Raw genomic sequence first — 72,089 nt, 5'->3', positions numbered from 1 at the left:
TAGTATCAGTATGGATTTTGTTTCGGGTTTGCCGAGGACAAGTAAGAATTTTGAGGCTATTTGGGTGATTGTTGATAGATTGACGAAGTCGGCTCATTTCATTCCGATCAGAATGGATTATCCGTTAGAGAGGCTAGCCGAGTTGTACATTGAGAAGATTGTAAGTTTGCATGGTATTCCGTCGAGTATTGTTTCGGACAGAGATCCTAGATTTACATCGAAGTTCTGGGAAGGTTTGCAGAGGGCTTTGGGAACTAAGCTGAGATTGAGTTCTGCATATCATCCGCAGACTGATGGTCAGACTGAGAGGACGATTCAGTCATTAGAGGATCTTTTGAGAGCTTGTGTTTTGGAAAAGGGAGGTGCTTGGGATTGTTATTTACCTTTGAGTGAGTTTACCTACAACAATAGTTTTCATTCGAGCATTGGTATGGCACCGTTTGAAGCTTTGTATGGTAGGAGATGTCGGACACCTTTATGTTGGTATGAGTCCGGTGAGAGTGCTGTAGTTGGACCGGAGATTGTTCAACAGACTACGGAAAAGATTAAGATGATTCAGGATAAGATGAGAATTGCTCAGAGTCGTCAGAAGAGTTATCATGATAGAAGGAGGAAGTCACTTGAGTTCCAAGAGGGAGATCATGTGTTTCTTCGTGTTACTCCGATAACTGGTGTTGGTCGGGCTTTGAAGTCGAAGAAGTTGACACCTCGATTTATTGGTCCTTATCAGATTTTGGAGAGGATAGGGGAAGTGGCCTATCGTGTCGCTTTACCGCCGTCGCTTGCGAATTTGCATGAGGTTTTCCATGTGTCCCAGTTGAGGAGATACATTCATGATCCGTCGCATGTAGTCCAAGTAGATGATGTACAGGTGAGAGATAACCTGACTGTTGAAACATCGCCTATGAGGATCGAGGATCGAGAGTTGAAGCAGTTGCGGGGTAAAGAGATTGCCTTGGTGAAAGTAGCTTGGGGAGGACCAGCAGGTGGCAATGTGACTTGGGAACTTGAGAGCCAGATGATGGAGTCTTACCCAGAGTTGTTCGCTTGAGGTATGTTTTCGAGGACGAAAACTCTTTTAGTAGGGGAGAGTTGTAACACCCCGATAATAATATGGTCATTATTTAAATTAAGTTAATAATAGATTTATTAATTTAATTAGATAATTGGATTATTATTATTATTATTATTGGAATTATTGGAATAATTATTTATTGGAATAATATATAAGTTGGAATTTAGAAAAATCCCATTTTTTGGTAAAAAGGTTATTTTCACGTGAAACGGGAAAAGAGGCAGAAAGGGCAAAAAGCCAGAGAACGAAGGTTGAAGGAAGGAGAAGCTTGGAGCTCGGAAGCTGCCGGATTAACTCAGGTAAGGGGGGTTTATCATCGATTAACGGGTATTATGGGATAGTATGTGATGGGTAGTGAGAAACCATTGAAATTGCCTCTGATTGAATGATATATATGATGAACTTGTGAATATATTGATGAACGAAATTGGATGATAATTGATGAAATTCGTAGGAATTAGATGTAGTAAGGTTAATGATTTGATAGGTTGAATGCATCTGAGTTGTAATTAATAAACGAAAGAACATGTATGAAAAATTGGACTGTGAGAGGTTGGATCGGAAGGATCTCGTAGCAGAGAAAACCCATAGCAGATCTGGAAGACTGTATTCTGGTCATACGCGTATGGCACTAGGCAATACGCGTATGGGGTGGCTTGGAAATGGGGGTTTTGGCGCTGGTATGCGCCATACGCGTGTGATACGCGTAATCCCTGGAGGGGTACGCGTATGGGAATGGCCAATACGCGTATGAGTGGAAAAGATGATGTTTTGAACGTGAAAACGTCTCTGTTGGTACGCGTATGAGGATGTGGTACGCGTAGCATACGCGTATGAGTGTGGGCGATACGCGTATGGGATGAGCGAGGAAATGCGCCATACGCGTATGGCATAGGCAATACGCGTATGGGCAGACTTGTGGTTTTTCTGAACTGTTGTTGTGCAGTTTTTGGTGGTGTAGGCTGAGTGATGTACTTAGCTGAGGTGTGATGTTGTAGGGATCATTTCTCGTTGTTTTGAATAGTATAGGTATTAGTAGAGTGTGCTAATACTATGATTAATTGTGTGGCATGATATGATATGTTTTTGTTGATGATATGCGATGGTATACATGATGATGTGAATGTATGCATTTGTGAATAGACTGTGTTATGGCTTAGAGTGTGAGCATACGTCTATTCTTGTGTTGTTGTTGTTGTGTTGCATTGCTAGGTGATTAGCATGCATATTGTGGCCTTCGGGTGGTAGCTAATTCCCATGGTGAGGAATTAGTGAGTAAATCATTTTGATTGTTGTTGTTAATGTTTGCATGCTAGGTGATTAGCGTGCATGTCATGGCCCATTTGGGGTGGTAGTTAATTCCCATGGTGAGGAATTAGTGAGTGAGTCATTATGTCTCAAATGAGTGGGACTAGTGAGCTTGGTAGCCGTGCCTGGATTTGGACGGTGAGGTTGAACTATATGTTCACAACATAGTCGGTACCGCATGCATAGAGTCTCATTGCATAATGAATGTATGGCATATAATATGAATGGATGTATTCCAGTATTATATGTGTGTTGTGGGTTGTGTTATTGATGTTGATTATGGTTGAGAATCTACTGTTGAGTATGATGTTTGAACGGATATTGCTGTTGCTGAATGCGTAGTATGATTAGGGTGAATTAATGTGTTAATTACTTGGCATTACATGTTGTTCTATAATGCTTATTATATTGATTGAGGAACTCACCCTTACATCTATTTTTCAGGTAACGAACAGTGAGTTGAGTAGAAGCTAGTGCTATGGAGTCTAGTGTCGTCCTTAGTGGGTCATGCTCTGGTAGATGTAACATCGGGAGGGAATGTTTGACTATGTTTTAATTTAGTTGTTGATTCAACTTTACATGTAATGTAGTACATGATTTGAATGTCGATGTTTGTACCCGCTGCGAATTATGCAAAAGAGTCTTATTTTGATTTAATCAATGAGCATGACAGGATATTTTGATAATTGTTGTGAAATGATTGTGTGACACCCTTCGGGGCATAATTACTCTGATTGATAGGTTATTATTTTAATTAAATATTTTGGGGTATTAAGAAGGGTGTTACAGAAATCACCTTGGTCGGGTGGACTGGAGTAGCTTTGTGTTATAAGCGAACCAATATAAATTCCTTGTGTGGTTTTTATTTTGAAAAAAAGCGCTTATTTTCCAAAAACAATTCAAACCCCCCTTTCTTGTTTTTCTCACCTTCACAACCATAACCATAGGTGTAGGTCTCGAATAATCATAGGGCATGCGGTACTCAGAAGCTCTCCTCCTCACCCACGAGGTATAGGGTTCCAAAGCAATACAATTCTTTGGACAAAACTCTTTCCTTCCTTTCCTATGAATCTTGCGCCAAGCACAAACCGTCCTGCCCTTCAAGTTTTGGGGATCTTTACCCTCTTGAAAGAACACACTAACAAAATTTTATTAGGTTTATCCTTTAAGGGGAACCCAAGATGACGACGTGCCAAAATAGGGTTGTAGTTAACCCCACCACATGTACCAAGAAGAGGCACATTAGAGAATTTACCACAAGTGTCAATAATCTGCACACCATCATATACACGGTTATACCAAAAGATATCATCATTAGTGAGAGACATAAGTCTCGTGGACCACCGTAGACATCCTTTGTTCTCCTTGAAGGCGAGCGTCTGTGGCAAGTGCGAAAAAAACCACTTGTACAACATAGGCAAACAACACACAATGGTACCACCACCCTTTGCATTCCTCATATGAAAAGAGAAATAAGTGTCACCCAACAGAGTAGGAATGGGATTAAGAGTAGAGAAAATCCTAATAGCGTTCACATCCACAAAGTTGTCAATGTTGGGGAATAACACTAGCCCATAGATGAGAAGTACAAATATGGCCTCAAAGGCGTCCTCACTCATGGCCTTCCCATACATAGTAGCTTGAGCAATGAGGAAATCAGATGGGAGACCTCGAATTCCACCTTTGGTAGTCATATGAGCACCAACAATAGATTCATCTATATGCAACAGATCATCAATCTCTTGGGAAGAAGGAACTCTCTCCAAGCCACTGAACGGAAACTGATCTAGGATAGGTATACCCACAAGATAGGCATACTCCTCAAGCGTAGGCAAAAGCTGGAAATCCGGAAATGTGAAGCAACGGTACAAGGGATCATAGAACTGCACCAACACACTCATCAGACCCTCATCCACATGAGTAGCAAGAATAGACAGAAGCTTCCCATGACGAGCCTTGAACTCCAAGGGATCTAATACATAGGATGTCATACTCCTTAACTCTTTCAAGTTGGGTTGTCTAAAACTGTACTTCTTCGTATTCCTTCTTTGCTTATCCATGTCTGAAAATTTGCAAATAGACCTCTTAAGTTCCTTGAAAAATTTCTCATTGTTGATGATATGGATGTGTATGAATGCATCAATGCATGGATGCAACAATCACACTCAAGGATCAAGCAAATCACACCATACAAAGGTCACGGGATGGATCAAGTTATCCTTAATATCAATCATCCATTTTGGTGGATTATGATTTACACCTTATCAACACCCAAGTTCCATTGATATTAAGGATATACGAGAATGGATCAACCGCGAATCAAAGGTTTATTGCAAGTCACGAGCATGGAGTCTCGGTTAAGAACCACCCAAAGGGAGTGTACTATGGTTAAACCTGAAAATCATGTTCTACAAGAGGTTCCCATAGTCATCATCCCATCTTTCGGATATTATCGGATAAACGACTACTCGTATTCCAAAAATATTCTCAAGAGAGACTCTTATGAGTGTAGTATCGCGTAACAATCGTATCAAATCTTACACTTGAACGACCTTCGCACTACGTCCTAAAATAGGCCAAGATGGGTTTGGTAATCTAAGGTCCTTGGCTTCTAAGGCATATACTGGAAAGAGTAATGCCTAACCACGACTACTCGTGTGACATTATTGACCCCAACATAACCTCCACCAAGTGAATGGACTTGCAAGTCAACTTGCTAAGGAATAACTCCACACAAGTTAACAAGACTATGCCATTCTCCTATCATAAGTGCACTCGAGTTCGAGTATAGAACTCATCTCACAAGAGACCACCAAGCACACAAGTAATTGATATATCAAGCAATTCATACATTACAAACAATACAGTCATCCCAAATTTGCACAAAAATATGTCACAAGATAAATATAAACATACAATACAACAAAAGTAAAAAGTAGGCAAAACCCACTAGGAAAATTTTCGATCCCCAGCAGAGTCGCCATTTTTCTGTAGTGGGGTATTCGTTACCTTTAGATTTATTGACTAAATCAAAAGTAAATCATATAATTCGAGTCGCCACCACACTTCTATTTATCCAAAGGAAAGGTTAGAAAGCGAACAAAACCCGAGAAGTTTTATCAAATCAAAAACTAATAAAAATGTCAGAGATCTGGGTAAGGGGGTTGGTTATGCAATGGGAAGGTTTTAAGCACCCAAAACATCCTTAGTACTCTAAGGGAGCCCTTTTTACAACTGTTGTAAGGTAGGTTGGTATTTGTGAAAAAATATTTGTGCAAACATGATTGGGGAGATGAGAAAAAGAATATACAAGTTATTTACAAATTTGTGTTTGAATGGATAAACCCATTGCCTACGTACCATCTTAAAAAGGTAGGATCAAAACCTCGTAGTTCGGGGTAAAAATCTCAAAATAAGTTGGTGAATTGATTGGTCAAAAGCCATAAGGTCTTTTGTTATCAAAGGGAGACAACTCAACCTAAAACCACAAACCCACCATGTGAGGAGAGCTTCATCATGCGAGTGAGGGGTTAACCCTATAATAATCATGGAAGACTTATAGTTCATCACTAAGGATACAAGTGAGTATTATATCAACCTCTAGGATAACTCAAACCTAATAGCTAATGTTTATGAAAGGCTTTAACATGAATGGTCATTGGAACCATACAAACAATTGTGTGAGTTGTATTTATAAATGAAAAGTATTCACAAAATAAAGTCAAAGTTGACTTAAGATTCAATTCGAAATAAGTGTTATGAAAAGGGTTTGAAAAATCAAAGGCATATTGCCTAGGTTTCTAATTAAAAAAAAACAATGTTAATGTTTGCACAAAAGTTTGGCTTGGGTTAGAGTGGAGAGAAGAAGAGAAGGGCTAGGTCCTAAACATGCAAGAGATGAGGGAAGAGAAATAAAACCACTTGGAGTTCCCTTCTTGAGATCATAAAGATGATCCAAGTTGCTCCATTCCTTTGGACTTAGCAAGCAATAAGCAAATAACTCAAACAATCAAGCAAACAATCAATCAAGCTCCTAGGAATCTTCCAATTGGCTTTTGTATCTCTTATCTTGGATGTCCATGACAATGGTTCTTCTAATTGGCTCAAGTTTAGGATCCCTAGCACACAAGAACACACAAATCAAAGAGTTCCACAATGCATTATAAAGAATGGACAAGAGTGAGTTTAGAAATTAGGATCCTTTCAATGTTATCTTCAAGAGTAAGCATTCTAAAGGCATGAGGCCTAGTTTCTCTTCAACATATTTAGCATTCTAAAGGTATGAGGCCTACTTGCTCTTCAAATTCCATTAGCATAGGTAAGGTCCTAAATCTAAGTCCTTTCTCCATTTGCATTGGGTTCACACAAACAAGACAAAACAAACACAAGGCAATAGTATATACACAATAATGTGCTCAAGTGAGCAAAAGGCAAATTGCATTAACATAAACATGAGCTCAAGTGAGCAAAGGGCAAAGATAAATGAATTAATATGCAAGAAATTAAATTGCATTGAAGTAAATTGCAAGAATTAAATGCTTGAATTAAAAGTTAGTAATTAGTAGTTAGTGTTAGTGTGCCATAAGGCAATTTAGCGCTATGTTAAGCAATCGTAAGTGGACTAATGTAGTAGTCACACCTATCCGAGGCCGGTCAATAAAACTATAGGCAAATAAACACAAGTTAGAGACCATGACTAGTAAGCCAAGCTCCTACAACTTGCCATGCTAAAAGAAAAGAAGAATGATCTTGTATGGATTTAGGTTTTTTGCTTGACCAAGAAGCAACCTATCCTTAATGCAAAACAATTCACTTGATCTTTGATCAAGATGAATTTGATTTGAATCAAGGAAGGTTAAGCCTCTCATATGTCAAGGCTAACCACCAATCTTTAACTCATTGATCAAAAAGAAAAAAGAAAAAAAGAAGAAGAAGAAGAAATGGAATGTACATAATTGAAATTCAAATGACATAACCAACACACATTGATCAAACATGAATGGAACCAACCTCAATCAATGGTAAACAGAAGTGATATGAAGCTTAGAAGTCAAGAAACAATAAAAATATTTTTGGTATTTTTCGAAATTAAAATAATACTTGAATTAAAATAAACAAATAAATGTCAAACTTCAAATCCAATTCAAATCAACTTGGAAAAGTCCAATTGGATCACCATAAGTTCAACATGGTCAAACAAGGTTTGACAAAAAAATTCATCATTTTTTGAAAACAGAAACTAATTTTAAACAATTAAAAAATAAAGAAAAATAACATAATTGAACTAAAATCTCAAATAAATCTCAAATCATTTAAGAAATTGATGAGAATAATTTTCATAGATTCATCATCATTCAAAGATGTTAAGAAAATATTTTTGGCATTTTTGAATATTGGAAAGCATTTTAAATGAATTAAAAATAACCAGAAAAGAGAAAAATCACAAAATATATTAAATGGAATCATAAAAAATATTAAAAATCATTTTTAGACACTAGAATTTAAGAGAAAATTTTTGCAATTGGTCCCATATTTTTGTGATTAAGAATGAAGAAGTTATAAATTTTTAAAACAAAATGAAATAAAAGGAAATTAAATCAAAAATTAAAAATGACAAAAAATCCACAGCGCTTGGATCCCACTTCATTAATTGACGTGGTTGATCACAAGGCTGGGAGACGCGCGCGCATGGTAGGGCTTGGTCAAACGCGTTACACAAAGCATTAAAACAAGTCATGACAACCAAGGGTCCATATTAGATCATAAGCAACAGATCCAATGGCCATGAACTCGTCCACGTGGGGACGGTGGTGGAAACCACCGTCTTCTCCGGCGAGACTCACAGTTCCGCCCAAATTTTGCAGGTTTCAAAACCTTCACCAAAATGCACGATCTATATATCTTTAGAAATCCGGGGTGATGTACATCACCCCTGTACCCTTGGTTTCCACTCAAGATCTCTATAGAGAGAGAGAAATCTGAGATGGAAATTTGTGGTGTTCAAACTGAACTTGCTCAATTCATGAAATTAAAAGCTCATACCAATTGCCTCTCACATGAGGACTTCAGAGGTACCAAGAAATGCAAGAAATGATCAATATCCAAGGAGTTTCGAATCAAAACAGTTTGAGTAACAACCTTTGAAGTGCAGTTTTATAATGCCTGATCTACTCCAATTCTTTGATGCAGTTTGGTCTTGAGATGGCAAGGAAGCAAGGTTCAGGAATTGAAGTTCAAAGATCAACTCAATGAAGTTGAAAATTGAACTTGAAAATTGAAAGCAAAAACTCAGAATTCCTTTTAATGGAGGTTGAGATTTCACTTGTGCAGAACTTCAGGCGCCTTTAGGTTGGATTTTGAAGTGGAATGAAGCTTCTATTTATAGGCAAGGCTGATGCAAGCAAGGAGAAAACTCATGTGCATGTGAAGTTGGATCCTCCATGCATGGGCCTGTACAGGCGCATGGGAGGCCCAAATGCAATGGAAAATGCAAGCTGAGATGCAAGTGAGGTGGTTTGGACGTGCAGATTTCATTGTATTGGCTTGTGCACAAAGATTCAACATGGTTTTCATAAATGATCACAAATCTTCACCTCTTCGAAAATGCTATTTGAAAAAATGAAACATAGGCATGTGGGTAATGGTTGGAAATGTCTTGACATGAGGAACAAATGTTATGTTGATCAAAAGTTCATTTGGAGTTGGGAAATTTATGAAAACAGGCCATGAAGTTCAAGGTACTAAACATGTATATGGAAATTTTGCCAAAATGGACCAACTTCAAGCCCTTCTGTTTCAATTATGCAAGCCTCAAATGAAAAAACCTTAAACATAAAGGTTGTAGATATTTTCAATATAATAAATTTGGACTTAAATGTTTCATCATTTGGATTTTTTATGAGAAAGTTATGCGCACTTGAAGTTGGACTTTTTCACATTTCAATGACTTTGGTCCAAAGTGACCTATAATGTTTTGTATTATCACATGTATTTATTTTAGGATTATGAAAATTTGTCCAACATAACATTTGAAGTATACATATTAAAATTTCCAATGAATATTCTCCCTCCTCAAAATCATGAAAAATGAAGGAGTTAGGTCCTTGGGAAGTTGACCTAAAAGTAGGGTTTCAGTCAAAATGACCTATAATGTTTTCAAATGAATGATGACCTTCCAAGTTTCAAATGAAATTTTGATGAACATGAAAGTTGTTCATATGGTTATTAAGAACATATTTTCTCTTGGGGTCATCTTCATTTGAAAAACACATCAAAAGTTAGGTCTCAGTGGATTTCAAAATAGTCAAATGAATTGACTGATCAACTTCTCAAGTCCAAACTTCAAAACTTGATGAATGAATGATTGAGGACACTCACATGGGCTCATATATGAATGAAATGATAAATTAAAGAACTTCCCTTGATTGTATTTGATCATGGGTTGAGGTTACTTCATGAGCAAGGCACAGTCTATGCACAGATGAATTAGGGTTTCCTTGGGAAACAAGCCTCAAGCCCTTTGGTTTATCTTGATCAAATTGACAAATTGAGATACTTGGTAGGCATATATGATGATTGAGAGATTTGGGAACCATTGTCATGCTTGCTTTCAACTTCATCTGGCCACATCAATGAGTATAGGGGCCTCCTAGGAGCCTTGGATCACATGACTGCTTAAGCTTCAAACAAAACAAAGTTAGTGACATATTTTTGTGCTTTTGGTTAGTAAACAAAATGAGAAAAGCAATAATATACAATTCAAGCATGATTGGTGGTCTCAAACCAACTTACACAAGTCCCAACCCAAGGGTTAAGGAGCCAAGATGTTATGATCCTTGAGGCAAGATGCAAAAATGCAATGATATGATGCCATGAGGGATCTTAGGGTCAAAATTAGGGTCTTACAAGTGGGTGACATGATCTCTATGTTTGGTGATGCGACCTCTGAGTTACTTCTTGCATGAATATATAATGGATGAGTGAGTTGACAATTTACTGATCATATATGAGGTAAGTCTATTATTTTTAATGGTAGTACTCTTTAGTTAGTTGCTATTTTTTTGTGAGTTAGTTATATGTGTTAGAATTTTTGAATCACAAATATAATATTGCATGTGTTAGGGTCATTATTTAATTAGCCAAAACTACAGTGATTTAATTAATATTAAGTATGTGGTTAAAAGTATACATGTCATGAAGTATGAGATTATTGTGTAGATACCATAAGTCAAAATCTAATCTAATGAGGGGTCAAATTAGAATATTAAAAATTAAGAAATAACTCTAAGGTTATTTATAGGGATTATGGTACCCATTTGTAGAGCGAATGTGAAAACGACTCATCAAGAAAATTATCTCTCCATCCCTACAAAGGAGATTTAAGGAGCCATAAGAAACTCTACAATTGAAAGATCACATACCCGATAACTTTCAACTATTTCCAATGGGAAACTCATGTACGCTTCCTCTCTCATTCTCATAATTATATTTGGGAATGGGTATAAGGGATATGAGTCGATAGCATATCTGACTCATAGGGATTTGTTTAGTGTTTTGTTCTTGATTTCTATATTGATAGAAATCATGAGGTTATGCATAGATCCAACTGACATAACAAGTTAACAATAGGTATCATAACTACTCATATCTGATTCAATTTGAATTTTGAGTTTCTTTTTTAAATTAGGGTTCCAAAATTGGGATAACTTTTCTTCTTTCAATTTGTGCAAGATATATGTTTAATTTATGCCGTAATCATATGCTTTTTGATAATTAAAAAAATGTTTGATCATGCGTAACTGGATTTTATTCAATTTTAATTTTATTCTTAATTTTAAAAGTGTGATTGCATGGAGTTTTATTAATAATTTCTTATATGAAATTGGAATTGCGATATAAAATGTTTATATGCTAAGTAATTAGTGTATGTTGTATCACTATTTTATGCATGTCAATATTATAGCTTCAGTTTTTTTTATATGAGCAAAATTCATGGATGTGTAGGTATGCAACTATTTAAAATTCATGCATTATATGTAATATGGTCAGTGTGAGTTGATGATATCAGTATCTATTATGGATTAAATTGAAGATGGCAAGTGTTAGAACAAGATTTGGTTATGCATTTATACCTTGAATTTTGATGGTAACAATGTTGTATTTTTGTGAGAATAATTTTGATACCTTAATAGTTTGTTATTGTGTAGCTTTAACAACCAATTCTGATTATGAGTATATGACGTGCAACGTCATCAATTTCTGAACATTATGTTCCAAATTCCGCTTATGCGCTAATCATGAGAAGTTTTGAAAGATGTCAAGTTGATGCTACATTATTCTTTCTGCTTCTATGCTGATTCACTCCTTAGAAGTTTCTGAAGAGACGATATGTTGTTGCTGCAACATTCTCTCTGCTTGTGCTTCTAGACGTGACTCTGATCATCAAGCTTCTAAAGAATGGTAAGCTTCTGAAGTTTTGTTGCTTAACTGAAGATTCTAAAGATCTCAAGCCAGACGTTAAGGTTATCAAGGTTCTGACTGAAGATTCTGAAGATACTGGAGATCTCAAGTCAGACTGCTGACATTGTCAAGGTTCTGACTGAAGATTCTGAAGTTTTTGAATCTAGCTGTGTGTTTCTTCTTTTCATGCTTCATCACTTTTCATTAGAAGCCAATGAATTAGAATATAAGATCAAAATGGATACGTGATCAAATAGTACATGGTATAAATCAAATATTCCTTCTAGTACCTGATATCATGGGTAAAAGATTGTACTATACATCACACATGTCACTGAAATTATGGGCGAATGACTGTATGTTGTATCACTTCTTTCACCAATCCAACAATGGACAATCTCTCTATTTGGTATCCCCATTTTCCCCTCCAACGGTATCCTTTTTATGCTATATAAAGAGGACTTGGAGATTTGAAGAAAAAGTCGAAGCACTACAACAATTTGACAAGTTTGTTTCTTTGTGAAAAGCTATCAATTTTGTACATATTTTTTCTTTAAGTGTTTGTTTTTCATTCGTGTAAAAATCTGCTTGTGTATAAGCATCTTGTAAACATAAAACCTTTGATTCAAAATTGTTGTTTGTGATTCCTTAAGGAGACTAGGATATAGTTGGATCTTTGAGAAGACAAAGAAGGGTATTCTTTATGATTATTGTAATCAGTTGATTATAGTGGATTAAGTCCTTGTGTATAAGGCAAAATCACCTTGGCGGGTGGACTGGAGTAGCTTTGACTTTCTAGTGAACCAAGATATAAATACTTGTATTTTTATCTCTTCGTTCTTAGTAGTTGTGTGGTGTTCTTGAGTTGGTAAAAAGTTTTTGTTTTAAAAACCCAATTCAAACCCCCTATTTCTTGTTTTTTTTCACACCTTTAGTAAGAAAGACAATAAATGGGGGGTTTAAATTGGGTTTCTAAAAATAAAAGCTTTTTCAAAACCAACTCAATAAATTAATAACACGAACAAGAAAAATAACAAAGTTATTTTTATACTGGTTCGCTGTTAATGAAGCTACCTCCAATCCACCCTACCAAGGTGATTTCGCCTTCTCAATAGGGACTTAATTCACTATAATCAAAACCTGATTATAGATACCACACAGACAAATCGTCTTTGTCGTCTTAAGTTTATCTGACTAAAACCTAGTCACTCAAGGAAGCCATTCAAACAACTTTGAGATTTACAAGTTTGTGTTTACAAAGAATGCTTCTATGAAAGCAGATTAGCACCAATTTAATACAAAGAATATCTCACACAATAACGAGCAACAACTCTTGTATGTTTACAAAGAATATAAATAGAAAATATTTACTATATCAAAAAGCGTGTGTATGTTCAATAGCATGAGGGAAATGAGCGTCAGCAACTTCTTCAATTCTTCCAAGTCTTCTTTATATATGAAGTTAAAAGATCTATTGGAGGGTAGAATTAGAATAGAAAATTACAATTGTCTCTTTATGTAACAGTTTGCATATAGGGGAGAAAATGGTACAATAGTACTCTCCTTAGCCCACAAAATCAGCGTAGTGAAGGGAATGGTGATCTTGTAATGTGTACTATCTTTTATGCAAAACCTTTTGATCTTATCTTCTAATCTTCAAAGGCTTCTGATGAAATGATGTTGAAGCATGCTTAGAAGGACCAAGAGACTAGTTGACAAAATCTTTAGAACCTCGGTTTTCAGAGTCTTGACACAACTCCTCATAACCTGGTCTTCAGAGTCTTCGGATCTTGTTCTTCAGGATCTTCAGAACTTGAGCACAAAATCTTGAAGGCTGACAATCCTTCAAAGGCTCTTCAATCAGAGTCACAGTCAGAAGCTTTAGCACTAACGTTCATCAGAACCGTTGTCTAAGAGCTTTCTAGAACTTGACAACATCATGTAAATCACTTGTATCTCTTCAGAGTTAGAGTGTGTTGATTCTAGAATACGATGACATCACACGTCAATGCTTCAGAGTCAGAACCTGTTAGGAAAATATACAAACTAGATAAAAACCATTAGTGTACAAAATTGTTCTTTAAGGAACAATGCATTGTTGTCATCAAGACTAAAGGCCAGATGCAGAAATAAATATTGTTCTTATAATCTCCCCCTTTTTGACGATGACAAAACCATGTATTTTGATGAAATTTTTTACTTGGTTTAATCGCATAAAAATATCATAGTGAGGTTTGTAAGCTCCCCCTGAATTTTATACATTTAAAAATTATTTTTCAGCTTAGAATATCAGAGTTAGGTTTGCAAGCTCCCCCTGAATTTAAGACTTGAAATAATCTTAACACATATAAAAATATCAATCAACATGAAAGAAATAACTTCCCATAAGGCAGAAGCCTGGTTGTTACTATCTTCCCATAAGGCAGAAGCCTGGTTACTATCTTCCCATTAAGGAAGAAGCCTGGTTGTAATGGTTGAAGTAACTTCCCATAAAGCAACAACTTGGGTACGAAAGTATTTCATTCAGAATCCTTGCTTGAGTGTCAGAAAGTCTGGATATCAATCTTGTCACTGAGCATGATTTTTCAGAGCTTTCATATCCTAGTTTTATTCCTCATGTATGATTGTTATTAGTACTTGAATATATAAGGTTTAGAGCTTGTATACGTCTAGTTCAAAGCTTGTATACTCATGGTTCAACCTTGATCCTTTGAACTTAGTTCAGAACAAGAATATATTTGGTTAACTACAAACTGCTTAGTTAGCTATTCAGAACATAAGTCTTATTCTTAAACATAAGCTTTGTTCCTATGAACTTGATTCATCTTTCTTAGTTAATGCCTTAGAACCTGAAACACTTGGTTAACATGATGAACTTTTTCAAAGTTCTCAGAATCACCAATGTAGAACATAATAAAGACATGTTTGGGTTTCAGAATAAAATTAGATATATCAAAATCAGAGTCATTCTTTCTCCCTCTTTGTCATCATTCAAAAATATAAAGAGACAAAGTGAACATCAAACAAAATTTTCATTTCACGATTGCAAAATAATCAGTACAGGACATAAATGAAAAGATAAAAAATTAGAAACTAAAAATTTGAAAAATAAGGGTTTCTAATAAGGAAGTTTGGCTAAGATGGCTTCCAGCATTACTTCAATCTTTGAATTTGTCCCAGTGTGAGCCTTAAGAATCTCATCCTGCTTATCCAACCTTTCGCTAACAACCGCATTCTCAGCCTTGATCTCTTCTAAAGTATTCATCAGCATAGAAGGAGTAGGGCCAAAGTCTTCAACAAACATTACTTCCTTTGATCTAGAAGTGGATCCAAATTCAGTAACTAATGAAGGAAGAGGAGGAGGAGGAAAAGTTATAGGAGCCTTCTGAAGCAAATGTTCCACTATACCAGTGAGTCTAGTGTGGAAGTCCCTTTGTGCTTCCTTCAAGCACCAGAAAGCCAGTTCCTCAGAACTAGAGTCAACCCATTTTCTGAACTCGTTGCACATAGTGTGAACTTCATAAAGGTTTGCAATAGATGCACAACCTTCAGTCAGAGAGTTCAACTTGGCAAGAGCCTAACTCTTAAATAGTGAAAATAATTCATCCAAGGGAGTTATGAGGATATTTGTTTTGAGGGTAGTTTGGGTGGAATATTGGAGGGGGTTTCTATCTGTTATGGAAACAATCTCAACCTTTGACTCAGAGTCAAAATCAGATACATCTGATGCAACCAAAGGATCATCAGGGTGAGTTAAGCTTTGTGGGAGAGTGATTAAAGATAAGAGTGATGGTGTAAGTTGAGGTTGAGGAGATGGTGTGATGATAGATGTGAGGATTTCAGTAGGTGATGAGGAGGATAATGAAGTTTGATGTTCAGAAGATAAGGTAAGATATGGAGAAGTGTCATTTAGATTTGAGGTTTAGGGAGTAGAAGGTGTTTGGAAATGAACTTGTTCAGAAGTATGTGCAAGTTCCGAGTAAACTTGTTCAAAAATATGACCAGGGGAAGTGAACTAGTTCAGAAATAGAGATGGGTAGAGAAGTGGTGGTGGGTATGGATAAACTACTAACAACAGAAAGAGAAGGAGTTTCAAAAGGAATTGACTTACCTAAGACAGTTCCAGTAGAGACAGAAGCAACAATAGTTATGGGTTCTTCATAATAAGTCTCCTGAGCCTTCTCAATAGTCTTATCCCTTTTTCCCGTTATCTCATAATGCTTCTTGGAAAGCTTCCTCTTCTTCTTCCTAGTGGGTTATGAAACTGTAATGATTCTTGGCAAGCTCCCACAAATCAGAAGCTATGGATTTGAGAAGCTAGGGAAGTCTTCCAGAGGGATCTTTTTGTTGCATATGACTTTCTTGGGAATATCAATTGGAGGACTAATCAGATCAGTTACAATGGCCATGTTCTTCAAACTTTTGGCATTGAAAAAATTCCCAACGAGAGATTCCAACCCTTTGGTCTTCTTAGGATCTATTAGAGAGTCTATCAGTTTTCTCTCCATCAAAATGTCATAAATTATCCTACCAAAAGGAATCCATTTCCTTATCTTTCTGCTTCCATTCCTTGTTACCTTCACAACATCCCTAAAGTGCTGGAAAAAAAGTGCATGAAGGTTCACCTTATTTTAGTAGCAATATGATATAGAATATATTGTTAATCAATATTGAATTAGTCAAAAGAATTTGTTGGCTTTTGTGATTAACACAATTGTAAGACCCTAATTTTGTCCCTGAGACCCCTCATGTTATCTCATCATTTGCATTGGCTCTGGGATCACACCTTGGCATCCTCCTTACCCCTCATTCATTGGGTTTTTATTGAGAGAGATCACCAAGCACATTTGTGATTGTATCATACTTTATTTTTCTTTGTTTGCTAACCAAAGTACCAAAAATATGTATATGTGTAGCTTTGTTTCTTTTGTAGGTCATGTGTGTGTCCATTTGTGCCTCACCAAGCTCATACCTAGGGTTTGAGACCCTCAATGCAGGAGATCAATCAAGGAAAGGTTAAAAATTGTTCTAAGCATCATATATGGATCCCCATGTTCTTTATTTGTCAATTTGATCAAGAATTCATCAAGAGTTTGAAGCTTGTTGGCCTTGGAAGCCATGATTCATCTAGGTATCTTGTGTGACTTCCTCAACAAGTTTCTTCATCAATTGGTAAAAATTATCAAGTTATACTCCATTATATCTCATATTATTCATATATGATTCTCAATTAGCCACAAAGATCAAAGGAACTTCAAGTTTGCAAGTTGGTTCAAAGAGGTTAACTAGAGAAAGTCAACTAGTCAAATCTAGGGTTACCTAAACTCTATCTCCTACAATTTTTGTCATATGAAAATGATTCCAAAAGCAAAGTTACTATTTATGACATTCCAAACTGAAGGTGAGAAAAACAAGAAAGGGGGGGTTTGAATTGTTTTGAAAAATAAGCGCTTTTCAAAATGAAAATCACACAAGGATTTTATACTGGTTCGCTTATAACACAAAGCTACTCCAGTCCACCCGGCCAAGGTGATTTCGCCTTCAACAAGGACTTAATCCACTAATCTTGAAAGATTACAAACAACGTCTAAGATAAAAATCTCTTAGCCCTCTCAAGTATACAGACTACACAGAGTCACTTGAGGAAATCAACAAACAATAAATGAAAGATTTATGTAATCTAGAGTGCTTCTAAGAAAGCAAATATTACAGTGTTAAGAACAAGAGTTTTTCACGTTATAAGCAAAAGCTTCGTGAATGTCTTAGAGAGAAAGAATGTTTTTCTTGACTTGGTGTTTCAGTATTATTTTGGCTTGTTGGCTTACTGACTTGTTAGCTAGTATATGTTTTTGAAAGTTGATTCTCAATCCTTTATATAGATCAGTGAGGTAGTAGTTGAAACTGGTGGATATTGAGATGAAGTTACGCCATCACATAAATAGCTTCTGCAGGATGACTTTTTCTTCTTGAAATGACTACTTACCACAAGTAGTATTTTCTTTATTGAAGTTGGAGATTAACGTCTCTTTCTCAATTAGGAAATCCATTTGCAAATCTTTTCTTGACTTAAACGTTACTCTTTCATGATTAGCAATTCCATGCTCAGAGTATTTGTGTTTCTGGAGATCTTGGAAACTTTCTTCTGATGTTGATCTCTTGAGAGTTCAGATGGTTTCTTCAGATACCGCTGAGAACTTCTGGAGCTTTGTTCAGAGTCAGAACTTCTAGAGCTTACTTTTTGTTCAGATGCTTCTGATACTTTGCTGTTTTGCTCAGAGTTAGACTTTCTTGAACTTGTTTCCACTTCAGGTGCTTCTGATCATTTGATATTTTGTATCTGATCTTGTTTTGTATCTGATGACATCATTAGATTCCTTCCTTCTTTCTTTAGAATCCTGCACACTTAGAAACTTTTCGTTAGGGTGCCATTTTTGGTTTCATCCTTTGTTTATCAACAAAATCAAGGAATCTGTTGTAGAACAATTTTTGTTCTTACAATCTCCCCCTTTTGATGATGACAAAACAATCTTAATTAGCAGATGAAATATAAAATATCAGATCAGATAGACAAGAGCTCCCCCTGAGATAGTGGTAGGGAGTTCTGAAGTTCTTACCAGAGTTTCTTAAGTAAAGAGGTTTCTGAAGTTCTCTGCAATTTCTTAAGTCCAAGTTAGATAATTTTATTTATAGAAAAAAATATGTTGCAGAATGCTTAAGGTATTAGACAATATTTTCATCAGAGCTATTAATTACTTCTCCCCTTTTTGTCAGAATCAAAAAGACATAGTAGAAAATAAGTAAAGAGAAAAACTTGAATTCATAGATAGAAGCACAAAGGCAACAAGAAAAAAACATCAGATTCAGAGAGATAGCAAAAACAAAGACAACAGGCAAGCCAAAAAATAAATCCTAAGTGCCTAAGGGTTTGGAGGCGGAGGCATTCTCTGAAGCAACATTGCAAGCATGCTCTGGATGTTTTCGTTGACAGTATCTTGCTTGTCCATTCTGGCCCGGAGTTCATTCTGATCTTGCTTGAGTTCTTTCAGAGTCTGAAGAACCGTAGGAATCACAGAAGAGGACTCCCCCAGAGTCAGAGCCTTCTGAGCTTCAGCTTCAGCAGCAGCTTGAGCTTCTGCATCTGCCAGAGCCTTTGCTTCAGCTTCCTTTTGCCTTAGGATTTCAGCTTCCTTAGCAAGTCTTTCTTCTTCTATCCTTCTTGCTTCTTCTGCTTCTCTGGCAATTCTCTTTTCCTCAAGCCTTCTGGCTTCAGCTTCTCTGGCAAGTCTCTCCTGGAGTCTTGCCTCAGCATCTCTGATGTAGCCATTTCTGACTTGTTCAGAGATGCCCTTCAGTCTAAAGGCCTCAGATGTCATCCAGCCAATGACTCTGTTCCAGTGTGTCCTTACAGATTTAGGATCATCACTGATTTCAGAGTTTGTGACCAGAGAATCGACCTTTTGAACTGAAGCCTCTGCAATCATCAAGATGGCTTCCTTCAGGGTAGGTTTAGAAAGGTCAGGTTCAGGTTCTGGTTCAGAGGTATGAGGTGGAGAGTTTGGAGGGCTGAGATTTAAGGTTTGAGGTGCAGATTCTGACTCAGGTTGAGGTTCAGATTCTGCTTCTGGTTGAGGTTCAGATGTTTGGGGTGAAGCATAAAGAGGGTTTAAATCTAAAGGTTCAGATTCTGGTTCTGGTTCAGCGGAGATGTTTGGTGGGTTGATATCAGAAGTGGGATGGTCAGAAGGTTGGTTTTCAGAAGGTATGGTGGTTGTTTGTTGTGGTGGAGGTGAAGTTGCTTCAGATTGTGTTTGTGTTTGTTGTTGTGAAGCAAGTTTATGAGCGTAAATTGTGGCTATGGTTGGGGAATCAGGGTCAGAAAATTCAGGGTCAGAAGAGAGGGAAACATATGGGGGTGATTCTGGTGCTGAGGATGATGAAGAGGAAGTGCTTTGGTGAGTTAGTTTAGGTTCAGAGGGAGGTATGAATGTACGGGCTACATTTAGAACTGGTGTAGGTTGGGAGGTTCTGGTGATTGAGGGTGAAATATCAGAGGTGGTATAAATAGGTTGTGAAGAGAGAGGGTTAGAAGAAGCCATCAGAGGATTAGAGGTATTAGGAGGAACAAACTTACCAGTTGATATATTCAGAGGAGCTGAAGATTTGCTTCCAGAAGCTTCTCCAAGTCTGGCCTTCTTTGCCTGTGGTGCTATCTTCTTTTCAGAAAGACCTCTCTTGTATCTGACGAAGTCTTCTTCAGAGTCCAGACAGTCGTCGAGGCTGAAATCAGAGACGTCAACACCTTCTTCCAGCAGACGATGAAGATAGATAGCAACAGCGTCTCTGGGTTCATTCTTGAAGAATCTGGCAAGGCCATGAGGCATCTTCCTCTGATCTTTCAAACTATCCCAGGATGTATCCAGAGTTGGCCTGACTTGAATTTTCTTGATTATCCCCATACTCTTGAGGTTTCTGGCATTCAGAGGCTTCCCCACATCTATTGCCAGATCATCCATCAGTTTTGTCTTTTCCAGATGGTCTACCAGTCCATGATCAATGAAGACATCAGATAGCAATCTTCCCAGAGGAATGTAGGATCTGGGCTTCATGTTGTTTCTGGTTTCTCTGACCGAATCTCTCAGATATCTGAAAAGGAGAACAGGGAGAGAGATCTTCACACCCTTCTGAATGCAGTACAGAATGCATTTCTGGTCTGCATTGATGTAGTCAGAAGAGTTAGAGGCTGGACGGTGGTGAATGGTTCCCAGAATAATCTTCAACCACACTCTGAGGTTCTGGTGTAGCTCTTTGTTTTTAGAAGGGTTTCCTTCAACGTTGGGTTTGAAGATTGTTGGGTTGATAACATCAGTAATGCGCTTTGACCTAGGAGGAATGTTGTAAATCCTTTTTCCTCCACTTCGCTCCATGTTCAACAAGGAGGCAATAGACCCTTCAGTAATAACAATCTTCACCCCCAGAACATATGAGACGATGAAGTTGTCATCTGCATCTGCATGTCTCCAGAACTCCTTGACGAGAAGTGGGTAAATAGGACCATAAAGCCTTTGTAAATAGTTTTCCCATCCTTGTTTACGAAGCTCTTCAGTGAGATCAACGTCATTCCTCTTCAAGTTTTCGAAATCAACAAGCGATTCGCACAACACATCCAAACCTTCAAAAGGAGTTGAAAGGTTGATATGGCATTCTCGGTCAAGAACGTGAGGTTCTTTGTAAACAGGGGTGATGGTGACGCCTGTAACGGTTGGAGTTTGAGTGTTTGAGGTTTGAGCGGTAGAACTTGATTCCATTTGTTGTGAAAAGTTAAACACTTCTTGTTGTTGAGCGTCCATGGTGAAGAAGAAGATGAAGATTGCAGAACTTTCAGAGAATGCTTTGAGAGAGGTTTAGGGTTTTAGAGTGAGTGAGAGTGATAAGTGTGAAAAAAGTGTTTATATACTCTAAGTAAAACACATGCAAAACGACACACATTCCAGCGTTAGCACAAAAATCAAAATAGCACGCTTGGGGGGAAAAATGATTACAGCTAATTAATGAATGTCTAATCCCAACAGTATGCACACTGCTCTAGGAGATTTCAAACGTTCTGACCTTTGATTTCTTTTGACAGCTGTCTAGAAGTTCTAGGGTTAGACGCTTAGAGCTCCACGTGTTGATGTATCTGATCTTCAGGAATACCAAAGGATTGGTTTCTGAAGATTTCTAACTCAGATATCTTCTTAACTTGGTAGAAGTATCAGAGTCAGAGGAAGAAGTACATTTGTCTACATCAGAGTCACATTTTACATTTTCAGAGCCATATTTCACTCAGGGCAATTTTTAATGTTCAGATGTTCTAAGATAAAAAGAAATCTATCTTCAGCTAGAGGCTTAGTAAAGATATCTGCCCATTAATGTTCTGTATCAATGAACTTCAATGTTACTATCCCTTTCTGAACATAGTCTCTGATAAAATGATGTTTTATTTCTATGTGTTTGGCTCTGGAATGTAGAATGGAATTCTTACTTAAACAAATAGCAGCAGTATTATCACAAAAGATAGGAATGTTACTCTCAAAGATTTGTAGATCTTCTAGCTGATGCTTCATCCAGAGCATCTGAGTTGTGCACAGTGATGCTGAGATGTATTCTGCTTCTGCAGTTGATAGAGCAATTGTTGATTGTCTTTTGCTAGCCCAGGATATCAGATTGTTTCCCAGAAGCTGGCAATTTCCAGAAGTGCTTTTTCGTTCTATTCTATCTCCTGCATAATCTGCATCACAATAACCCGAGAGTCTATACTCTGATGTTTTCTCATACATCAGGCCCAGGTTAGGAGTTCCTTTCAGATACTTAAGAATTCTCTTAACTGCTGTTAAATGAGATTCTCTAGGATCTGATTGGAATCTGGCACAAAGACAGACACTAAAGAGAATATCAGGACGAGTAGCAGTCAGATAGAGGAGAGAGCCTATCATACCTCGATAGAGCTTCTGACAAACCTTGTTGCTTACCTCTTCCTTTTCCAGAATGCAAGTTAGGTGCATGGGAGTTTTTGCAGAGTTGCATTCAGTCATGTCAAACTTCTTCAGAACGTCTTTAATGTACTTGCTTTGATGAACGTACGTGACTTCTGGAGTTTGATTAATTTGAATTCCCAGAAAGAACTTTAATTCTTGCATTAAACTCATTTCAAATTCTGCCTGCATTAACTTAGAAAATTCTTGGCAAACAGAGATATTAGCAGAACCAAAAATAATATCATCAACATAAATCTGGCATATCATGAGATCATTATTAAGGTTTTTACAGAAGAGTGTAGAATCAACTTTCCCTCTGATAAAATTTTGTTCCAGAAGAAAATTGCTTAATTGTTCATACCAAGCTCTGGGAGCTTGTTTAAGTCCATATAAAGATTTATTAAGTTTAAAAACATGTTCTGGAAAATTTGAGTTTTCAAAACCTGGAGGTTGGTTGACATACACTTCTTCTGATATATAACCATTAAGAAATGCACTCTTGACATCCATTTGATATAAATTAATAGAATGATTAATAGCAAAAGATACAAGAAGACGAATAGATTCTAACCTCGCGACTGGAGCAAAGGTTTCATTATAGTCAATACCTTCTTGTTGACTGTAACCTTGAGCTACCAGTCGAGCCTTGTTCCTGACAACTTCTCCTTTCTCGTTCAGCTTGTTTCTGAAAACCCATCTGGTTCCAATGACATGAGTGCCTCTGGGTTTAGGAACGAGATCCCAGACATCATTCTTTGAGAATTGATCCAATTCTTCTTGCATAGCTGCCACCCAGTCGTTATCCTGAAGTGCTTCATCACAAGACGTAGGCTCAATCAGAGACACTAGTCCCAGAGGAATATCTTCAGAAGTTCTGAAGGTAGATCTGGTTCTGACAGGTTCGTCCTTGTTTCCCAGAATCAAATCTTCAGATACATTGATACGACTTTTGACTTTCTTTGGGATTTCTGGAGATTTAATTTCTTCAGAGCTTTGAGTGACAGTTGCTTCTGGAGTTTTATCAGATTCTACAAGAGTGATTTCCAAATCTGCAAACTTTTCAACTAGCTTTGACTTTTCAGGGTCAAGCTTATCATCAAATCTGACATGAATTGATTCTTCCACAATTTTGGTTTCTGTGTTGTATACTCTATAGCCTTTAGAGCGTTCTGAGTATCCTAACATAATACCTTTCTGTGCTTTGGAATCAAACTTGTTCAGATGTTCTTTAGTATTTAATATAAAACAAGAACATCCAAAAGGATGAAAATATGAAATGTTTGGTTTTCTTCCTTTACACAGTTCATAGGGAGTCTTTTCCAGAATAGGTCTTATAGAGATTCTATTCTGAATATAACACGCTGTATTTACAGCTTCTGCCCAAAAGTGCTTTGCTACATTTGTTTCATTGATCATGGTTCTGGCCATCTCTTGGAGTGTCCTATTCTTCCTCTCTACAACTCCATTTTGTTGTGGAGTTCTAGGGCAGGAGAAATCATGGGATATTCCATTAGAATCAAATAATTCTTCAAAATCTTTGTTTTCAAATTCTCCACCATGATCACTTCTGACTCTAATAATTTTAGAGTCAAATTCTTTTTGCACTTTGGAACAGAAACTTGTGAATACAGAGTGAGACTCACTCTTGTGCTTTAGGAATTTTACCCATGTCCAGCGACTATAATCATCAACAATGACTAGTCCATACTTCTTTCCATTAACTGATGCTGTTTTCACAGGACCAAATAAGTCAATGTGAAGAAGTTCCAGAGGCTTAGAGGTAGAAACAACATTTTTCTTTTTAAAAGATGTTTTTGAAAATTTTCCTTTCTGACAAGCTTCACACAGAGCATCTGAAGAAAACTTCAGTTTAGGTAGGCCTCTGACTAACTCGAGTTTAGTTAGCTGAGAAAGTTTCCTCATGCTAATGTGTCCCAAGCGTCTATGCCATACCCATTGCTCTTCGTGAACTGACATTAGACATTTAACATTTTGATCTTTTAAATCAGAAAGATTTATTTTGTAAATGTTGTTTTTCCTCTTGCCTGTGAAAAGGACAGAGCCATCATTCTGATTAATGGCTTTACATGTTTTTTTGATTGAAGATTACATCATAACCGTTATCACTTAATTGACTTATGGATAACAAGTTATGCATTAATCCTTCTACATAAAGAACATCAGATATAGAGGGAAGAGTACCATTACCAATAGTTCCGGAGCCTCTGATCCTTCCTTTCTGATCTCCTCCGAAGCCTACAAATCCAGCGTCTTTAAGTTCCAGACTTTGGAACATAGACTTTCTTCCGTCATGTGTCGCGAGCATCCAGAGTCCAGGTACCATGACTGGTGTCTGAACTTTGCTGCATAGGATATCTCTTCAGATTCTTCGTCTGAGCTGCTGGATGTGGTAGCCATAAGTGCTACGCTGGCCTGTTCATCAGAGTCAGATTCTGATGATCCAGATTCACTGTCATCCCAGGTAGCCAACAGTCCTTTCTTTGTTCTGAAGATGTTTTTCTTGAAGCTTTCTTTCTAGGGTTGTCCTTCTTTAGCTTAGGGCATTCATTCCTGTAATGACCTGTTTCTTTACATTCATAACAGGTAATATCTTTGTTAGCTTTACCTTTTGAAGTTGACTCTGATCGATCCCTCTGGGTCTTGGTCTTCTGAAGTTGTTGTTCCTCTTTTTCCAGAGTTGCTTAACTCTTCTGGTTAGTAGGGACAACTCTTCTTCATCATCAGAGTCTTCAGGTTCAGAGTCGTCAGTATCTTCAGTTTCTGCCTGGAGAGCTTTGGTTCTGTCAGGTTTCCGTCTTTCAGATCTGGACTTTAGCGCTACAGACTTGTTCCTTTTCTGAGGTTCATCCTCCTCTAGTTCTATCTCATGACTTCTGAGAGAACTAACAAGTTCTTCAAGGCTGATATTGTTCAGATCCTTTGACAGCTTCAGAGCAGTAACCATAGGTCTCCATTTCTTTGGCAGACTTCTGACTATCTTCTTAACATGATCTGCAGTTGTGTATCCTTTGTCTAGCACTTTAAGACCTGCAATAAGAGTTTGAAATCTGGAAAACATAGCCTCTATAGCTTCATCATCTTCCATTTTGAAGGCTTCATATTTCTGGATAAGCGCCAGAGCCTTCGTCTCCTTGACTTGGGAGTTTCCTTCATGGGTCATCTTCAGAGAGTCAAGTATATCTTTGGCTGTCTCTCTGTTGGTGATCTTTTCATATTCGTTGTATGATATAGCATTTAGAAGTATTGTTCTGGCCTTGTGATGATTTTTGAAGATACGTTTCTGATCTTCTGACATCTTGTTTCTGGGAACTTCAGCTCCATTTTCCAAGACTGGAGGTGTATATCCATCTGTGACAATGTCCCAGAGGTCAGCATCATAACCCAGAAAGAAACTTTCGATTCTATCTTTCCAGTAATCAAATTTCTCTCCATCAAAAACAGGAGGCTTAGCATTGTAAGAATCTCTTTCATTTGAGTGGGCCATTGTTTTTCTCGTACTGGATCTCTCTACACGGTTAAGTGTTTGATTAGAAAATCAATAACAGAGCCGGAGCTCTGATACCAATTGAAGGTGAGAAAAACAAGAAAGGGGGGGTTTGAATTGTTTTGAAAAATAAGCGCTTTTCAAAATGAAAATCACACAAGGATTTTATACTGGTTCGCTTATAACACAAAGCTACTCCAGTCCACCCGGCCAAGGTGATTTCGCCTTCAACAAGGACTTAATCCACTAATCTTGAAAGATTACAAACAACGTCTAAGATAAAAATCTCTTAGCCCTCTCAAGTATACAGACTACACAGAGTCACTTGAGGAAATCAACAAACAATAAATGAAAGATTTATGTAATCTAGAGTGCTTCTAAGAAAGCAAATATTACAGTGTTAAGAACAAGAGTTTTTCACGTTATAAGCAAAAGCTTCGTGAATGTCTTAGAGAGAAAGAATGTTTTTCTTGACTTGGTGTTTCAGTATTATTTTGGCTTGTTGGCTTACTGACTTGTTAGCTAGTATATGTTTTTGAAAGTTGATTCTCAATCCTTATATAGATCAGTGAGGTAGTAGTTGAAACTGGTGGATATTGAGATGAAGTTACGCCATCACATAAATAGCTTCTGCAGGATGACTTTTTCTTCTTGAAATGACTACTTACCACAAGTAGTATTTTCTTTATTGAAGTTGGAGATTAACGTCTCTTTCTCAATTAGGAAATCCATTTGCAAATCTTTTCTTGACTTAAATGTTACTCTTTCATGATTAGCAATTCCATGCTCAGAGTATTTGTGTTTCTGGAGATCTTGGAAACTTTCTTCTGATGTTGATCTCTTGAGAGTTCAGATGGTTTCTTCAGATACCGCTGAGAACTTCTGGAGCTTTGTTCAGAGTCAGAACTTCTAGAGCTTACTTTTTGTTCAGATGCTTCTGATACTTTGCTGTTTTGCTCAGAGTTAGACTTTCTTGAACTTGTTTCCACTTCAGATGCTTCTGATCATTTGATATTTTGTATCTGATCTTGTTTTGTATCTGATGACATCATTAGATTCCTTCCTTCTTTCTTTAGAATCCTGCACACTTAGAAACTTTTCATTAGGGTGCCATTTTTGGTTTCATCCTTTGTTATCATCAAAATCAAGGAATCTGTTGTAGAACAATTTTTGTTCTTACACAAACAACTTTCATGTTGACATAAAGAGCTAATTTTGCTTGAAAAGTCATTTGTTATGGTGAAAGATTATAGGTCGTTTTGTTTGAGCCCTAGTTAGGAGGTCAACTTCCAATGACCACAACTTGCTCAATTTTTATGATATGAAGGCCATCCAAGTTTCATGATCAATTTCAAGATGTCTTCTCCAACTTTGATTATTTTAGAAATGTCAAATTCTACTTGCAAGGACATGTGCCAAGAGGAAACATTATAGGTCATTTTGGGTCATTACCATTTAACAAGCAACTTTCCTCATTTTCTAAAATCTATAACTCCCTCATGAAAGATTCAAATTATGTCAAATTTGTGACCAAATTGAATAGGAATGAAAGATATACAACTTTGGTGAAGGAACCATTTTCATTTGAATCTCATATCAAAAGTTATTCAAGGTGGAAGAAATTGTCATTTGATTTTGTACTTAGAAACTTTTCAACCATGTTTGATTTCTCCAACTTCCACCTAAATATTCATCATGATCCAAGTTTCAAATGAAAAAGTCTTCAACATCAAATTTGTTCCCCTTCATGTCACCTTTCTAAGAGTCCAAGATCACTTCATCTGAACAAGAATTGAGGGACTTATGCATGGATTCTTCTCATAGCTTGTTTTGGTAACTTTTGAACTCAAGTTCCAATTACCTTTGCATGGCTTCATGTCATGATCTCAGCATGGTTTGTGCACGAATTTGGACTAAATGTAATCATCATTTTGGGCCTAATGCATGCCCATGCACCCATGCACTTGAATTACTATTTTTGGACAAATTATGGAAAGGTGTGGAAAGCAACTCTCATGCTATAAATACATGCCATTGTTGATCAAAAAAGGGATCCTGCTTGCCTAAGCTTTGCACCATTTCTTCCCTAACCCATTAAAGGATAAACTTGAAGATTTCAATTGAAATTGAGTTTAAATTATCATTCTATTTTGGAATTTAAACTCCAAGAATCCAAGCGTTTCATTGATCCATTTCACTTCCTGCAAGTTGTTAGAGTCGAGCCAAGGCAAATTGGAAGCAAGATCAAGCTTAGTTGAAGCAAACCGAAGGTGAATTTTCAGATTTTTCTCTTCTTCGATTCTCCTTGAATTATCTTTTTTTGTTTGTTTATTGGTTGTCTAAAGTCCTACCAATGTAGGTAACAAGATTGAGTTGGTTTGAGGTCAAATCGAAGCAACTCAGATTGTGTACCTCAAAATTCAAATCCTTGTATCTTTCAATATACTTGGAATTAGGAAAAATTGAGGCCAGATTCGAGTTCCTGAGCTTTTTTCCTTTAAAATAGTCTGTTCACCTTTTATTTTCATGGTGGTTGGTGGTGGATTAGTCCGGTGAGGTCCATCGGAGAAGATGACCGAAGCTCTATCTTCGGTGGCACGTTGGCACCTTCCCAGCCTTTTGATCTTGACCAAGTTTTAATCTCGTCCCTTAGTTCAGATGACTCACTTTGCCACGCAGTTGAATAATGTGTTTCATACACCCTAGCATGTAGCCATAAGATCTTCCACCTTAATTAATGAGGGAGATCTGATGGCCCTTGTTTTTTCTAATTTATTTTAATTTTCTTTTAATCCTTTTATTTTGTTTAATCCATATTAATTTCATTCTTAATCCAAAAAATATGGGACTTTCACCAAAAATCTTTAAACATTTTCCTCTTCCACATTTTAAATTAAAATCATTTTTTGGATTAATTTTGATATTTTTCATGAATTAAATAATTTTTTACTTGTTTTAAAATATTTTAAAATACTTCTGACTTTCCAAAAATTATGAAATTTTTTATCTAAGGTCCTTTGACCTTGTCTGACCTAGGATAAATCCCTTGGCCGTTTATTTGGTGATTTGAAGGGATTTGAGGTTTTGTCCATTTAAAAATGTATTTTAATTCATTTAAAAAAATAATTGTTTAAAAATTGTGTTGAGCTATTTAATTGGTCTTGTGGTGTTTGACTTTCTGTTTGGCCTTGATCATGGTTGATTTGACTTTTATTTGACCAATACTATTGGATTTAGGGGATTGATGAAATGTACATTTCACATCCCGAAATGAATGGGTAGTATTGATCAGATAAAATTCCTCCTATGATCAATTTGGGTTTCTATTTCCCCTTCCCGCTTCATCTTCACCCCCATTCTTCCCCAATCCATCATTGACCAGTGAATTCTCTTCATGTCTAATGCTAGTTGATTCACCAATGACCTTGTGTCAAATGAATCAACATGAGCCTGACTGAGATAGGTCCCTCCTATTTGTTTTAATGTGTGGCATGTTTTAGGAGTTTGGTTCTTTGTACCAAAGCTCTAACATGCATTAACACCTATATTTTTATTGCCCGACCTCAGAGAGTTATGACTAATACATAAGTCCAATTATGATTGCTTAACATAGAGCTAAATTTGACCAAAAAGGTATAGCATTCTTGTAAGTGAGATTGTAAGTCTCCCGTTCTTCATGGCATTGTGTGAAAACTTGACCTTTTTTCCTTTCATGAGACCTAGTGGCATACTTGTTGAATTATCCTAGATGCATTGGTTCAAGAATTCATACTTGTGAATGAATGGTTGAGTTCTCCAAAGAATGACTTAATCAATTAAAACTCTTCACTAACATTTGACTAACTCTTTATTACTGTTGCTTTACTTTCAAGTCATTTACTTAATGCATTTTAAATTTCAGCATCTTTATCATTCATTGCCATTTACATTTCATGTAACTTGTTTATGTTTCAAGTTATTTTCACTTTGCTCACTTGAGCTATATCTTGTGATTGTATATATTGTCTATTTGTGATTTTCTTTTTGTTTATGGTCTTATGACCTTAAAATACTTAATAACAATAAAAACCCTAAAAAACATCTTGGTGGATTGTTGGACTTAATCTGAACTTTTGGACTTAGGATAGGTAACTTCCCTATGCTTTGAGGATTTGGCCAATGCCACTATCTGAGACTGAGTTATCCTTGCATGTGCCTTGCATCTGATGCAGACCTTGAGTGACCTCGATTCATCTATCACTTTGTCTTTGTGCTTAAGTGTTACACTGTTATTATTGTTGATGTCTGATGATTGTTCTGAGTTGACCAAGGAATATTTTCATCTGATACATTGGAAGACATTGAAGACTGCTAGCTATTAGATTGCTTGCTTGGATATTATGGCTATCTTTATTTGATGCTTTGGTCTTCATATGGTTTTCTCGGATATTGATTATTCTTGTTGCTTGCTAAAGTCCAAAAGAAAATGGATTTCTATATGACATTCTTGTCTGTTGGATTGCATCTCATTGGTCAGATCTTTTCAACCCTTAACTTTTATTTTTTGTCTAGAATAGTCCCTTCATCTCCTCCCATTTCTTAAATTTAAAAATCTCTCCCTCCTTTCACAAACCTTCTTTGTTTGTGTTTTTCAAATTAGACATGTTTTAACGATTAGAAACATTGGCCTTATGCCATTGAATTTTCAAACTTTTTCTTAATCAAACTTATGAATGAATTTAACCATATTGACTTTAATTTCAAAAAGACAAAAAGAACTAACAAACCCATTCAAATCTTTGGCCTTTTGTGCCTCTTCTTGTTAAACTTTTGATTAAAATCAATTCACCAACTTCTTTGAAAATTTTACCACAAACTACGGGGTTTTGATCCCTCATTTTTATGTTGGTACGTAGGCATAAGACCGAAGGTCTTGCCAAACACAAAAAATATAATTAATGAATTCTTTTCTCATCCCCCTACTCTATATTTTATCAAACATCATTTAAACCAAAAACACTTGCGCACAAAAAAGGGCTCCCTAGGAGTACCTAGGACACTTTGGGTTCTAACACCTTCCCTATGTATAACCAACCCCCTTACCTGTAATCTCTGACATTTTATTAGTTTTGATTTGAAAACTTCTTATTCTTGGGTTTTGTTCGTACTTTTTCCCTTTTCCTTTGGAAACAATAAAAGCACGGTGGCGACTCTAGTTTTACTGACGTCAAGTTTATCCATAGCTTGATGGTCATGAATTTACCGCTACAGAAATTAAGTGGCGACTCTGCCGGGGAGTAGTCCTCAGTGGGTTTAGCCTACTTTTTGTATGTGTGTATATATATTTGTATATTTGATGTTTATGTGTATATATTGTTGCATGATACTCTACCTGTTATGCTTGGTGATATTTGTGTGGTGAGATAAGTTCTAACCCGAACTTGAGTGTAATCTAAGATAGGAGAGTGGTATAGTCATGTTGGCTTTGAAGGAGTAGTCTGGAAAGAGTTAACATGAGATCCCCCACTCAGTGGAGACCTCTTTGGAGTTACTGATGTCACACGAGTAAGTCGTGGATAGACATTACTTTCTCTAATTTGGGGGGTCTGAGAAGCTGAGGACCGTAGAACATTTAACCCAACTTGGCCTACTTAGAATGTAGTGCAGAGACTGTTCAAGTGTAGACTTGATAATAGTTGTAGACTTGATAAGTTTCTCTTGATAATATTATGGGTTAATGAGTCAGTCATCCTAGCCTATAGTATCCGATAGATGGGATCAAGACTCTGGGAACTTTTTAGAACATGATCTACATGTTTTTTATCCTTAGTACACTTCTTTCGGGATGGTTCTTAACTCGACTCCATGCTCGTGACTCATAACAAACCCTTTGATTCTTGGTTGATCCGATCAGTCTCATCAATATCAATGGAACTTGGGTGTTGATAAGGTGAAAACCATAATCCACCAAAATAGATGATTGATCTTGATGATGACTTGATCCATCCCTCGACCTTTGTTTGTGTTTGCCTTGTGTGATCTCTTGTGTGTAATTGTTGCATTCATGCATACATGCGCATCATGACATTCATCACAGAAAATAAATTTTCAAGGGAACAAAGGTCTTGTTTGCAAATATTCTCAGACCATGGATTATGGATGAAGGAACACTAAGAAGTATAGTTTCAGATGTCCTGATTTGAAAGAGCTAAGGAAGTTGTCATCCTTTGTATTAGATCCCTTGGACTTAAAGCAACGTCATGGGAAGCTCTTATCTATATTATCTACTAATATGGTTGAAGGACTTCTGAGTGTTTTGGTTCAATTCTATGAACCTCTCTATCGGTGCTTCACTTTTCCCGACTATCAGCTTATGCCCATGTTGGAGGAGTATGCCCATCTCTTGGGTATACCCGTATCTGACAAGATACCTTTCAGCGGTTTGGAGGAGATCCCGAGATCTCATGTCATAGCCGAGGCTTTTCATCTGAAGAAATCTGATATTGATGCTCATTTGGTGAAGAAAGGAGGGATTCTTGGGTTGAGTTCTAATTTTCTTATTGGTATAGCTACTGTTTTTGCTCAAGCCAGCAGCATGGACGCTTTTGAAGCTATATTTGTATTGCTCATTTATGGTCTAGCTTTGTTCCCTAACATTGACAATTTTGTTGATGTTAACGCCATCAAAATTTTCTTTATTGGGAATCCTATTCTGACTCTGTTGGGTGACATATATTTTTCTTTGCATTTGAGGAATTCTAAAGGTGGTGGGACTATTGTGTGTTGTGTTCCTCTTCTGTACAAGTGGTTTATTTCACACTTGTCTTAGACACATGCTTTCTTGGAGAATCGACAATGTCTACGGTGGTGTCAGAGACTTATGTCTCTCACTAATGATGATATTATTTGGTATGACTCTACATTGGGTAGCTTGGATATCATTGATGGTTGTGGTGAGTTCTCTAACATGCCTCTTATTGGTACGCAAGGAGGAATCAACTACAACCCATCATTGGCCCATTGTCAACTTGGGTTCCCCTTGAGACATAAACCTAATAACGTTCAGTTAAAGGGTCTATTCTATTAGGAGGGTAAAGATCCCCAATTTCTGAAGAGTTGAATGGTGTGTTCTTGGCACAATGTATAGAGGAAAGAAAGATCTGAGCTTGGTCCTTGCAACTGTGTAGCTTTGGAAGCTTATACTATTTGGGTGAAGAAGAGAGCTTTGGAGCTCAAGATGCCGTACATTTGTGAGAGACCTATGTCTGTGGTTGTGGTTGAGCCATCAACTCTCCTTAACCAAGATGTAGAGGAGTTGGAAGATGCACTTGCCAAGATGAAGCAAGAGAGATATTTGTGGGAAGAGAGGTTCCATGCTTTGAACCGAAAGCATGGGGAGTTGTAGCTTGAGTTGAAAGACAAAGATGCGCATATTGATATTCTTGAGGAGCATGCAGTGAAGAGATAGAGAGAGCCACATGTTTATTTTCCTCTAGTATGCCTCAGTCTTCCGATGCTTGGTCGAAGATTGTTGATCAACTTGTCCTCGAAAAGGCTCAGATGAAGACATCCTTTGAGTCAGAGATTCGATGCATTTGAAGGAAGTATGCTCCCGTGGCCAGATCATCTGATGCAGTTTCTAGGGATCCCTAGGATGATAGTTTCCTTTTCTCTTGTATTTATATTTTGGTTTCTAAAATTGTACTCAGTGTAATCCTTCCAAAAATTCTATGAATAAAAAGAGATTTTATGGTTAATTGAATTGTTATTATTGATTATTGTTATTATTTGCAAATGAGACTTCATATGTTCCTTGAAATTAAAATAATAAAAAAATATTGCATTTCATGCATCATTTACATAACAGGTTTCTTCCGCCATGTGTCTTATCAGTTCTTCTTCTATGTATCACCCAAGCTGACTCATCACTATAACACCCGAGCTAATCGACTGAAGGAGAACCTTGAATAAGAGAACAAAGAGCTAAAGGATGAAATTTCCAGACTTACAACCTTGATGGAGTCTGTGATAGCTGCTCAGAACCAAACGTCTCTACCTCTTGCAACTCCTCATACTCAGAGGACTGTTATTTTGGAGATTTCTTCATCATTTATGCCTGTCATTGCTAGCCAGTCTATTCCCGCCATGCCTGATAGGTTCCCATGGGGAATGCCACCAAATTTTGTGCCTGAAGGGTACGTGCCAACATTTGCTTATGTGTCGACATCTAGCTCGGTTCTGTCAGTGCCTCCTCCTATTGTTCATACTTTGCATCGTGTCGAGGATATCATTTACCACTCTGAGCCGTCTGAAGGTCCAAATGTTTATGAGAAGATGGATGAGAAGGATTGGTTTCTTGAGCTGCGCAAGGAATTGAAGACCCTAAGAGGGAATGATTTATTTGGTAAAAGTGTTACCGAGCTGTGTCTAGTGCCTAATGTCAAGATTCTGGTGAAGTTCAAGGTCCCGGACTTTGAAAAATACAAGGGGAATACTTGTCTGTTGAGTCATATTATCATGTATGCTAGAAAGATGTCTACTCTAACCGACAATGATCATCTGCTTATTCACTACTTCCAAGATAGTCTGACTGGAGCTACCCTCAGATGATATATGGGCCTGGACAATGCTAGTATCTGTAATTTTAATAACTTGAGCGAGGCCTTTGTCAAACAATACAAGTACAATGTTGATAAGGCACCAGATAAGGATCAGTTGAGAACAATGTCTCAGAAGGACAAAGAGACATTCAAAAAATATGCTCAAAGATGGAGGGAGTTAGCTGCTCAAATTAGTCCGCCTTTGGAAGAAAAGGAATGACCAAGATATTCTTGAAGATGCTGAGTTCATTTTACTATGAACGTATGATCGCAAGTACCCCTAATGATTTCACCGAGATGGTGAACATGGGGATGAGATTGGAAGAAGGAGTCCGAGAAGGACGTTTATCCAAAGACGAAGCATCGACAAGCAATAAGTACGATGGGAGCTATAGCGGTAAATTCATGACCATCAAGCTATGGATAAACTTAACGTCAATAAAACCAGAGTTGCCATCGAGCTTTTATTATTTCCAAAGGAAAAGGGAAAAGTACGAACAAAACACAAAGATAAGAAGTTTTCAAATTAAAACTAATAAAATGCTAGAGATTACAGGTAAGGGGGTTGGTTACATAGAGGGAAGGTGTTAGCACCCGAAGTGTCCTAGGTACTCATAGGGAGCCCTCTTTTATGTGTGTATGTGTTTTTTGGTCTAAAAGATGTTTGAGAAAAATAGAATGTGGGGATGAGAAAAGAATTCATTGATTATATTTTTGTGTTTGACAAGACCTTCAGACTTGTGCCTATGTACCAACATAAAAACGAGGGATCAAAATCTCGTAGTTTGTGGTAACAATTTCAAAATGAGTGAATTGCTTTTAATCAAGAGTTTAAGTGAAAAGGGGCCAAAGGGCCAAAAAAATTGAATGAAGTTGTTAGTTCCTTTTGTCTTTTGAAACTTTAAGTCAATATGATTAGATTTGTTTACAAGTTTGATTTAAGAAAAAGAAGTTCAAAACTTCAATGGCATAAGGCCAAAGTTTCTACTTAAAATAAGGTCTAAGTTTGAAATTACAAGCAAAGAAAGTTTTTGAAAAGGGGGAGAGATTTTGAAACTTAAGAAGTGGAGGAGATGAAGAGACTATTCTAATCATAAAACTAAAAGTTAAAAGTTGAAAAGATTTGACCAATGGGATGCCATCCAACAGACAAGAATGTCATATAGAAACCCATTTTCCCTTGGACTTTGAATTAAGCAATAATCAACAAGCAATTAGAAATATTAGACTCATGAAGATCAAGGAATCAAATAAAGATATCCATATCCAAGCAAACAACTCCATAGCTAGCAGTCTTCTTTGTCTTCTCATGTATCAGATCAAATATTTCTTGATCAACTCAGAATAAAGCATCAGACACAAGATCAAAACAATAATTAACACCAAGACAAAGTAGAAGATGAATTCAAATAAATCCCAAGACTTGCATCAGATGAAGGCTCAGTTCATAACAACTTGGTCTCAAAATGTTGGCATTAGCCAAGTCCTCTTTGCATAGGATATGTTGCCTAATACTAAGTCCAAAAGTTCAGATCAAGATCAACAGTCCACCAAATATTTTTTAGGGTTTTTGTTGTTTATTAGGTGTTTTAAGGTCTTAAGACCATAAAAAAAATCAAAATGCACAAACAAATATATACAATCACAAGATATGGCTCAAATGAGCAAAGTGAAAATGACATAAACATAAACAAGTTAAATGAAAATGTAAATGGCAATGAACGATAAATGACTGAAAATTAAATTGCATAAAGTAAATGACTTGAAAGTAAAGCAATATTAACAATAGTTAGTCAAATGTTAGTTAAGTGTTAGTGGTGTTTTTCTTTTTAATTGGTTAAGTCATTCTTTGGAGAACACTCAACCATCCATTCACAAGTATGGATCCTTGAACCAAGACATATTCCATAGGAAGGAAAAAAGGCCAAGTTTCCACACAATACCATGAAGGATGGGAGACTTAAAATCTCACTTACTATAATGTTATGCCTTTAGGGTCAAATTTAGCTCTATGTTAAGCAATCGTAATTGGACTTATGTAGAAGTCACAACTATCTAAGGTCGGGCAATAAAATTTTAGGTGTTAATGCATGTTAGAGATTTGGCATAATCAACCAAACTCCTAAAACATACCACACACTAAAAGAAACGATCAAGTGAGATGGACATATCTCATCCATACTTGTATTGGTTCATCTGACACAAGGTCATTGGTGAACCAATTAGCCTTAGGATATTTGAGATTTCATTGGTCAATGAAAGGAATTGGAAATAATAGGGATGAAGATGAATGGGGAGGGGAAGAGAGAAACACAAATTGGTCATGGGAGGAATTTTATCAAATTAAAATCCTCCATTCATTTTGGGAGATGAAATGTACATTTCATCAATCCCCTAAATCCAATGATTTTAATCCAACAAAAGTCAAATCAATCTTGACCAAGGCCCAAACAAACAATCAAACATCACAAGACCATAAAAATGGCTCAACATAATTTTTACACAATTAATCAATTAAAAATCAAATTAAAAATGCATTAAAATTCAATTTAATTTGGTCAAAAACCTAAAATCTCTTCAAAACATCAAATAAATGGCTAAGAGATTTATCATAGGTCAGACAAGGTCAAAGGACCTTAGACAAAACATTTCATCATTTTTGAAAAGTCAGAAGTATTTTTAAACAATTAAAAATATGCATAAAAATATTCAATTCATGAAAAATATCAAAATTAATCCAAAAAATAATTTTAATTCAGAAAATGAAAGAGAAAAATATTTATAAATTTTTGGTGAAAGTCCCATATTTTTTGGATTAAAAATGAAATTATTATGAATTAAACAAAATAAAGCAATTAAACATAAATTCATAAATTAAAAAGAAAATAAAAAAAAACAAGGGTCATCAGATCTCCCTCATTAATTGAGGTGGCAAATTTGATGGCCAAAACGCGCAGTCCATCATGTATCGTAGTCAACGCGTGTACACGCGTGATAATCAGAAGCGAAGGTCAGGATTAGAATATAGGGAAAAGATCTGATGGTTCAGGACATTGCCAACACATCACCGGAGCCAGGGCTCTGGTCTTCTTCTCCGGTGGACTTCACCGGATTGGTCCACCACTAACCACCATGGAAATGAAAAACAAGGACATGGATTCAAAGAAAATATGCCCTGGAGCTCGAATCTGGCCTCAATTTTCTCCAATTCCAAGTATATCAAGAGATATAGGGATTTGAATTTTGAGGATCATGAACTGAGTTGCTTCGATTTGACCTCAAAGCAACTCAATCTTGTTGCCTATATTGGTAGGACTTTAGCCAACCAAAAATCATAAAGAATAGTGAAGAAGTGAGAGAGAATCGAAGAGATGAAAATTCAAAAAAATCCCCTTCGACTGAGCTTCAACCTTGCTTGATCTTGCTTCCAATTGTCCTTGGCTTGGCTTCAGAAGCTTGCAAAAGATGATTTAGATGGTTAAAAAAGTTTGGACTCTTGGAGTTTCAATTAAAAACAGAATGAGAATTGAAACTCGATTTCTCCAGAAATCTTCAAGTTTATCCTTTCATTTGAGTTTGGGAGAGAATGGGAACGAAGCTTGGGCAAAAGGGATCTATTTCTGAGCTCAAGGCACTTGTATTTATAGGCTTGCTCAATGCTTTTTGCACACTTCAATTCAAAATCCAAAAATAACAATGACCTCATGCATGCTTGCATGGGCGTGTACAAAGCCCAATCAATGATGTCAAAGGGTCCAAACTTAATTCCAAATGATGCTGAAATGAAATCAAGGGACCATGCAATGTTGAAATGAAAATTGGTCACAAATCTTTCCAAATGGGGCCATGCATTACACCCATGCGCAAGTGATTGAAACCTTGGCCAAATGAAGTGATTTTTTACTTTTTGTAAAGGTGAGATTAAGGGGAGTAGCTTTCATGTTGAACACTTTTCCATTTGAAGCTAATTTCATGATGAATTTTGAGGTGGAAGTTTGGAAAATCAAACATATTTAAAAAATTTCTAAGTACCAAGTCAAATGTTCACTTCTTCCACCTTGAATAACTTTTGCTATGGACTTCAAATGGAAAAATTCCTTTATCAAAGTTGTAGCTCTCTCAAACCTCTTCAATTTGGTCACAAATTTGACCTCATTTGGATTTGGCATGAAGGAGTTATGCATTTTAGAAGTTGAAGAAAATCACTTGTTCAATGGTAATGGTCCAAAATGACCTATAACGTTTTCTCTTGGAACATGCATTTGCAAGTTTATTTTGAACTTATTACAAACATAAAAATTAAAGAGGACATATTTAATTTGATCATGAAACTTGAATGGCTTTCATCTCATAAAAATTGAGTAAGTTAAGGTCCCTGGAAGTTGGCCTCCTAACTAGGGTTCAAACAAAATGACATATAATCTTTCAACATAAAAATTAACTTTCCAAGAAAAACTAGCTCTTGACTTCAACATGAAAGTTGTTTGTAATGTCATCAGGAGTAACGTCTCTCTTGGAATCATTTTCATATGACAAAACATGTAGGAGATAGGATATAGGGAACCCCAGTTTTGACCAGTTGACTTTCTCTGGTCAACCACCATGAACCAACTTGCAAACTTGACATTCTCTTGATATTTGGGACTCATGGAGGATCATATATGTGTAAGATGATGTAATATAAAGTGTCCCTTAATATATTTGATCAAATGATGCAAAAACTTACTGAGGAAGTCACATAAGATATCCAGATGAATTAAAGTTTCCAAGGCAAACAAGCTTCAAACTCTTGATGAATTCTTGATCAAAATGATATGTGAAGACCATGGGGATCCATATATGATGTCTATAGTCAATGTGAACTATCTCTTGATTGATCTCCTTGCATTGAGGGTCTCAAACCCTAGATATGAGCTTGATGAGTAATGGGTGGACACACACACTACCTACAAAAGCAACAAACTATACATTGGCATGTTTTGATATTTTGGTTAGTAAAAATAATAAAAAAACAAAGTATGATACAATCAAAATATGCTTGGTGATCTCTCCTAGTGCAGACCTAATGAATGAGAGGTAAGGAGGATGCCAAGGTGTGATCCCAAAGCCAATGCAAATGATGAGATAGCATGAGGGATCTTAGGGTCAAAATTTGGGTCTTACAGCTGCCCCTATTTAAGGACATTCTAACTGAGGATGTGAAGGTTAAAATCTTCGTATCAACTTAGTAGAATGGACTTAAATAACAACAATAGAAACAAATTTTGGTCCCTAAGAGACCACTTGATGCATATGGTATGAATGTTAAAATAATCTTTGTGGGGAACATATTGCCACAAAGGAAAAGAATCCGGAGAGACTGAAAGTCCGCATGAGCATAATGCATTCCATAAGGAACACTCACTGGGGAGAGAAAGACTCTGGGGATAAACAGTTGTGCGTAGGCCAGGCTACGACTTAAAAACTACTGGGGACACGATGGAGACTTCCATGAAAATAAATCAATGAAAGGACTCGGTTGGGGATACGGGAAATCTGTAGGGGAAATGGGTAAATCAGAACAAAACTGAAATAGCTGAACCAAACAGGGGATTGGTGACTTCACTGAGGAAATACACACTCAAACTCAACTGGGGAATAATTATCTTCAACGTAGGAGTACCAGAAGTATATTATCTATTACCAGTTACTGGGTAGGAAGATAATTTACTCTAACAGAGGGACATCCGTTATCGATTATGGTAAACATATCAAGGATGACTCGCTGAGAAAAAGGAGGTGTATTCGTTACCAGTTACTGGGTAAGAACAACCTGATGGGGAAAATATCAAATAGGATTTACAACTACCGGTTACTGGGCAGAAGACCGAAGAGAGAATATTTGTCACCGGTTAAAGTGAACATATCAAGGATATACTCAAAGGAAAAATATCCGTCATCAGTTAGGATGAACATATCAAGGATATACTTGTAGCGGGGTATTCGTTACCTTTAGATTTATTGACTAAATCAAAAGTAAATCATACAATTCGAGTCGCCACCGCACTTCTATTTATCCAAAGGAAAGGTTAGAAAGCGAACAAAAACCGAGAAGTTTTATCAAATAAAAAACTAATAAAAATGTCAGAGATCTGGGTAAGGGGGTTGGTTATGCAATGGGAAGGTTTTAAGAACCCAAAACATCCTTAGTACTCTAAGGGAGCCCTTTTTGCAAAGTTGTATGGTAGGTTGGTATTTGTGAAAATATTTGTGCAAACATGATTGGGGAGATGAGAAAAGAATATACATATTTACAATTTGTTGTTTGAATGGATAAACCCATTGCCTACGTACCATCACAAAAGGTAGGATCAAAACCTCGTAGTTCGGGGTAAAAATCTCAAAATTTGGGGGAATTGATTTGTCAAAAGCCTTAAGGTCTTTTGTTATCAAAGGGAGAAAACTCAACCTAAACCAACAACCCACCATGTGAGGAGAGCTTAAACATACTAGTGAGGGATCTACTCTATAATAAGTATGGAAGACTTATAGTCCAATCACTAAGGATAAGGTGAGGTTTACATCAACCACTATGATAACTCAAACCTATGGCTAATGTTTATGAAAAAAGTTTTAATCAAAGGTGGTCATTGGAACCACAAAAATCACTTGAAATGGGTTGAATTTACCAATTAGAAGTATTCACAAAATGAGGTCAAAGTATGAATTAGAGTTCATTTACAATGAGTATTAGTGAAAAGAGTTTGAAAAATCAAAGGCATATGGCCTAGGTTTCTAGTTTTTGAAAACAATGTCAATGTTTGCACAAAATGAGTTTGGCTTAGGTTAGAATGGAGAGAAGAAGAGAAGGGCTAGGCCTAAACATGCAAGGATGAGAGAAGAGATAAGACCCTTGGAGTTCCTTTCTTGAGATCGTAAAGATGATTCAAGATGCTCCTTTCCTTTGGACTTAGCAAGCAACAAGCAATCAAAATAATTAAACATTCAAGCTCCTAGGATCTCCATTTGGCTTGTCTTTCTCTTAACTTGGTTATTCATGACAATGGTCCTTCTTACTATCTCAAGTTTGGAATCCCTATCACACAAGAACAAACAATCAAAAAGTTCACAATGCAATAAGAGGAATGGACAAAGAAAGAGTTTTGGATTAGGGGTCATTTCAAGTCAACCTCAAGATTAAGCATTCTAAAGGCATGAGACCTAGTTGCTCTTCAACAAATTTAGCATTCTAAAGGCATGAGGCCTAGTTGCTCTTGAACTCCATTAAACATAGGTAAGGTCCTAATTCTAAGTCCTTTCTCCTTTTTGCATTGGTTCACACAAAAAAAAACAAGCACAAGGCAACAATATATATTTACATGATAATAAGCTCAAGTGAGCAAAAGGAAAATAGCATAAACATAAACATGAGCTCAAATGAGCAAAGGGAAAAGACAATATGAATAAATGAGCAAGAAATTAAATTGCATTAAAATAAATTGCAAGAATTAAATGATTGAATTAAAGTTAGTGTTAGTAGTTAATGTTAGTGTGCCATAAGGCAATTTAGCGCTATGTTAAGCAATCGTAAGTGGACTAATGTAGTAGACACACCTATCTGAGGCCGGTCAATAAAACTATAGGCAAATAAACACAAGTTAGAGATCATGACTAGTAAGCCAAGCTCCTACAACTTGCCATGCAAAAAGAAAAGAAGAAAGACCTTGTATGGATTTCAGGTTCTTTGCTTGACCAAGAAGCAACCTATCTTGGACACAAAGCAACTCACTTGATCTTTGATCAAGTTGAGTTTGATTTGGATCAAAGAAGGTTAAGCCTCTCATATGTCATGGCTAACCACAAATCATTAAGTCATTGGTCAAAAGAAAAAGAAGAAGATGAGAGATGAAGATGGAATGTACAAAATGAAAATTCAAATGACATAACCAAAACACAATGATCAAATGTGAATAGAATCAACATCAATCAATGGTAAACAGAAGTGAAATGAAGATTAGAAGTCAAGAAAGGTCAAACATATTTTTGGTATTTTTTGGAATTAAAATAATACATAAAATAAAATGAACAAAGTAAGGTCAAACTTCAAATCCAATTCAAATCAACTTGGATAAGTCCAATTGGATCATCATAAGCCTAACATGGTCAAACAAGGTTTGAAAAGTTTTCTCAACATTTTTTTAAAACAGAAACTATTTTAAAATCAATTAAAAGCATTAAAATATAACACAAATGAATTAAAATCTCAAATAAATCTCAAATCAATTAAGAAATTGATGAGAATATTTTCATAGACTTATCATGATCCAAATGTGTTAAGAAAATATTTTTGGAATTTTTGAATATAAAAAAGTATTTAAAATGAATTAAAAAAATATTAAAAACAAAATAATTCACAAAAAAAATTAAATGAAATCACAAAAATAATTAAAAATCGGATTATGGAACTAGATTTTAAAAGAATTTTTTTGCAATTGGTCTCATATTTTTTTGATTCCAAATAAAAGAGTTATGAATTTTTGAAAATAAAAGGAATTAAAGAAAATAAAACAGAAATTAGAAAAAATAGAAAAAATCAGGAGCGCATGATTCAACTTCATTAATTGACATGGACAATCAAGTGGTCTAGAAGCGCGCGCGCATTGTGATCATTAGTCAAGTGCATCACACCATGAATTAAAAAAGTCAAATAAAAGCATGGCCAGGATTAGATCACTTAATCACCATCCAATGGCTCAGAGTGGTTCCACGTGGGGACGGTGGTGGAAACCACCGTCTTCTCCGGTGAGCAAACAGATTCCGGCCACCAGTTGCAGGTTTTGCAACCTCAACTAAAACACACGTGCCTTATATCAAATTAAAGCTGGGGTGATGTACATCACCCATGTATCCTTGGATTTCTCTCAAGATCTCTATGGAAGGAGAAATCTGAGATGGAAAATCCAGGTGTTCAATTTGAAATGCATCAATTCACAAAATTAAAGCCAACATTGGCTTGCCTCTCACACGAGGACTTCAGAGAACCAAACAAACACAAGTAAATCGCATCATATAAGGAGATTCAGATCAAAATAGTTGAGATGTAAACCTTTGAAGTGCAGCTTTGATGAGCCCGATCCAATCAAATTCTTGCTTACAACTTGACCTTGAGATGATGATGATGCAAGGCTTAGGAATTGGAAACTGAAGATCAACCAAGGAAGTTTAAATTCAAGTTTTAAATTGAGAGAAAAAATTCAGAATTCCTTTTAAGTGAGGTTGGGTATGGATTTCAGCAGAGATTTAGGCGCCTTCAGGTTGATAATTGAATGAAGCAAGGTTCCTATTTATAGTTGAAATGCAAGGCAAGATGAGGAGAAACTCGTGTGCATGATCATTGGGTCCTCCATGCATGGGCTTGTACAGGCACATGTGAGGCCCAAAACCAATTGGAAATGATAGCTGAAGTCACTTGGAGTTGAAATGGACGTGCATTCTGAGCTGCATTGGCTTGTGCATCAAGTTACAAAGTGAAATGCACAATTGATCACAAATGTTCCTCTCTTCGAAAGTTCCATAAGGAAAATCCAAACATAGGCATGTGAGTAATGGTTGGAAAGATCTTGACATAAGGAAAAAAAGTTATGTTGGGAAAAAATACATTTGAAGTTTTGAAAATTGTGAAAATTGGCCATGAAGTTTGATGTACAAAACATGTCTTTGAAAAATTTGTTAAAAGTGACCAACTTTAAGCCCTTCTGTTTCAATGATGCAAGCCTCAAATGGAAAAACCTCCAACATCAAAGTTGTATATATTTTCAATATGATCAATTTGGACTTAAAGTTTTCATCATTTAGATTTTTTATGAGAAAGTTATGGGCACTTGAAGTTGGAATTTTTCAAGATTCAATGGCTTTGGTCCAAAGTGACCTATAACGTTTTGTATTATCACATGTGTTTCTTTTAGGATTATGAAATTTTGTCCAACATAACATTTGAAGTATACATCTTAATATTTCCAATGCAATTAGTCTCACCTCAAAATCCTAAAACATGAACGTTGTTCATATGGTTCTTAAGAACACTTTTGCTCTTGGGGTCATCTTCATTTGACAAACACATCAAAAGTCAGGTCTCAGTGGATTTCAATTTGGTTAGATGACTTGACTGGTTAACTTCTCAAGTCCAAACTTCAAATCATGATGAATGAATGATTGAGGATACTCACATAGGCTCATATATGAATAAAATAATGAATGAAAGAACTTCCCTTGATTGAATTTGATCATGGGTTGAGGTTGCTTCATGAGCAAGGCACAGTCAATGCACAGTGAATTAGGGTTTCCTTGGGAAACAACCTTCAAGCCCTCTGGTTTATCTTGATCAAATTGACAAATTGAGATACTTGGGAGACATATATGATTATTTAGAGCTTTAGGAACCATTGTCATGCTTGCTTTCATCTTCATCTGGCCACTTCATTGAGCACAGGGGCCTCATAGGGGAAAGGGATCTCATGATTGCTTAAGCTTCAAAACAAAAGAGGTTAGTGACATATTTTTGTGCTTTTGGTTAGTAAAGAAAATAAGAAAAGCAATGATATAAAATTCAAGCATTCTTGTTGGTCTCAAACCACTCACACAAGTCCTAACCTAAGGGTAAAGGGGCCAAGACATGCTATGATCCTTGAGGCAATTCAATGAGCAATGATATGATGCCATGAGGGATCTTAGGGTCAGAATTAGGGTCTTACAGATGCCCCTATTTAAGGTCATTCTAGCCGGAGATATGAAGGTTAAAATCTTCATCTCGACGAGGTAGAATGGGCTTAAATAATAACAAAGAGACGAATTTTGGTCCCTAAGAGACCTCATGATGCAAATGTATGCATGCAAAAGTTAATACTCTATGGGGAAGTATGGCCAGGAAGAAAAAGAAATCAGGAGAAACTGAAAATCCACCGGAGTAATACACTCACTAGGGAGACAAAGACTCTGGGGAGAAATAAGGGTAAAATGCGTGAGCAGGTCACGACTTGAAACTTGCTGGGAGACACGAAGGGATTCCATGAAAATAAATCAATGGAAAGACTCGAGCTGACGCAAAGATGCATGTATTGGGGAATATGCCAATACAGCAAAACTATCCACAAAGGATACTTCGGATAAAAATCCGGATTCGGGTGGGGGAATATCCACTAAGGGATTAGCCGAGGAAGAAACAATGAGATATTACCGGTTACTGGGTAATAAACTCAAAGAGACATGTGATCAAAACACCGGTATAAGGGTGAAAGAACAACATACTCAGGGAGAAAGAATATCTAAGACAGGTATCAGGGTGAGAGATATCAATCATCCAAAACATCTGAGAAAGACCTAAAAAGGCATATTTCCACTCAGGAAAATATGACTCCACAGGGGACAACAAGTCTAAAAAAGGGAGCAGAAAGAAGGAACATCAGGGATACCGGTTACTGGGCATATAATAGGTGACCAACCAGGCGTGAATTGGGAACATCTAAGACACTCATCATCCGAAGGGAGGGCTGAAAAAGCAAACTCGAATTACAGGATGGATATTCGATTTCACAAGGAAATGCGAATCTTACTCAACTGGGGAAGAAAAAGACTTTGACTGAAGAGCGAATGAGATATATTATCTATTACCGTCATAACGTAGATAACATACTCGCATGAACGATTATCTACAACCGGTTCTTGGGTTAATAAAGGATAAATCGACCAAAAAGAAAGGACATCGGGATACCGGTTACTGGGTATAAAATGATGACCAATCCAAAGGAGAAACAATCATTACCAAATATGGGTAAATGAAAGATGACTCGCTGGGGATTCATTGAAAAAAGCAATGATCCAAGAGATATATCACCGGTTACTGGGTGGTATACTCAAAAAATGAAGGAATATTAATACCGAATATTGGATAAAGATAACCAACAAAGAGGGGATTACATCTACCGATTATTGGGTAGAAAACCACAGAAATAGGACTTACGACTATCGGTTACTGGGTAGAAGGCCAGGAACTCCGCCGTGGAGAAGATGAAAAATTGTTGTTTACTGAGCAACTGATCACCTGAACCACAGGGAATTGCAAGGGAAATAACAAGAAAGGAGTCAATCTAGGAACAAACTAGAGAGACGCAATGAAACAAGACTTAACCCAATGAGGATATAACTCAGGGGAGTAATTCCCTCCCAATACATATTTAGGGAGGAAACTGAAACAATAATCATCCACGAGGACATAACTCAGTGGGGAATATAAAAGGAAAGATAGACGCTTTCTGCCTATGGGGCTGACTCTAAATGGAGAGATCAGACACAAACATCTGCTTGGGGAAGAACATTCCACCACTAGCAGGAGATAACAAGCAAAGATATATGGCAAAGAATGCAACATGAATATCTGAATGTTGTAATTATGCATGTATATGCGTGGTTTATGTATGATTATTGCTGATAAATAGACATATCTAACACAAACAGGTCCAAGAATCAACGGAAAGACATCCGGTATAACATCTCAGAAGAGAAGGCCAGACCCACAGGAGAAAATCCAAGCTGGTGGGGAGCATCAAATACCAGGAACCACAGATTGTCGTTGGGGATCAAACAGAGTCGTTGCCAGGGACAGAGACCAATGCTAGGGATCAACAAAAGATCACAGCTATCAACTGCCGGGGATCTTCCAATAATTCCCGGAAACATGCAGAGACACTGATAAGATCTGTTAGAGAAGAAACTCTACATGGGATCTTATCAGGAAATAATATGAAATTCTGTGGGGAACAACCACCAAACAGAAACACATCAATCAAGCATTCTCTTCTAACCTCTAAAGAAACATCTCTGGCACCGGGAGAAGGAACAAACTGCTCTGCTAGGGAAGCTACAAAGTCACCGTCAGGGATTCGCCGTTGAACAGACAAAAGATCCATTGTAGAGGAAACTCTACTGGGGAGCTCAACACGGATAAGATTCCGCCGTAGAAGAAACTCTACTGGGGAACTTATCAGGGAATGATATGAAATTCTATGGGGAACAACCACCAAACAGCAATTCCAACAATCAACACACTTCCTCTTATCTACCGGAGAGACGTCTCTGCTAAGAGGAAGGAGAACCAATGCTCCACTGGGGAAGGAAATAAACATCTTCACCACCAGCTCTACTCGGAAGAAATTTTCCAATAAGGAGGGGAAAACAAATATCAGGCTCTGATCAGGTAACTCTACTGGGAAGACTGAAGGCGATCAGATTGGGGATAACATGTTGTGATCAGACCTACTGGGGAACAAGTTGTAAGTAAACTCGTTGGGGAGATACTGCAAGCCAACCCGCTGAGGACCTCTACTCATGCTGAGAATTCCTGCTCACTCTGCGGGAGATTTCCACTTATGCTGAGGGAAGACCAACTTCCTCGAAAATAGATAGCATATCAATTTTTATCAATTTATAAGGGATTTTAGGTCAGTCCACTCAAGGGATGACAACCATATAATTGATAAAACACATATGCTAGACTCAACCTCTCTAAGGATGGAGGTATACACATCTCCCAAAAGATCAAGGCCAAAACTTCAGACTCTCTGACGACTTGATGATGTATTACCCTTCTCTACGCTCGTTGAGGAGACAACCTGAAAGATGATGCAGAGGATACAAATATGCTAGGAATATGAACAAATGTCTTACCCTTTTGGAGATCGTACTATCCTTGGGAGAGCACTGAAGACGTTCCATATATCCTTTCAATCATTGTGAATGTTCCCTTTATTAAAAAACAGTTTTACAAAAACTTTATTTGTTTAAAACAATGATATTAATCAATTAAAATATGCAAACATTTGTTAAACAAAAATAAATAAGAGTGAAAAGAATTGGATAAAGGCTCAAATTTATTTGATAGAATGGTAGTCCGCAAATGGCGAGATTCCATAGATCTTTACAAATTTGATATTGGTGATATATATTGGAAAAGGGATACATTGAACATAATGACCATTTCTCCACCAACTCTAAATCCAATGTAGTCGAAGCTTCAGTTGACAATGACTGAGCGAGAATCTTTGACAAATGACAGCTGTAGAACAAAGTCTTGTCGGGATGCAGTTACTTGCCAAATCCCAAATTTTTGCCTAGATTGCCCCAGGGTGAGGTACTCAATCTAGCGGGATATATATATATATATATATATATATATATATATATATATATATATATATATATATATATATATATATCTTCATGTCTCTAACTTTTGCCTTGACCGCCCTTTCGGGTTTTCAATCCACCGAGACGCTCATTTTTTCCTAAGTCGCCCTTTCCGGTTTTCAACTTAGCGAGTTATTCTATTTTTATTTTTAGGAGAAGTACTTCTTGACTGCATCTAAATTCAGAGGACGAGTGAAATCCTCCCCATCCATAGTTGTAAGTATCAAAGCACCGCCTGAAAAGGCTCTCTTAACAACATATGGACCTTCATAGTTTGGAGTCCACTTACCCCTGGAATCGGGCGCGAAAGACAAAACTTTCTTGAGCACGAGGTCACCTTCTCGGAACACACGAGACTTGACCTTTTTATCAAAAGCTTTCTTCATCCTTTGCTGATACAACTGACCATGGCACATGGCAGTTAATCTCTTCTCTTCTATCAAATTCAGTTGGTCATAACGACTCTGAACCCATTCAGCCTCAGTCAACTTGGCTTCTATCAAGACTCTCATTAATGGGATCTCAACCTCCACGGAGAGCACAACCTCCATGCCATATACAAGGGAGAAAGGGGTTGCCTCTGTTGAAGTGCGGACAGATGTACGATAACCATGCAAAGCAAATGGAAGCATCTCATGCCAATCTTTGTAAGTAACAACCATCTTCTGGATAATCTTCTTGATGTTCTTATTAGCAGCTTCAACAGCCCCATTAATCTTGGGTCTATAAGGAGAAGAATTATGATGTGCAATCTTGAACTCGCTACACAGCTCTTTCCTCATCTTGTTGTTCAAGTTAGATCCATTATCAGTAATGATCTTGTCTGGCACACCATAACGGCATATGAGTTGATTCTTGATAAACTTCACAACCACCTGCCTGGTCACATTCGCATACGATGCCGCTTCAACCCATTTGGTGAAGTAATTAATTGCTACGAGAATAAAACGGTGACTGTTCGACGCCTTAGGCTCTATCATGCCAATCATGTCAATTCCCCACATAGAGAAAGGCCATGGTGATGAAATAACATTCAGGAGTGTCGGGGGAATATGAATCTTATTCGCATAAATCTGACACTTGTGGCATTTCTTCACATATTTGCAGTAGTCAGACTCCATTGTCAGCCAATATAGCCTGCTCTCATCATCTTCTTAGCCATGGCATGTCCATTGGAATGAGTACCAAATGAACCCTCATGGACCTCAGTCATCAACAGGCCTGCTTCGTGTCTATCCACGCTTCTGAGCAGAACCATGTCAAAGTTCCTCTTATAAAGCATATCACCATTGAGGTATAAACTGCCAGATAATCTCCTTAAAGTCTTCTTATCTTTAACAGATGCCCCAGGCGGGTAGATCTGACTTTGGAGAAAGCATTTGATATCATAATACCATGGCTTATCATCTTTTACTTCTTCAACTGCAAATACATGAGCTGGTCTATCCAAGCGCATCACGATAATATTGGGGACTTCATTTTAATATTTCACCATAATCATTGAAGCAAGTGTAGCAAGAGCGTTTGCCATCCGATTCTCATCTCGAGGAATATGGTGGAAGTCAACCTCAGTAAAGAAAGTTGAAATCCTCCTCGCATAATCTCTATATGGGATGAGGCCAGGCTGATTCGTTTCCCATTCACCCTTAATCTGATTAACAACAAGGGCCGAATCACCATAAACATCAAGATGCTTGATCCTAAGATCAATGCATTCTTCCAAACCCATAATACAGGCCTTATACTCCGCCATATTATTCGTCCATTTGAAAGTTAGCCTTGCCGTAGAAGGAAAATGTGTGCCCTGAGGATTAATAATCACTGCCCCAATACCATTTCCATATTGATTAACAGCGCCATCGAATACCATACCCCATCGGGAACCAGGCTCTGGCCCTTCATCGAGCGTAGGCTCATTGCAATCTTTTATCTTCAAATACAGAATCTCCTCATCAGGGAAGTCGTACTGAACAGACTGATAATCTTCAATTGGTTGATGTGCCAAATGGTCAGCCAAGATACTACCTTTAATAGCCTTCTGAGCTCGATACTTAATATCATACTCAAACAACAGCATCTGCCAACGGGAGATCCTCCCAGTTAAAGCAGGCTTTTCAAAGATATACTTGATTGGATCCATTTTGGATATCAACCAAGTCGTATGATTCAACATATACTGGCGTAAGCGCTTAGCAGCCCAAGCCAAAGCACAACATGTCTTCTCAAGCATTGAGTACCGAGACTCACAATCAGTGAACTTCTTACTCAGATAGTATATAGCATATTCTTTCTTCCCTGATTCATCTTGCTGACCCAACACACAACCCATGGAGTCATCAAGCACTGTCAAATACATAATCAAGGGTCTCCCTTCAACAGGCGGAGATAGAATCGGAGGCTCAGACAAATACTCTTTGATACTATCAAAGGCCTTCTGGCAATCCTCAGTCCAATCATGACGCTGATCTTTCCGGAGGAGCTTGAATATAGGCGCACATGTGGCAGTCATGTGGGGTATAAATCTGGAAATATAATTCAAGCGGCCAAGAAAACCTCGGACTTGCTTCTCAGTTTTGGGCACAAGCATCTCTTGTATTGCTTTGACCTTGGCAGGGTCAACTTTAATACCTCTTTCGCTGTCAATAAAGCCCAATAACTTGCCGGAACGGACTCCAAATGTACACTTGTTCGGATTCAGGCGAAGTTTGTACTTCCTCAAACGTTGGAAAAGCTTCAACAAGTGCTCTACATGTTCAACTTCCGTTCTCGACTTTGCAATCATATCGTCAACATACACCTCGATCTCCTTGTGCATCATATCATGAAACAAGGTAGTCATAGCGCGTTGATACGTGGCTCCGGTGTTCTTCAAACCGAAGGGCATCACTCGATAACAGAATGTTCCCCAAGGTGTGATGAATGTTGTCTTCTTCATATCCCCGGGTTCCATTTTAATCGGATTATAACCGGAAAATCCGTCCATAAATGAGAAGACATTGAATTTAGCTGTATTATCTACCAACATATCAATATGTGGTAGAGGAAAATCATCTTTTGGACTAGATTTATTCAAGTCTCTATAGTCCACACACATTCGGACTTTTCCATCTTTCTTAGGTACGGACACAATATTGGCCACCCATTAAGGATATGTAGAAGTCACCAGAAACCCCGCATCAATTTGCTTCTGAACTTCTTCTTTAATCTTCACTGCCATATCAGGATGAGTTCTTCTGAGCTTCTGCTTCACAGGCACACACTCAGGCTTCAAAGGCAGGAAATGTTGCACGATATGAGTATCCAGACCAGGCATGTCTTTATACGACCAGGAAAAGACGTCGACATATTCTCGTAGAAACTCAATCAACCTCTTCTTAACAGACTCTTCCAGGAGTGCCCCAATCTTCACTTCTCGAACACAGTCTTCAGACCCCAAGTTTACTGTTTCCAGATTCTCGAGATGCGGCTGAATGATTTTCTCTTCGTGCTCAAGCAGACGGGTAATCTCATCAGGAATCTCTTCAACATCATCTTCTTCGGCCTCAAATACAGGGAACTCAAAGTTGGGAGATGGTGTTGGATCATTATGTTCAATGGGTTTGATCAACCTGCATAATGATTTTGAGTATAGAAGAGATTTCAGAATTCAAACAAAGTAAATCATTATGCAGATGAAAAGATTTATTTTATTCTCTTTTTTAGGGTTTTATGGTGATCACCAATTTCATGCAAAAAGCGAAAAGGGAAAATAATTTGGAAAAAACAAACATTTAACATGTAATTATTGAATGAATATCATTGTATTAATGCGCCAACAATGTCATCACTTCTCCTTTTGGCATGGGAGAAGGGTTTTTAAACAAAATTGAACACATTATGTGGACTTATGGATAACTGTTGGAACATCAACAACGACCAAATTATTGCAGACTCCTCCAGGGATGACAAAGTTGCCAGAATCTTCCTCTGCATCATCTTCCACTATAGCAGCAGCCTCTTGGTCTTCAATAGTGTGGATGAAACCTCCACTCTGGAACAACCCACGCTCGTTGGAAATGCCTGAAGAATACCCTATGCCAGCCTGAGATTTATTATCTTCCAGCTTAATCATTTATCCTAAACCAGTAGTTGCACCATGCTCAATGGCCAACTTTGCATCATTGTAGGACGCAAATGAAGAAGGTCCTTTCCTTGAAGGCTCAACAATAGATAAGGCTTGGAACGGAGTCCCAACCTCATCCTCAGCGTCTATGTAGGAAAATGAAGACAAATGGCTTATCAAGAGAGCCTTCTCTCCCCCTATCACCACCAACTTCTTATTCTTGACGAATTTCAACTTCTGGTGTAGGGTGGATGTCACGGCGCCTGCCTCGTGAATCCATGGTCTACCAAGCAAGCAGCTATATGATGGGTGAATATCCATGACCTGAAAAGTGATCTGGAAATCACTAGGTCCAATCTTGATTGGGAGTTCAACTTCACCAATCACAGTTTTCCTCGATCCATCAAAAGCCTTAACAACCACTCCACTCTGCCTCATGGGAGGCCCCTAGATAGAAAGTTTGTCCAGAGTGGATTTTGGCAACACATTTAGCGATGACCCTGTGTCTACCAACATATTAGACAAGGCATCATCCTTGCAGTTCATAGAAATGTGTAGAGCCAAATTATGGTCTTTTCCCTCTTCGGGAAGATCAGCATCACAGAAGCTCAGATTGTTACAAGCAGTTATGTTTGCAACAATGTTATCAAACTGTTCAATTGTGACATCGTGATCCACGTATGCCACGTTATCGCATCGCGAAAAACAACCGGCGGAAAAAACACATGTTTATAGAGCCGCCACCAACGCTATTCATCCTATGACGGAAAGGGAGCGCAGGACTAACCTAAGAAATGGGAAAGGAACGGTCTTACGACCAGAGATTGTAAGGTACGAGAGTCAGTTACGCAAGGGGAAGGTATTAGCACCCCTCACGTCCGTCGTACTCGACGGGATCCACGCTCAAAAGAATATGAAAAGGTTGCTAAATAACTGCTCGAAGAAAATGCACACACACTGGAATAAGAAATAGGTGAAAGAAGAAGGAGGAAGGGGACTCGACAGGATGTCGCATCCTGGGCCTACGTAGTTTGTCAGAAACAAACATCAGAGTCGACGTAGTTCGGGGAAATGGGAGACATGCTTGCTAGGACATCGCATCCTATGCCTACGTATCTTCTCTATCCAGAGAAGAATCAGAACACTCGTAGTTCGGCTAACGCACGCCGAAACAAAACATCGAAAAGAGACGCTGAGACGTCAAAAGAAACACTCAACAGGAAACAGAATGCCAATCCATGGACTTATATCCAACTCCTGACAACAAAAAGGAAACAGAATGCCAATACATGGACTTACATCCGACTCCAAACAAACAACACAAACAAGGAAACAGAATACCAAACATGGACTTACATCCGACTCCAAACAACAAGCAAACCAGGAAACAGAATGCCAATAGATGGGCTTACATCCGATTCCGAACACACACACGCAAGGAAACAGAATGCCAAACCTGGACTTACATTCGACTCCAAACAAGCACACGCTAACCAATGAACACCAAAGCAAAAGGTTATCAGATTGACAAACTAATAGGGAGTCTGGATCTCGAGCCTAATAGTTGCCACACAACACACTCAAAAAAGAAAAAGGTTGCCTGGAGAGATCTCGCACGATCTCCTGCCTACATATCTCATCTGGTATGAGAATCAGGGCGACGTAGTTCCCCTTAACAGGGGAGAAACTCTCCTAACCAGAGACCTGGGGAACAACAAACTAAAAGGGAGACTGACTCGAGCCTAATAGTTGTCATGCAATCCACAATAGCCCTAGGTTGAGGTATCTAAACAGAACCTAACTCGCACAGGAAGCAAGTCAATTCAAACAGTAAATAAACATACCAAAAGTAAACACACAAGCAATCATCACACTCCATATACAAACAAGAGGCTCAGACACGGTTGGGCTTTAGTCAAGGGGTCATATCAACCTCGACAAACAAGCCAAAACTGTAGGGGTATGCTGAAGCTCTTAACCACTAACATTGAGAGTTAGGGTTGTCGCGGCAGGATTTTTCACGAGATTAAGTATTGATTGAACTTAACCCGTTTGAAAAATATTTTAAATGCAAGAGTCGCCACCGTCTTTTATTTTATCCAAAAAGAGGAAGGGAAAAATAACGATAAATCCCTTTAGAGTTACGGGTTCGGGGGTTGGTTATGCAAAGGGAAGGTATTAGCACCCTCTACATCTGTGGTACTCCACAAGAACCTTTTTGCTTATGTTTATGTGAATGCTTTGCTTTTTTCGCTTTGATCGTTTGATTGGGGAGATGAGAAAAGAACTTGATTTTATTGCTTTTTGGACTCGATAAAGTCGTAGACTTCATGCCTACGTATCTCCAAGGCGCAATGGAGAAATCAGAATCCACGTAGTTCTCCCAAAAGAAAAGGGGAAAGTCTGTTTTGTTGATTTTAGATTGGCGTGTCTTGCCATCTCTTGCTCGACCTAGGCGGGAGGCTTCGAGACTGACACGTCCTTTTGAAAATGTTTTTAAACTGAAAAGCCAAAGCTGGCAAAGGATTTGAATGAGCCTAAACCCTGAAACAATAAATAAATTGGCTCATTATAAGGAAGCCCAAGAGTAAGCTTGTGAGTGTGTGAAAATGGTTTCTTAAACGGCGACCGTTGGAATCGCATCGGGTTTCTCTTTTTTGGATTTTTCGATTTTTTAACATAAAACGTGAACAATACGATTAAACACACAATACAGAACATAAAAAATGCGAGAAAGTAAATTATTACAACACAGTTAGCTATGAATAGTTAGTATTACGAATAGTTAGTGGAGTTAATCGAGCTGAAACTGAAACGAAACGGTTAGTAACAACATAAACAAATATAAGAAACAATATAAACATTTACTTTAGACAAAATAAACATTTGATATAAATAAACATTTAATTAAAATAAACATTTAAATAAATAATTAATTTAACTAACATTTAAATAAAACATATATGCAAAATAATAATAAAGATAAACAATATTTAGTAAACAAAAGTATATATAATATATATATATATAATATATATATATATATATATAATATATATATATAATATATATATATATATATATATTATTATTATATAATATAATTTATATTTTAGACAATAATATATATAGTAGACAAAAACATATATATGTACATTTAGACAATAATATATAATAGACAAAAGTATATATATATTATATATATATATATATATATAGATAAATAATATATAAAACACATGTCAGCAAGCCGGAACTTTGCCGATTTCAGAGATAAGTGAAGGATATTACCTTGTGTGAAGAGGATGAACTTCTGATCGTCCAAATGATCGACCGAAAGCTGGAAACCGTCACCGACGCAGTGCTGGCTGCCTTCGTGAGTACCTGACTTCAACGTCGCTTTTGATCGGTGAAACGACGCCGGAATGAAATGAACCTTGGATATTTGTGACCTGGACTCAACGAACTTCAAAGATATGAAATCGGTTTTGTGTTTCGGTGAATAATCGGGACGATTTTGGGTTACCGAAAATGAAGAACAAGTGAAATACGGTAATGCTTTTGGAAAAATATTTCTTTTCAATTCTCTGTTTCTCTCACCACACGTTTTTTCCTTACTGATCCACCTCTTCTTCTTTTTCTTTTTTTTTTCTTACTAACCACATCTATATATATATATATTTAGATTACTTAAACAATAAGAAACCTCAAAAAATATCTAACATAAATTAATAATATATATTTAGATTACTTAATAATAAGAAACCTAAAAAATTCTAACAAAATTAATAATATATATTTAGATTACTTAAACAATAAGAAACCTAAAAAATATCTAACATAAATATAATATATATTTAGATTACTTAAACAATAAGAAACCTAAAAAATATCTAACATAAATTATATATATATTTAGATTACTTAAACAATAAGAAACCTAAAAAATATCTAACATAAATTAATAATATATTTATATATTATAATATAAATAATAAACTAATATAATATTAATCCTAATTAAATAAACTAATTAACAACTAAACACAATTAATATTAAGCACAAATAATATTAACGGCACACGATTAAAATACGATAAAATCGAGCGACACGAACGCGATAAAAACGATGACAATTTGCACAGCAAAACAGACAAATTGATAAAACCAATAAACCAGTAAACCGGTAAACCAGTAAAATCAACAACACGACTCAAACAGACTCGATTAAATCACACGGCACAACACGTAATTAAATAAACAACCCTAGGCAATAATAAAATCAACACGACATCACGAAAACGCTGACAAACACAATCACAAATAATCGGACAATACGAAAACTCTAATATATTCGAAATACAGTCAAAATACCGACAAACAAACAATTAAATAGATAAAAACGCACAAAACCTAATCGAAGCGATGCCACGCACAAAAGAGATAAGCGAGATAAATACGAGGCAACGATATCGGCCAGGTTTTGCTAAAACAACGAAATACAACACGGTAAGCAACGAAAACACACAAAACCTAATCAAACCAGTTGTCACGCGAAGTTTAAGAAATTGAGATGAATACGAGACAACGAGATTAATCAGGATGTGGTCAACAAAGCCAAAGTCAAATTTTGGGGTGCGACAGATGCCCCTATTTAATTAACTTAGGCCAGATAGCCGGAGGCTATCGAATGGCGTAAGGTAATTAAATATGACAAACGCCACAAAATTTGACCGCAAATGCATGTATGCATGATGCAAAAGACAGACAGACACAGAGACACAGGAGTGCAAACTCTACTGGGGAAGGACATACACCGACTCAATGCATGAAGGTAAACACTGAGAATACTCAGCTGGGGAAGATTCACTACCTATTCATAGATGGAAAATAGGAGGAAAAGAGATATCGACTCAATGTTGACGATACATCACTATCTCATAGATGAAAGTGGGAAAAGATCAATATAACAAGAGTACTGATGTGACAGTACATTACCAACTCAAAGATGGAGGTAACAGAAAAGATGAATACCAACTCAAGGATGAAGGTATAACAAGGGCATAATAAGAATCGAACTGCGTTAACTCATGGTTGACAGCTCACTACCCACTCATTGATGAGGTAAACAGGACATGCCAACTCAAAGTTGAAGGCAAGCTTCAAAAGATTGATAATAACACTGCTAGGGAAATCAAATTCCAACTCATTGATGATGGTGTAGATGAAGAATCAGATCTAAGGATCATTGTGCAGACTTACAGTTGAATGCACACTACCAACTCATTGATGAGGTAGACAGAGAAATGCCGACTCAAAGTTGAAGGCAACCACCGATTCATTGACAAAGGTGTTTAAAAGAATTTAGAACATATTCTCCTGGAGATGTTTATCATTACCGACTCAAAGATGACGGTGGAAGGACAAAATGTACCTAACTCATAGATGAAGGTACTCCATCAACTCAAAGACGAAGATGGAATCAGAAGTTATCTGTGCAGACTCAAAGATGAAAGCACACTATCAGTTCAACAAGGATCAAACATACCCTACTCATAGATGAAGGTACTCCATCAACTCAAAGACGAAGATGGAATCACAGGAAAATGTGCGAACTCAAAGATGAATGCATATTACCAGCTCAAAGTTGCAGGTACTTCACCAACTCAAAGACGAAGGTGGAATCAAAAGGAATCTGTGCTAAACTCAAAGACGAAAGCACGCTACCAGCTCAAAGTTGCAGGTAGAACCATGGAACTTTCTGTGAGGATGTTATCAACTCATAGATGGAGATAGTAATTAATTTATCCGAGGGATAACAAAGGTTACCACTCATGGATGTAGGTAACTCAAGTTTGTAACGGGTACCAACTCAAAGATGAAGGTATAAAGGACTTGGACACAATATCTGTCATGTCTGTTTTACTGAATGAGAGTCACAAAGACTATATTGTTGCCTTCTTTTACTGGCAATTTCTGAGCTTTATCTGGAGACACGAGGTTCAAACTAGGATAGAACTAGAATGAAACGGTCAAACAAGACTTCAACTGAAGAGGAATGAACTCATCAGGATTTACAACTGAAACAACCATCTTCCACGAGGCATAGATCTCTGTGGGGAACATGACCAATAAAAGGTATTTTGCTGCTTATGAGGATACTCTATATGGAGAGATTGACTCAACCCACAATATAAACAAGGAAACAAGGTGCATATGAATGCAAGCATGATATGTCATAGATATGCATGAATATTTAGTAATGAATGCATGATGGACAGACAAAACTAGGAATAACTAAAAATGTTAACAGCTGCATAAGGACTTGCTGGAGATTTGCACTGAGACTCGCTAGGGAGTAGTACAAAGACTTGCTGGGGAATTGGTACAAGAGCACCATATCCAGGTTTCTTTAAAAGTCTGTCTCTGCTGAGGATTCCGTAGAAGAATGGAGATGCCTTCTACTTCAAAAATGCAGGAGATTCCCTGTGGTTCTTGAATTTGTGAGGTATATGAGGATTGGACCTTTCTGAGGACTCCGCTGGGGATACAAGGTGTTATCCTCTGGAAATAAGATGATATTGTAAGAGAAGTCCTGCAATTCTTGAATTTGCTGATAATGCAGAAGGGATTATTCTTCTGGAAGACTCCGCTGGGGATAAAGTCCGCTGGGGATAGGTGGTATCTTTCCAGGGAATAAGAATATAGGGGAAATCTATCCTTGATTTTTTTGCTTTAATTATCATGGAGACTTTCTGTATCTGAAGACTCTGCAGGGGATTATGGTGTCTGATATCTGGTTACGAGATCTTTCCTCTAGGAGACTCTGCCGGGGAACAGTGATGTCTGACCTTTGAATATAAATGAGAATTCAGGAGAAATCCTGCAATTCTTGAATTTGCTTAAAATGCAACACACACTCTTCTTTACTACAAAACATTACTGAGGAGGAGACATATCCTTCTATTGAATGGACAGAGAACAACAGGAGATTCCCTGTAGTTTCTGAATATCAACTTTCTTCACTCGCTGAGGGATGGAGACCTCTGTATTACTCCTGCTCAGGGAAATCAAATCTTCCTTCTCATCCTCTGCTGGGGACATTGCTGATCCCGCTTTAATAAATTACTGGGGAAATACCTGTAGTAATCCCATAGGCCAAATCTGTAACTTAAAACCTGGATCAAAGTCTTCATGATCAATTAACCGGGGAGTCTTCATGATCAATTAAACTGGGAGTCTTCATGATCAATTAACTGGGGAGTCTTCATGCCCCAAGTGAAGGGAATAAACTTCTTGAAATATTTCTTGCATGATCTCTTGAGGAAAACTAGGAAGCATAGCTGGGGATATCCAGAATCACAACCTCTGCTGGAGAAATATTACTGCCAAGACACCTGTGGAGATTTTTTCATCATATACATATAAGGATAGTAATATGAACATGTCTAGTTGGAATCACATGATTTCAGAATTACTGGGACCACATGTCTCAATCCTTTTATTGATGTCCACAAATCAAAATAAATAATCTTTATATTTTTCAAAAACTGTTTTTAATTCAAAACTTTTGTTTCAAAACATATCTGTCAAAGTAAAAGAACTTTCGTAAATTGAAATGAAAATTAAGAGTGCCAAGAAATATAGAAAGGCTCAAATTGATTTGATAGGATGGTAATCAGCCAACAGCGTGATTCCATAGATCTTTACAAATTGGAAAATGGTAATTTCGTGGAAAAAGGGTACGTTGAACTACAATGACATCATTCTCTCTTCCACTTTTGACCTGTATTGCAGCCTTGAGAAAGTTGGAGAACTGTTGAAAATATTCTGATACTTCAATGATCTTATCTCTGTTATGCAGTTACTTGCCTGAAATCCCTAACTTTTGCCTAGATTGCCCTTTCGGGTTTTCAATCTACCGGGATAATATTCTCTTTGTTTTTTTATGTCTCTAATTTCTGCTTGGACCGCCCTTTCAGGTTTTCAGTCCACCGAGACGCTCATTTTTGCCTAAGCCGCCCTTTCGGGTTTTCAACTTAGCGAGCTGTTCTTTTCATTTTTTAGGCGAAGTATTTCTTGACTGCATCTGTATTCACGGGACGTGGAAGCTCTTCACCATCCATGTTTGTAAGAATTAAAGCACCGCCTGAGAAGGCTTTCTTGACAACATAGGGTCCTTCATAGTTAGGAGTCCACTTGCCCCTAGAATCATTGTGAAATAGTATCATCTTCTTGAGCACAAGGTCACCCTCTTTGAATTCTCTCGGCTTAACCTTCCTATCAAATGCCTGCTTCATTCTCTTTTGATATAACTGTCCATGGCACAAGGCAGTCATTCTTTTTTCTTCAATCAAATTCAACTGATCGTATCTGCTTTGACACCATTCAGCCTCTGACAACTGAGTTTCCATTAGTATCCTCATTGATGGAATTTCAACCTCTATCGGTAACACAGCTTCCATACCGTATACAAGTGAAAATGGGGTTGCCCCAGTTGAAGTACGGACTGATGTTCTATATCCGTGTAGTGCAAAAGGCAGCATTTCATGCCAATCTTTGTAGGTAACAACCATCTTTTGAATGATCTTCTTGATATTCTTATTTGCAGCTTCAACTGCCCCATTCATCTTGGGACGGTAAGGAGAAGAGTTGTGATGCTCGATCCTGAAACTTTCACATAATTCATCCATCATTTTGTTGTTCAGATTGGAGCCATTGTCAGTGATGATCTTGTTTGGAATGCCATATCGGCAAATGAGATTATTTTTGATGAATCTGACCACCACTTGCTTTGTCACCTTTGCATACGAAGCTGCTTCCACCCATTTGGTGAAGTAATCAATTGCCACGAGAATGAAACGGTGTCCGTTGGAAGCTTTGGGTTCAATCATACCGATCATGTCAATGCCCCACATTGAGAATGGCCAAGGAGCAGAAATCACATTCAAAAAGGTTGGTGGTACATGAACCTTATCAGCGTAGATCTGACATTTGTGACACTTCTTTACAAATTTGCAGCAATCTGATTCCATGGTCAACCAGTAGTAACCAGCTCTCAACATCTTTCTTGACATAGAGTGGCCGTTTGCATGAGTACCAAAGGACCCTTCGTGAACTTCTTTCATCAACATTTCTGCTTCCTTTTTGTCAACACATCTGAGTAAGACCATGTCATAATTCCTCTTATAGAGCACATTCTGATTAAGGAAGAAACTGCCTGACAATCTTCTCAAAGTCTTTTTATCTTTTTCTGTTGCTCCAAGAGGATACTCCTGAGTCTGAAGGAAATGCTTGATATCGTGGTACCATGGTTTATCATCAAAACTGGCCTCAGCTGTAAACACATGTGCTGGTCTATCAAGTCGCTTGATCACAATTCTGGGTACTTCGTTTGGAAAACCCACTTGATACATTGAAGACAACGTAGCTAGAGCATCCGCCATATGATTCTCATCCCGAGGAATGTGATGCAATTCAACCTTGGTGAAGAAAGTCAACAATCTTCTTGCATAGTCTTTGTATGGGATCAAGCCAGGGTGGCGTGTTTCCCATTCTCCTTTGATCTGATTGATAACTAACGCTGAGTCACCATAAACAGTAAGATTTTTGATGCGGAGGTCAATGGCTTCTTCAAGACCCATGATACAGGCTTCATATTCAGCAATGTTGTTTGTACATTCAAAGCAAATTCTTGCCGTGAAAGGAATATGAGAACCTTCTGGAGTGATAATGACTGCACCTACTCCATGTCCATAAACGTTGGAAGCTCCATCAAATACTAAACCCCATTGAGAATCTGGTTCAGGTCCTTCTTCAGGAAGTGGCTCTTTACAATCTCTGGATTTTAGGAACATGACATCTTCATCAGGAAACTCATCCTCATTATCATCGTGATCTTCAACGGGTTGGTGAGCAAGGTACTCAGCCAACACACTGCTCTTGATAGCTTTCTGGGTATGATACTCAATGTCGTATTCTGATAACAGCATCTGCCATCTGGCAATCTTACCAGTGAGTGCAGGCTTCTCAAAAATGTACTTGATTGGATCCATTTTGGATATCAACCAAGTGGTGTGACTTAACATATACTGCCTCAATCTCTTAGCAGCCCAAGCCAATGCACAACATGTCTTCTCGAGTAAGGAGTATCGTGATTCACAGTCAGTAAATTTCTTGCTTAAGTAGTAAATGGCATGCTCTTTCTTTCCAGTTTCGTCTTGTTGACCCAGAATACAGCCCATAGAATTCTCAAGCACTGTCAAATACATAACCAACGGTCTTCCAGCAACAGGTGGTAACAAGATAGGAGGCTCCATGAGGTACTCTTTGATACTGTCAAATGCTTTCTGACAATCCTCTGTCCAAACACAATTCTGACTCTTTCTCAGCAATTTGAAGATAGGTTCACAAGTGGCAGTCATGTGAGAAATAAACCGGGATATGTAATTCAATCGTCCTAGAAAACCTCTCACTTGCCTTTCTGTTTTTGGTGCGGGCATCTCTTGGATAGCTTTTACTTTATCTGGATCAACTTCAATGCCTTTTTGGCTGACAATGAAGCCCAAGAGTTTACCTGACCTGACGCCAAATGTGCATTTGTTCGGATTGAGGCGAAGACGGAACTTCCTCAATCGTTGAAACAGCTTCAATAGATCTACTAAGTGACCTTCTTCTGAACGAGACTTCGCGATCATGTCATCCACATAAACCTCAATCTCTTTGTGCATCATGTCGTGAAAGAGCGTTGTCATGGCTCGCTGGTAAGTAGCACCTGCGTTCTTCAACCCAAACGGCATCACTTGATAACAGAATGTTCCCCATGGTGTTATGAAGGTAGTTTTTTCCATGTCTTCGGGAGCCATTTTGATCTGGTTATACCCGGAGAATCCGTCCATGAAGGAGAATATGTCAAACTTTGCTGTATTGTCTACCAACATGTCAATGTGAGGCAGGGGGAAATCATCCTTTGGGCTTGCTCTATTTAAGTCACGATAGTCGACACACATTCGTACCTTCCCGTCCTTCTTAGGAACTGGCACAATATTTGCTATCCACTCTGGATACACTGAAGTGGCAAGAAAACCAGCATCTATTTGCTTCAGAACTTCTTCTTTAATTTTGACGGCCATATCTGGATGTGTTCTTCTTAATTTCTGTTTGACCGGTGGACATTCTGGCTTCAAAGGTAGCTTGTGCTCTACGATGTCAGTGTCGAGACCAGGCATATCTTGATAAGACCAAGCAAACACATCTACATACTCTTTCAACAGGCTGATCAATTGCTCCTTGACCTGTGGGGATAACAATGCTCCAATTTTGACTTCTTTCACATTTTCTTCCGAACCCAAGTTGACTGTTTCCAAAGGCTCCTTGTATGGCTGAATAGTGTCTTCTTCATTTTCAAGCTGGCGGGCGACCTCTTCTGGAATCTCATCCCACTCTTCCTCTTCAGCTTCGAATACAGAATGTTCAAAGTTGGGAGAGGGCATGATGTCATTGTGTTCAACGGGTTTAAGTAACCTGTACAAACAATTGTTTTTAGAGGACTGACCATGACATGCAAAAATGTGTTCTTTTTAAGGTTTTTTTTGTTTACCATTTTCCGAAAAAGCTGAAAAGATAAAAGGACACAAGTGTATAGGAACACAAAAGATCTTTTTCATGGATAGTACGTTTTTGACAAAAGTGCCCATTTTACAAAATTAATGCTTCGCGCTTTGGGCTAAAGCGGAAGATTTTTGAAAACTGAAAAGCTTAATTACTTTGATATGTGGACACAATGTGGGATGTCAACTGCGGTCCAGTTCTTCATAACTACTCCTGGTGTCACAAATCTGGGGCCTTCGTCTTCTGTCTTTCCCTCAAAAGTATCCTCCTCAACTGCTACCATGTTGATAAACCCACCGCTGTGAAAGATATCTTTGAAAGGTCGCACCACTGAAGTCTGAACTTGTTTTCCATCAACAAAGCCTAATCCTGCATGGTTAACGTTTTCTGGCAACTCTATCACCTTGCCCCACATTTCTGTAGGACCTGTCTTGACAATCTGCTGGGCGTCTTTGAATGACGCGATTGAACCTTCACTTTTCTTGTAATCATCGATGGTCAGGGCCTGAAATGGAGTTTGAACAGCTGTTTCGTCTGCTTCTATCACACTAAACGATGAAAGGTGGCTAATCAGCATAGCCTGCTCCCCATTAACCGTCACTATTTGCCCATTCTTGACAAACTTTAACTTTTGGTGTAACGTGGATGTAATGGCACCCGCCTCGTGAATTCATGGGCGTCCGAGCAGACAGCTATAAGCTGGCACTATGTCCATAACCTGGAAAGTGATCTGGAATACGTGTGGTCCAATACCAATAGGAAAATCAACTTCTCCAAGGACTGTTTTTCTTGATCCATCGAACGCTTTCACAATAATTCCACTGTGCCGCATTTGCCCCCTTTGTACTTTAGCTTCAACAAGGTAGACTTGGGCATGACATTCAGAGATGAACCGGTGTCAATTAGGATATTAGACAAAGAATCCCCTTGACAATTGGCTGAGATATGGAGAGCGAAGTTGTGATTCTTTCCTTCTTCTGGCAGTTCTTCATCACAAAAGCCTAAGCCATTGCACGAAGTGATGCTGCCTACAACATTGTTGAACTGCTCTGCTGTTATATCCTGTTCTACAAAGGCTTGATCAAGCACCTTCAGTAGTGCTTCTCTGTGGACAGCTGAATTCAATAATAAGGACAGGATCGAGATTTTTGACGGTGTCTGTAGCAACTGATCTACCACTTTGTAGTCACTGAGCTTGATAATTCTAAGTAGTTCATCTGTTTCTTTATCAAGGGTTGAATTGCTTGTTTGCCCTTCTGCTTCTCTTGTCACTGGTACCACGACTACTGGATCTTTCTCAACATTTCTACTTGGGATAACCGGCGGAGCGAACACGCGGCCACTGCGCGTCATTCGGCTATTTGCTGCGATATTGGTAACTGAGGCTAAGGTTTTAATCTCGACCTCTTTACCGTTCTCAATAATAGTTGCTGCATAGCGGTAGGGGACCGCTTTATCTGAAGTGTAAGGCATTGGGCCCGGAGGGCAAATCACCACTGGCTCCCTCGGATGATAAGCTATCTCTACTTTCTCTGGAATGTTGAAGCAAGGAATGATGACATTCACCTCTTGTTCTTGTGATTCTGGAGAACTCACTTGTCTAGAAATCTGAATCAAACCCTGATCAAGGACGCCTTGCAAATCATCTTGAATCTTTCTACAACCTCTTGAATTGACTGAACATGTACCACAGATCTGGTGGTCATGTTGGAATAGACCATGAGCACATAAAACAGAATGAATTTCAACCAAAGACCGCCGAATCTCCTCTATCTTCGTAACACGTTGTTCATTGAGACAAACTTCTATATTGTTCACTGATGAAGGACCATGACTTGGCATTGGATTGTCCTTCACATTGGGACCCATGTTCTTGAAGGTCAGGATACCTGCTCTTGTCAACTTCTGTACTTCCAACTTTAAAGCAAAACAGTTGTCTAAGTCATGACCTGGAGCATTCTGATGAAAGGGACAAGATACCTCTGGCTTGTACCACCAAGGTAGCACTTCTGGTACAAGAGGTCGTGGTCGTGGTTGCACAAGGTTTTTAGTGATCAAAGCTGGATACAATTCTGCATATGACATTGGAATTGGATCAAAATTGGTTCTTCTTTGCTGCTGTGGTGGACGTTGTTGTAACTGATGTTGATGTTGTTGAGGTTGATGTTGTTGCTGATACTGAGTATTCTGTTGGAAGCGGTTGGTACGCTGCTGAGGGTATTGGACTTGAACTGGAGCGGAAGTGATTACTGGAGTCACGGCTGCTATATGTTGGTGTTGGGAATGGTAAGGATAATTGATCCTTCTTGGATGATTATAGGACACAACATTAGTTTCTTGTTCCTTCTTTTTCATAAAACCGCCGTACCTCTTTGCCCCGCTTGAAGATGAACTTCCTTCTCTGACTAGACGCCCTTCTCGAACTGCTTCCTCTAAACGGACTCCCATGTTTACCATGTCAGTAAAGTCTGTAGGAGCGCTTGCAATCATCCTCTCGTAATAAAAAGTATCAAGAGTCTTTAAGAACACTTTCGTCATCTCCTTTTCTTCCATAGGTGGAACAACCTGTGCTGCAATTTCGCGCCACCTTTGCGCGTATTCACGGAATGTCTCCTTTTCTCTTTGTTGCATGGACCTCAACTGATCTCGGTCTGGCACATTATCAAGGTTGTATTTGTAATGTTTGATAAAGGCCTCGCCTAAATCGTTGAAAGTCTTGATCTGAGAACTGTCTAATCCCATATACCAGCGTAAAGCTGCACCGGTAAGGCTGTCTTGAAAACAATGAATGAGCATCCTTTGGTCGTTGGTGTACATTGACATCTTTCGCACGTACATAACCAAATGGGTCTGTGGACAAGAACTTCCTTTGTACTTTTCAAATTCTGGTAGTTTAAATTTTGCTGGCATCCTTACGTCTGGAACCAAACACATATCATTTACATCTCTGCCAAACAGTTCTTTCCCACGAAGAGCTTTTATCTCTTTTTGTAATTCCGCAAACTGATCCTGGAATTCATCCATTCTATCATTGAGACCAGGATCCTCACTTGGGGTAGGGCCGTGATAGACAGGTTCTCCTAGGTGAGGAGTATAGTGAACAACGGGAGGCACATTAGTGAAGACAGGAGCATTTGGTGGAACGAACTCTTGTTGATATCTATCTTGATTAAGATCCCTGGGTATTTCCCAAGGACGGGATGCTGTGATGGTAACAGAAGTGACTGGGACAGCGTGATTTCTGAAGCGATGACTGTAGTGACGGGTGCTGCTGTTGTCTGATTCTGAATTTGAGGTTGATTCTGTGCCGAAGTCTGTCCTGAATTATGAACTTGAGCCCTAGCCTGGGCTTCCTCTGCTTGTAGACAGGCGGTTAACATTTGGTTGCGCATCTCTGCTGCCTGTGCTTGCGCCTGGATCTGTGCATCTTGTGCTTCGGCAACCTGAGCTTGTGCTGTTTGAAGTTGAGCAGCTTGGGCTGCTTGGTTTGCTATCAATGTCTCGACCATAGCAGAAAGGCGGTCAACCTGAGCTTTCAATTCTCGGTTCTCGTTATCTGTTATCTCCATTCTTCTTTTGTAGTTGGCTCTTGTGTTGTAATTATGCGTCAGCTTGAAATGGATCTGCTGGCGGGAAGCAACTGTTAGAAGACTGGACCAAGACAGACAACCTGTATGCACGTGATGCATGGATATGCAAAATGAATGATTTTCCAAGGAACTCTAAATGAAGGAAAAGATAGAATTGCAAACATTTTTGATAACAAAACAAAATTATCAACCCAAAATACAACCAAGAAAACCATTTAAGGACATGTGTCATCAGGACGAGCATAAACAAGTAGGAGTTGTCCTTCAAGTCTCTCAATTCTTTCTTCATAGGCCTTCTGCATAAAAGCTTTCTCCTTCACCAAACTGTCTACAAGACCTTTCCATGCACCTGAGGACTGTGGAATCTGGGAGTAATCTGTTGTGCCTGAGGAAAATAAATCCTCTTGCACCCTTGGACGTTTACTTGCACGATCTTCTCCACTCTGCTCCTTTAACTATCTCTGAAGTTCTTCATTTTCCATTTCGAGCACCTGGGCCTTATCCTTCCAAGCGTCTCTCTCTTTCTTGACCCTCTCCAAGGTGGCTTGGAGTTCTTCTTTGTCATCTAGCGGAAGGTAGGGGGTCTTCAAAGGAGCGGGTTTGATAGGATCATGATGTGGGTATGGCATTTTCAACTGTATAGCTCTGGCTTTGATCCACTGGAGGTACGGCTCATAGGAGGTACCATATTTCATACCCAATTCAAGTCTCCCTTTGCGACAAACACGATGCCAAGCTCTTACTACTCTCTCTTTCATGGTAGGGTCCTCCTCGTTATCCCTCAAGAAAATACCTTCTAAAAGAATGTTAGGAGGCTTGTCCTTCATAGGGTAACCGAGTTGTCTCCTAGCAAGTACTGGATTATAAGAAATGATTCCCTTTGTGCCCATGAGGGGCACATTGGGGAACTCCCCGCAACAATCAATGATCTTCACATCGTCTAAAACTCTACTATACCATGCAATATCTGACTGGGTAAGAGACATAATCCTCTGTGACCACTGAAGTCCTGACTTGCAATCCCAAAAAGTAGCTGACTTAGGAAGATGAGAGACAAACCATTTGTAGAGTAACGGTATACAGCAGACTATGGTTCCTCCTCCTTTCAAAGTACGGTAATGGATGGAATGATAGGTGTCTCCGAGCAAAGTTGGAACAGGATTACCACTTAGGAAGATGCGTATAGCATATGAATCCACAAAACCTTCAATATTAGGAAATAGTAACAAACCGTAGATCAACAAGGCGAACAGATGCTCCACAATAATATCACAACCTTGACTGGCAAAATAAGAAACCTTCCCCATTAAGAACTTGGCAGTGAAACCTGGAAGTCCTCCTTTGGTGGTGAAGTTATTCTTGAATTCTGACTTCTTCATGTACAACACTTTTGCAAGAGAACTGTGCTCGGGTAACTTTTCTGAACCAGAGAAAGGTACTGTATCAGCAACTGGGATGTGAAGCAACTGGGCATACTCTTCCAATGTAGGCATGAGTTGATAGTCTAGGAATGTGAAACAGTGATAGACTGGATCATAGAACTGTACTAATGTCTGCAATAACCCTTCTTCCATCCTAAGTGTCAATAAAGATATAAGTGCCCCATATCTGTCTCTGAAACCAATAGGATCTGCGATCGAAGAAACCAGTTTCTTTAGTTCATCTATCTTTGGATTGATGAGATTGTACTTTTTCACACTTCTCCGTCCAAAATCCATGTTTCCTGCAATATTTACAATCCTCACTTTAAGTTCCTTGGAAAAAGGTTGAAATGATGGGAATGAATGCATGTCATGCATGAATGCAACAAACACAAACATGGTCAAACAATACAAGGCTCAAAGTTTATCACCAGCATGGAGTTTAGGACAAAGCCCCAAGATAAGTTCTAAGGTTCACCTGCCAAACGGGTTCTAAAAGTTCCCAAGGTTATGGATCCTTCTTCGGATAATACCGGGTTAAGCAACTGCTCGCTTTCCAATATGATTCTCAAAAGAATCTCGCTTGAGTGTGATATCGCGTATCAACCAAACCAGACTTTTGGTCCGAAGTGGTCACCGCATCACATCCTAAGTAAGGCCAAGATGGGGTAAAGGTAAACTAAGGTCCTTGGCTTCACGGGCCCGTTGAAAGCAACAATGCCTCACAAATGACTTGTTTAGCACTATCACCCTCAAAGAGGCCTCCACCAAGCGGACAAAGGCTCAAGTCAACTCGGTAAGGATTGTCTCCTATCAAGTCAACCTGAATTATCATCCATCCTATCTCAAATGTGCCCCAAATCCGGGTATAGGATTTATCACAAGTATCCCCCAAAACCCAAAATAACAAACATTACAAACAACACAATTTAGCAAATATTCACAAAGCAAACATATAAACAAGCAAAGATAGGCTAAACCCTCAAATAAGTTTAATCTTGTTATCCCCAACAGAGTCGCCATTCTGTCGCGGCGGGATTTTTCACGAGATTAAGTATTGATTGAACTTAACCCGTTTGAAAAATATTTTAAATGCAAGAGTCGCCACCGTCTTTTATTTTATCCAAAAAGAGGAAGGGAAAAATAACGATAAATCCCTTTAGAGTTACGGGTTCGGGGGTTGGTTATGCAAAGGGAAGGTATTAGCACCCTCTACATCTGTGGTACTCCACAGGAACCTTTTTGCTTATGTTTATGTGAATGCTTTGCTTTTTTCGCTTTGATCGTTTGATTGGGGAGATGAGAAAAGAATTTGATTTTATTGCTTTTTGGACTCGATAAAGTCGTAGACTTCATGTCTACGTATCTCCAAGGCGCAATGGAGAAATCAGAATCCACGTAGTTCTCCCAAAAGAAAAGGGGAAAGTCTGTTTTGTTGATTTTAGATTGGCGTGTCTTGCCATCTCTTGCTCGACCTAGGCGAGGCTTCGAGACTGACACGTCCTTTTGAAAATGTTTTTAAACTGAAAAGCCAAAGCTGGCAAAGGATTTGAATGAGCCTAAACCCTGAAACAATAAATAAATGGGCTCATTATAAGGAAGCCCAAGAGTAAGCTTGTGAGTGTGTGAAAAGGGTTTCTTAAACGGCGACCGTTGGAATCGCATCGGGTTTCTCTTTTTTGGATTTTTCGATTTTTTAACATAAAACGTGAACAATACGATTAAACACACAATACAGAACATAAAAAATGCGAGAAAGTAAATTATTACAACACAGTTAGCTATGAATAGTTAGTATTACGAATAGTTAGTGGAGTTAATCGAGCTGAAACTGAAACGAAACGGTTAGTAACAACATAAACAAATATAAGAAACAATATAAACATTTACTTTAGACAAAATAAACATTTGATATAAATAAACATTTAATTAAAATAAACATTTAAACAAATAATTAATTTAACTAACATTTAAATAAAACATATATGCAAAATAATAATAAAAGATAAACAATATTTAGTAAACAAAAGTATATATATATATTTATATTTAGACAATATATATAGTAGACAAAAATAATATATATGTACATTTAGACAAATAATATATAATAGACAAAAGTAATATATATATATATATATATATATATATATATATATATATATTATATATATATATATATATATATATATATATATATATATATATATATATATATATATTTAGATAAATAATATATTAAAACACATGTCGGCAAGCCGGAACTTTGCCGATTTCAGAGATAAGTGAAGGATATTATCTTGTGTGAAGAGGATGAACTTCTGATCGTCCAAATGATCGACCGAAAGCTGAAAACCGTCACCGACGCAGTGCTGGCTGCCTTCGTGAGTACCTGACTTCAACGTCGCTTTTGATCGGTGAAACGACGCCGGAATGAAATGAACCTTGGATATTTGTGACCTGGACTCAACGAACTTCAAAGATATGAAATCGGTTTTGTGTTTCGGTGAATAATCGGGACGATTTTGGGTTACCGAAAATGAAGAACAAGTGAAATACGGTAATGCTTTTGGAAAAATATTTCTTTTCAATTCTCTGTTTCTCTCACCACACGTTTTTTCCTTACTGATCCACCTCTTCTTCTTTTTTTTTTTTTTTTTTACTAACCACATCTATATATATATATTTAGATTACTTAAACAATAAGAA

At 37.8% G+C, this 72,089-nt stretch overlaps 2 protein-coding genes across 2 annotated transcripts; both read right to left on the bottom strand.

Moving 5' to 3' along the window:
* Nucleotides 1-60,834: 60,834 nt before the first annotated feature.
* On the bottom strand, nucleotides 60,835-63,768 carry LOC127115517 (uncharacterized; the record flags this gene model as incomplete). Its single annotated transcript, XM_051047043.1, has 1 exon — nucleotides 60,835-63,768. A coding segment is annotated over exon 1 (2,934 nt), but the record flags the coding sequence as incomplete, so codon positions are not given.
* A 1,408-nt stretch (nucleotides 63,769-65,176) lies between these two features.
* LOC127095254 (uncharacterized) lies at nucleotides 65,177-67,460 on the bottom strand. The gene has a single exon (XM_051033972.1). The coding sequence runs from the start codon at nucleotides 67,391-67,393 to the stop codon at nucleotides 65,177-65,179; it is 2,217 nt and encodes a 738-aa protein (XP_050889929.1). The 5' UTR covers nucleotides 67,394-67,460.
* Between the last annotated feature and the right edge of the window lie 4,629 nt (nucleotides 67,461-72,089).

The sequence above is a fragment of the Lathyrus oleraceus genome, chromosome 1 (assembly GCF_024323335.1).
Source record: "Lathyrus oleraceus cultivar Zhongwan6 chromosome 1, CAAS_Psat_ZW6_1.0, whole genome shotgun sequence".
In the NCBI taxonomy this organism is placed as follows: Eukaryota; Viridiplantae; Streptophyta; class Magnoliopsida; order Fabales; family Fabaceae; genus Lathyrus; species Lathyrus oleraceus.
Note: the sequence above shows the minus strand (reverse complement) of the source record. Positions and strands in the feature narration are given on the sequence as shown.

What these genes read in the sequence shown, in the direction of transcription:
- LOC127095254 (XM_051033972.1), bottom strand. Translation starts at nt 67,393, where the DNA reads ATGGATGAATTCCAGGATCAGTTTGCGGAATTACAAAAAGAGATAAAA.